Here is a 72089-nt window from a genome sequence, read left to right as displayed (position 1 = left end):
ATGGACGAGGCATGTATTGTAAGGTTTTAAAGAGAATATGACATACTTGGTGGTCATATATTGTGATAACACAAGTGCAATAAATATTTCAAAGAATCTGGTATTGCATGCTAGGACAAAGCATATTGAACTGAAGTATCATTTTCTAAGTGACAGAGTGCAGGAAAAGCAAGTCAGGATGGATCATGTGTCAAGTAAGGAGCAGTTGGCTGATATCTTTACTAAGCCATTTCCTAAGGCTACCTTTGAATACCTCAGAGGCAAGTTAGGGGTTATACCCCTACTGATGGTCAACTAAGATGTTGTTGAAGCATCAATCCAGTGGACTAATTGAAGATATTTCACTTTGGATTGATGAGATAAGGGTTACTCCTCAGGGGGAGCAACATAGATGAAGGAAACATTGCAACAAAAGATGAATTTGACACTTTGCACCTTTGGCATTGTTGTCAAAGGAGGAGAAGTAAAGCAACATGGGATAATAATAATGATAAGGGGAGAAGTAAAGTAAGGAGGAGAAGATCAATGAAGAGAATAAAGAGAAGATCTGATGAAGGAATTGCAACAGTAATGTTTGGTGAGATTTTATAGTTTTGCATGATGATATTTTGGTGTTGCCATTAATGCCAAAGGGGAAAATTATTGGCATATTGTTGGCATAACTGATGGAGATGATGATGAGATGAATTGCTAATAATGATGAGATGTGAGGATGACCGGTAAAGTTGATATGATGTGGATATTGTTGATAATGATGATATAGTAAGTTGTTTGATGACTTTATTTGTGTTGTCATTGATGGAAACCATGTTGGTTTAATCATCTAAGTCATCTAGACCTACTGGTATAGCCTAACCGGTAGTGGAACCAGTTGACAACAAGATATGCAGGAATAGAGCAATGATCAAAATACTAGTACAAATGATCTGTGAAGAGTTAGATGTTGTGGTTTGGAACATATGTTTATGAATTTGGAATGAGTCTATGATAGAAACCACATCAGCTGATTTGATGTATTAAGTGAGTTATGATTAACTGTCATGAACTTAGTGAAGAAGAATGAATACCAGTAACAAATCTTTTACAGGTAATAATTTATGGTTTGGTAGTGGATCTTATCATGTTCATAACTTAGTGATGACATGTCAGAATCTATGTGTAATGATAAGATGATGTTTGAGCATGTACAAGGATAAGATTTTTTGGGAAATAGTGAAGTGCTTAGCAAAATGTGACAAGGGTTTGATTCCTTATCAAATTGATGTGTGGTGATCATTCAACGGTGGAAATTGTCTTGAATTTTTTTGTAATGATCTATAATGATCTGTAATGTAATCTTGTTGATGTAATTTGGGCTTGTAGCCACCCTAACTAAAAAGTGTATTTAGGGCTAGTTTGAGAAGGGTTTTATTGTCAGTGGTTTTGAGAAGAGTGTGTCAAACCAGATTGAAGTCTCTACATATGTGTAGAAGAGTTGAGATAAAAAGGATTTGTACTAGCAAGCAAGGAAGTGTTGTGATTAGATCATTTACCCTATTGTTCCCTAACAGTTGAAGTAGATTAAAATCCCTTAATTGGGTAGAGTTTAACAGGTCTAATATTGTAAATCCCTTCACCGAGTGGCTCATTAACTTGAGTTTAAAATCCTCTAGCAAGGTTACTCCTAATAGGGTAGAGCTCATATCAAAGCTAAGGTGAAATCCCTTGACCAGGTGACTCCTAACAGGGTTTGTTCTTAACCAGGCATATTGTAAAGCCTTTAACTGGGCACATTCCAAAAGAGTGCAAATATTTTGTGGGTGATAATTCCCACTGTGGTTTTTACCATTTGGGTTTCCATGTGAAATATTTTGTGTTCACGTGGTTGATGCATTTTGATTTGAGCATTTGATATATTTACATTGTTTACATGTTGAAGAACACTTAAGTGAATGGTTTGTAAATCAGTTTAAAGGACTGTTTGAGTAGTTACCAGTACTATTTTTTGAAGTATTGTAGAATTGTTTTACTACTGTTTCACCCCCCCTCTCACTATTAAGTGGATCCTCATAATAAAACATATAACCATACAAAAACTAATAAGATGTCTCTAACCAAAAATACTAGAGCTCACATAAGACACTAACTAGGGTTAAGATGTAGTAGGGCCTTAGTGTCACCTTTGATGTACTGCCATTAGGTTTAAAGGCATGCTCAGACCTGTGAGACTAGGTGAAGTTGATGCTTAGTATTTGCATCTTGAATAAAACCAAACTTCTATACACAACATATATATAAACATAAGATACACAAGTAGGTGAAAGAGAATCACAATATCACACCTCACTCATATATGAGTGATGTGACATCATCTCTTTCACATCCGCAATAGTAAGACATCATAGAAAAGACAACATATAATAAATGACATCAATATCATTCACATCTAATGTAAACACTAAATTAGGGTTAACACATGATAAATCATCATAAGCAATAAACATGAACACCATCTCCTAAATAGTGAATAATCACGAAGCTAATTATAACCCTAACATAAAAAATTAATCCAAATAATATAATCAACATAATCACATTAATCAAAATGAATCCACTAATATCAAAGAGAATATCAATATAAAGAGTCAAGCAAGAAGCAAATAGTATTAGGGGCATATAAAGAGTCCACCAGTATTTGACATAACCCATCATAAAGGATGAATCATGGGAGGGCACTACACTTGACTAGAGGTGGGGAGTCTTTTAACCAAGTAAAAACCAATGAAACATAGGTAAATAAATTAATCAAGATAATGGATACCTACCTTAATGCCTTGTATTATCATAAAGGCCAAAGATAATTGGTGGAAGACATATCTTCTTGTGGAATAATGGACTTGTAAGATCAATAATATATTTGAGCCTGTTGGCTCCCAAATTAATAGATCCCTAAACCCTAATGATTTAGCCACTTTCCTATCAGCAAGTTCAAGGTTGGATTTGGCCAACGAACAAGATTCAGTCACTTAGACTACAATCTTCTGCACTTTTGGCTTTGCAAGACGAAGGTGGGTAGACCTTAATAGTGCCTAATGATTTTGAAACCTACTTATGGGTTGACATTGTTGTATAAAGAAGATATCTCAATGAAAATATACCAAGGAAAGGAAAATAAACCTTCATCTTTGGCTACAACCTCAGTTTATACCTTATGTGCTTGCATTGAGATTGACTATCTAAGCTAAAACTAATCCTATTGCAAAAATATAAAAGGTGAAATACGAATGCAAGAGATAACAAGATATATAAAAAGTGAAATAAGAATGGTTCTGAGATCTTAAATTGATCAATGCCTGTCTAGGGTAAACAAAGTCCAATCCAAAAAATATCAACACTTAGAATGAAACATATTCATTAAGCACATAAACATATTATTACTTGCACGATTTATTTTGCAAACCACAACAAAATGACCAATATTTTCTATCAAACACATATTGAAGTAGTTCAAAAAATACAATTTAACTCTTTCTTTGAAAAAGACCCACATTCAACTACACATTCCTATTTGAGGAAGACAAACTTATACATCATTGACATAAAAGTTCATACAACACGTATAGAAAGTATAAGACAATCAAAAAATGATCTTCATTTCATTGATAATCAAAATATTAGTTTACATTTCAAGTGGAGATATGTAGTAAGGAAATGTTCACCCTTCTTTGTATTGATTTTGGCCTATTACATACTATTTCACAAAATTTTTAGAATTAGACGCTCGTCACAATGGCCCCAAATTCCCTTTTATAGCACCAAGGGAGAAAAACAAGCTTCACACCAATTGTGACACTTGTCAAAACCTAACTACTACATTTATAAAATGCTATCAAATATCTCAAAATCTTTTACATATAGATCTTCAAAAATTATTTATTTCAGCTATTTGCAAGGATGTCAAGTGGAGCCTGGAGCTGCACCTCTGATGAAATCTATCAGCTCTGCACCTCAAAGATGGATCTGATGCACCTTGATTGGTAGGAAGTGGTTGGAAATTTATATCAGATCACTAAAAATACCAACCTATAGGGGAAAAACAAAAGGAGGATACCAAAAAGGTATACAACCCCACCTACTCCTCTTCCTCAGGCACGTCTTCCTCTAGGGAGCAATATTTTTTATGCCAGTTGTCAACATCATTTGTTGGCCAATCAAAATTTTTTAGGATATTTATTTTATTCATTAGCTCTCTCACCCTTGGAGAGGGCATGGTTGCATTCTCCAATGAAAAATTATGGTAAAGAGAATCCGCATCAAATTTTTTTGTCAATAATCATGTGGTAGGCATTCTCTTGGTTAGGCTTGGTGACTACTGCATCCAAGACCTTATTAACTGCTTTTGTAAAATCCTCTCTCCATTTGGTGAGATATTTCATCTGTTGTTCATCTATCAAAATTTGGGGAATGTCCCACTTTTGCAAGCCTTTGAATGATATGATCTTCTCTGTCAGAGCCTTCTTCTCTTCCTCCATGTAGGGGAGTTCTTTAATGAATAAATTGAAATTATTCCATGTGGTCCCCATAATTTGGGGTGCCTTGGGGTCATTCTTTATTTCTAAAATAATTTCTTTTAGTTGTTGACCCTCAGGAAACCAAGTATTTCTGATTGGCTGAAAAAATGAAAGAATATCATCAATCTGGTCACATAATTGTGACACCAAAGAATATGAGCCGTAGACCTCATCCAAATGGCCTAGGACCCTGTTTGAAATCTACAACATTGTAGATTTCCTTATGTCCAAATATTTTATTTCAGCCTCTTCCTTTGTCTTCATCGCTATGGGATAGCAGGGAGAACAAACTAAAACAACACCCTTTTCCCTACATAGCCTCTTTTTCTCATCCTTGATCCTTGCAGGGTATGAAATTTTATTGATCACCATTGTTCCCACTAGCTCACACAAACATTGCACCCTAATGAAGATCCTATTGGTACTGGCCCTTGTTTATTTTATGCGATAGCGGGGGGAGCATACTTAGTTAACATTTCCCCACCGCATCACCTTATGTCGACCCTTTTCAATCGTACAAGGTAAAAAAATGACCAGCACCCCACTCTTCCCACTACTCCGCATAGGGCTCCCACATTCTCCTTCTTCATTCCCAATAGAAATTCATTGATGGTCCTAGAAGATGGTGTTGACCACCTAATTTCATTCAATATTTAGTCTACAACACTTACTCTTTTTTTCTTGAACACGCATGAGGTAAGGATGACTTCATCTTTCCTTAGAATCACATGAGGTAGTGGGGACACTTTCTCCTTGCTTATATGCTTATCCTATAGCGTTAATGAACATAATCCATGAGCTTCATGAGAAAAATCCTTCAATACAAATCCTCAGTCCTTGCTATCCCACAGGGTGACCTAGTCATCTTTTCAATTGCATTAAATGACACCATGCGGGGCAAGTATTTCCAATTCTGTCAACTGATTTCTTACCCCGCGTGGGCAATTTTTCAAGTATAAAGGTCATGTGGGGGATAGGATCTCCATTAGTAGTAAAACTTCTCGCTATCTTGTGCAACATGAAATTGTGGTAGTTGACCATTAGGGGATAAGGTTTCTTGACATCCAAATGTTGATCCCACTATCCTAAGTGGTCAAAGATATTTTAGTTGGTACTTAAGTGAATTTTCCACACATGTGGAGACTTAAAGAAAGGGTAGAAGGGGTCATGGCCACAAGATATACTAGGTCATTTTGAACATTGAGACCTAGGCATCAAGGGAAAAATATGAAGCTCTAAGACAGATCTATTGAGGTGACCGACCCAATAAGGAAGCCTAACATGTGGGGCTTGTTATCTTATGACCAAGAACCTTTCAGGTGACAACTTAAAAAATTTGACACCGGCTATTAACAATCAACTGCAAAATATAATAGAGCCTAGGGGATGAAAAGGTAACATTAAAAACCCTTGAAAAATCCTAAAACCCCAAGCCCCTGAAGCACAAGAAAGACATCTTCAGAAGCAAAAATTTGAAACCTCCAATAGAGCCCACGTTATGAGTGTCTCTAACTATCTCTCTAGTATAAGCCTTTTGTATTTGAATAGGACCTAAAATACGAGATATGATTTTCTATGTCAATGTTGTTTGTATTTCATATATGGATGTCATGTTTTCTTCATATATGATGTGAGTGTATTTCCTTCTCCTTGTGTGTTTTTATGTGTGTGTGTTTGGGCTACATGACTATCTCCTAGTACAGTGGGTGATTTTGGTTTCACATGGGTGAGTGACACAAAAACCACAATTGGGGATTGAAGGGCTAAGAAAAAGAGATGACATTGGTCTCTTCTATTCTTTATTTTCCTTATGTACTATAGATAATTTATCTAAAATAAAGTTGTATACTCAAGGATTTTTTAGTCCTAAATAGTATATATGTAGAGATTTTCTTGAAAAGGGAATGTAACTAAAATAAATGATAATATATATTTATAAGTAGTTTTGTGACTTGGTGTTGGTATTGAGCACAATAGAATTATACTTTACTTCCACTTTTCAATGTTGAAAAGGTAAAATTAAGTTAGGAATCTCTATTTGGGTTTAAAAGAACAACCCTATTGTAGTAGTTGGATCTTTCTTGAACCCTATAGATCTATTCAAAATGTTAAAAAAATTCAAATGTTTTGGGTCTTGTTGGTTTCTCACCTTAAAGACTTCGGTAATTTTGTGAAAGTGGTAAGGCTCATTGCCAAACCCCAATAAATGATAGTCCTTTCCAAGGTATCAATTTTTTTAAGGTTGTTGAGATTTAGACCTCAATCTTTTTACCCAATGGTTAAGATTCCTCTTGGTATGAGGAAAGTGTTATAACTAATCCTTGACCTCCAAAGTGTACCATAAAGGAATTCTTTTTCTTTAATTTTACCAGGCCTTGAGCATAGGGATTTCACCTTACAACTTTGGATAAATTATAATTATGGTAAGCCAAAACTCTAACACTTGATTCCATAATAATTTCTCTTTAGAGGTTTGAAGTTTCCAAGTTTGTCAACCCTCAACCTTGAGGTTTTATCCTTAATAGTTATATCTGTGTGATAACAAAGTAAATTGAAACCTTGAACCCAAACCAAGTTTCATAGTGAAAGACTAAGTATATTAGGCTTGAACCTATAGACTTTTCCTCTCTATCTATATCCTTGCTAACAAAGGGGTAAGTTGGAACCCTAATCTCTAGAAGAAAGGGGTAAGTTGAAACTTGATAGACAAAATTGAATTACCAAAACTACTAGATTTATTTACCCCATCTTATTGAGGTTATAACTTCTAGCCTAGTGGTAAAAAATTGAACATTCTTATATCATTAGAAAGAGATTAAGGAGATTTAGATACAATAGCTTTGAACCTACCTATGGAAATGGTTCTAAGGGATCAATGACCATCTATACCCCATTTTATGCACCAAATAACTCTTAAAATGTAATTTTTGAGATGTAAAAAATATTAAAAAATGAGACTTTTGATACTTTCCACCTCTCGACAGCTCTAAATTGCAAGGCCATTTGGTTAGGTAACCTTGACGAAGGTTGATTTTAGGTGTCCAAATCTATGATTGATAAAATTTAATATACTGGAAGTTGATGACTATCTTATCTTATCCTTGTGCCAGGAACCTATCCATGGATCTATACTCGATCACTCTTGGGATTTTATTCTATGAATTGATGGCTCAGCTTGGTTGAGTTCCCCGATGATGGTTTGTCTTTTGTTAGTGTCATCATGCTTATGCATTAGTGAGATTGTTTTTTTTTTGTTACCTACATGTTGTTGTATTCTATGCAACATTGATGTGCTTGTGGTAGTACAAGTATGACATGTTGTCATGTCATAACCATGGTGTTGTGGTTATTTCAAAAAAAAATTGTTAGGTTTTTCCTTGGTCCTTTGGATGAGGCATTACAAAAGCAATTTAGTCATCAAAATTGAATGCTCCTTTGTTGTTAATATCATATTATCATGTTGTTAATTGATTTGATGTTGAAATAGTTCAACCATCATTCATACTCATTCATTTTATCTTTATGTTTATTTGTTGTATCAAATATTTTTAACGTTATAGGTACAAGATCGAATGCTAAATTTATTTATAAGAGAGGATTCATAAAATAATTTGAAGTACTTAGGAACCTCTCATTTTTTTAGGGGTTCTTGCCTTGTCAAGAACCATGTGAAATGCTTTAATCATTTTCTTTGTCTCTTGGTTGGTGGTTCCTACCCTAATCAAAATCATATTGAGTTCTTTCCTTCACCTCTTGATTAGGGTTCCCACCCTAATTTAAACCATATTGTGTTATTTCCTTTGCCTCTTGGTCAAGGCTTCCTACCCCAATTAGAAACTAAACTTGATCAAGGTTTTCTAACCCATCAAGAGCTCCTTGTTCATCAAGAACTTCATAAATTTCTAAAGTATTAAGGTATTTTTGGAATTGTGGAGTGGAATGAGAACCATCATTGATTTTTATTTTTATATGACCATCTTGTATTCTTGATAACCAACCTACCATCAATTTTTTTTCTTTCATCATGTAAAGACTTGAGAAAAAATTCATCAAACTTAGAAGAGAAACAAAGAGATCAATTCTTAGACATGAATTGGGAACATATTAATACTAAAATAAGAACTAGGAAAATGTTGGGGATATAATGAGTTACTAGAATCCCAAAATATCCCTTTTTGTTCTTTTTGATTCATATACCAATTATTAGTTTTAACTTACTTCATTTTAGCCCAATTTTCACCACATTTAAAAATATGTAATCGTTATATCACATAAATATTAACTTGGAAATTTCTTAGGCAATGCATGATTACTTGTAGACCTAGATGCTCCTCCATCAAACAAATTAGGTAATAAATTTTTGTGCATAGGCTCACAAAATGGAGTTGTGTGATTGAAACACCCTTCTACGTTATAAACAACATGTAGTGAACTCTACTACTGAAATAGGTACATTGTATTAGTTCTTCCTTCTCCTATTCTAGCATTTTGTTGGAACAACTCCCCTCTTCTTCTACCAAATATTATATCATTCATTCTTCCTCTCCTGAACCTATGTCCACCATTGACTGATCTACACCATCAATTATACTATTTTCTCCTCTTTTCTCTCATGGGATATAACCCAAAAAAGTCCAACCTCCTACACCAAGACTCTTCTTTTCACTCCATCTCATTTATATCATTCCCTAAAGAACCTAACTACAAGTATACAATGGTTTCATCTTTATACTCTTCTATCTTCACCACTACCTTCTCATTTACCACCTCATCTATATAGAACTCAATATTAACTTTATCATCAAAAAAATAAAAACATATTAATAAGTGTAGACACATAAATCTGTCCACTTGATTAAATGAATATTTAGTATTTATTTGATTATTTAACCATCAGTCAACAATTAATTAAATTGATATTTAATTAATTCATCTTCAACCTCTTCTTCTATTAACTAAATAAATTATTCAATTTATTTAAATTAATTCATTAAACCATACTCTAGCAATCAATTAAATGAATAAAGCATATTTGTTTAATTTAAGCCCTTTCCTCATTTGAATAAATAAATAAATATTTATTTAAATCTCTAGACTCCCCCCACTTGCATTCTCCTACAAATGCAAGTTGCACGATTTTAGTTGAAATAAATTAATTTTATTTTAATTAAAATACCATTTTCTCTCACCCACCAAACCCACTTACATCCTAAACCCCTCATAGATTATTCTAATCCATTCCAAATTAGCCTAATTCCCCTCCCTAATTATTGTCACATTCCTAAGAAAAGAGAAGTCACTTCTCAAAACCTCCAAAGTCTTTGAAATGCATTAAAGGCTTTTATTCTCCAACAAGTTAACCCCCAAAGTCTTCTAAACCATTTATGGTTCTTACATAACCATTTATGGCTCTTACATAACTATTAATTGTTAAACTCAACTCACCCACATGGTTAGAGGCTTTTTCTCTAACTCAACCCTAATTTAATCTGTGGGTCTCTTCAAGCATTTATTGCTTTGACCATGTTTATCCCCATTAACTCTTGCACAAGAGTTTGTCCATTGGATAAAGGTATTATTCATTGGATAAAAGTTTTATTCACTAACTCAAGCCTAACCAAACCCTCCCAAGGTAACCTTCATTTCATCTCAAGCATTTAATTCTTCTTCCCTCTCCTCTCAAGCCATCTCATGTTGATATTTGTCATCATGGGATTGGGATGAAAGCCATCACATGGATCATAAACCCATCAATCCTAGCCCTTGCTAAGATTACTCAACCTTGACCATCCATTGCCCTATTTTCCCTATAAATAGAGCTCTTATTCTTCATTTTGAGGATAAGAAATCTTTGTGCATCAAACTTATAGTCATCTTTTAGAGAGCATTTAGAAGAATTTGCATTATTATTTTACTAAAATTTACATAGACTAATTAGGTGCTTTCTCATAGTAACTTATTTACACTTGCATAGGCATTTGTTCTCATTTTTATAACCATCTTGAATCTTCATAAGACATCCATAGATAGTGCTAAAAGCTGAGAGCTACACTCAAGTGGGACTTGGAGAGGAGAGGAACAAGGGAGAAGTATCTATGAGCATTTTGGGGAGCATCTTGGGGGGTTTTCTTTCCCTCTTTCATTTGTGTATGCTTCTTATTGTGTGCTTTTTATCTCTCTTGATATGCATGTTTAGGTTTTTAAGTTCATTTGTGTTTCATTTTGGTTGTCACTAACATATTAACATTTGGACTTGTCTTGTGCCTCCCTTTTAGCATGCATCAATAAGTAACTATTTCATGTCTATGGTTGCATTGTACTACCACTACTAGAACCTCTTTATCTCCATTATTAGCTACAATTTCAACTTCCAACACCCTCATGTTCTTTGGGGAACACACAATGATTAGTATATCTATGTTCTTCACATTTGTATATATCTGATTATTGTCCTATGCTACAAAAATCTTCACCAACCTTATCGATAACTTATTTCTCCACTTTCTCCATTCCTTCTAAAAGAAACAAAATAATTCAATGTGGGGATCCTTGAGACTCCTCATAAGATACATTTGGCATATCTATTAACTCAAGAAGAACAACCAAAATTTGTGGAATTCTTCCTGAAGTGCCAAATCAAATTTGCATGGTCTTATGCAGACATGCCCGTCTTAGATCCAGATTTGGTCATGCATCACCTAAATGTAGCCAAAGGAGCTAAACCTGTCAAACAAAAGCTCATAAAGATGCATCCACATATTTTCGTTCTTATCAAGGCTAAACTTAAAAAGCTCTTGGATGTTGGTTTCATTAGACCAATTGATTATGCAGAGTGGATCTCCAACATTGTACCTGTCGGTAAACCTAATGGGGGCATCTGTATCTGTATGGATTTCAGAGATTTAAACAAGGCATGTCCTAAAGATGACTTCCCCTTTTCAAATATCAACATGATTGTCCATCTAACAATAGGTCATGTGATGCTTTCTCTTATGGATGACTTTTTAGGGTACAACCAAATTAAAATTGCTCCAGAGGATCAACACAAAACTACTTTTACATCTACATGGGGAACATACCATTGGAATGTAATGCCATTTGGTCTAAAGAATGTAGGGGTAACATATCAAAGATCCATGACTACCATCTTCCATGATATGATGCACACAATAATGAAAGATTATGTGAATGATTTACTAGCTAAATCATTAACAAGAGAGGGTCATCATGCAGTACTGGATAAAATATTCAATAGATTAGAACAATACCACGTCTGTCTCAATCTCAAGAAATGTGTCTTTGGAGTAACTTCTGGGAAGCTCCTAGGATACATTGTCTCAAGTAAAATCATTGAGGTAGATCCTACAAAATTCAAGGCAATCATGGACATGCCACCTCCAAAGAATATCAGTTAGTTGAGGACATTACAAGGGCAACTACAATCAATTCAGCCATTCATTGCACAATTGGTTGATAAATGTCATCCCTTCACCCATCTATTACATAAAAATATCCACTTTCAATGGGATGCAAAATGCCAGCAAGCATTCCAAATGCTTAAAGACTACCTAATGAATACACCATTGTTGATCCCACCAGATCCAAGCAGACCTCTATTGTGATACATTTCATCTACAACCACGACATTAGGAGTATTGCTTGCACAACATAATGTGAAAGGAAAAGAATGTTTTGTCTACTACATCTCTCGAACATTGGTAGGCTATGAACTCAATTACACACCTATTGAGCGAGCTTGCCTAGCAGTTATCTTGGCAACTACCAAATTAAGGCACTACATGTTAACAAACAAGGTACAACTCATTGCCAAGATAGATCCACTCAAGTACCTACTCAACAAGGCAACATTGAGAGGTCGCTTGGCCAAATGGGTTATGATTCTAAGTGAATTTGATATTGAGTATGTGGACCGTAAAGCTATCAAGTGACATGTTATTGTAGATCAGTTGGCTGATGCACCACTCAAAGGCAACCATCCTCTTATTTCCAACTTTTTAGATGAGGAAATTTTCATGATCATGGCTACACAACCCTGGAAGCTCTATTTTGATGGCTCATAAACTAGACATGGCTCGGGGGCAGGTATTCTTTTTATCACACCTCAAGGTGACATAATCCTGAAGTCCTATAGGCTCACTTTCCCATGCACAAATAATATAGAAAAATATGAGACCTTGATCACAGGACTCAGATTGGCTACACAATAGAATCTAAAAGAGCTACAAATATATGGAGATTCCCAGCTAGTCATCCGACAAGTCACTGATGAATACCAAACAAAGGATGATAAGCTCATTGCATACAAAAGGATGGTAGATAGTTTCAAAGAATCATTTACAACTATCACATTTAAGAAAGTACCAAGAGATCAGAATCAAGATGTCGATGCAATGGCTATAATTGCATCTCTCCTGGATCTTCCACAACATTTGACACACTATGATTTCTTGGTGGAATAGCTTTGGATCCTCGCTTATGATATCCCTAAAGCTAAAATGATATTTCACCTTACCGGTTCTGATTCCCCACGGTATGGTGAGTTCTTCACTTACCTACATGACCACACACTTCCCCTTAACCAATCAAACAACCAACGAAAAACCTTTATCCACCAAACCACTAGATACACCATTATTGCTGAAACCCTATACAGGCGAAGTCTTGATGGTACTCTCCTTCAATGTTTGGAACAAGATGAGATAACAAAAGCCTTGGAAGAGGAACATGAAGGAATTTGTGGGGCTCACTCAAGTGGTCCTTCACTAGCAAATAAAATCATGTGAGTCAGATACTATTGGCCCTCCATGGAGAAAGACTCCTACTACTTTGTCAGAAAGTGCAAGAAGTGTCAAGTTCATAGAGATTTGATACGTTCCCTAACACAGGAATTACAACCTATCACAATACCATGGCCCTTTTGTCAATGGGAACTTGACCTTGTGGGTAAAATCCATCCATCTTCATCCAACAGTCATAAATTTATCATTATCCCTACAGAGTACTTCACCAAGTGGATCGAAGCTATTCCACTCACCCAAGTCACTGGCAAGAAGATCGCCTCATTCATCCTCAATTACATCATCTGTCAGTATGGTGTATCCATGTCCATCATCATAGATAACAGGATTCCTTTCAAAAATCAGGATGTCCGTGAACTCTATGAGAAGTTTCATATCCAACACCATTTTTCCACTCCATATTACCCACAAGGAAATGGTCAAGCCAAAGCATCAAATAAGAATATATTGAGGATCCTCCAAAATATAGTCAATGATGCTTGTCGTGATTGGCACATTAGATTGAATCTGACACTATGGGCATATCAAACTAGCTTTCAAACCCCTACAGGCACAACCCCTTACTCACTGGTTTATGGAGAAGAAGCCATCTTGCCTATTGAGGTTGAATTACCATCTCTACAGGTCTCCTTGCACAATCTAATATATGATGAAGCATACCGAGTCTCACATCTTCAGGACTTGGAACTGCTTGATGAAAATCGACAAGGTGCCTATAACCACCTAAAAGCCTATTAGCAGCGCATGAGCAAAAGCTAAAATCATTAGGTCAAACCTCACACATTTGAAGTAAGAGATCTTGTTCTCAGAGAGAATCCTCACAACCAACCGGACAGAGAACATCAGGGCAAGTTTGAATCCAATTGGCTGGTTCCATATGTCATCACTGTCGTCTTCGGGTCTGGGGCATATCAGTTAGCAACTTCAGGAAGGAGAACCACTAGCAGATCTGATCAACAACATGCATCTAAAAAGGTTTCATACATAAGCTGTGCAAAGCATTAGGCTCATCCAATATTAGAAAATACTAAAAACATTCAGAAAACAGTCCTGAACAAAATACAAAATAACAAAAAATTCAAGAAAATAGTAAAGAAAAATTATTCATCCAAACGATGAAAACCACTCCGGTGGCACCTTGGGTAAGTACAGTGGTGAAAAACTGGTAAACAGTTGCCATTCACAAAGGCTATGGCTCCATTATCTTTCAGACTCATTGTGATCACATCGATTGCATCCATTCATCCATCATTTATACCATGGCTTGTTATTGATCTGCAATCAGGGTTATTACTTCATGTGTCCTGCGTCACGCTTTCATAGTGACATCTAACTGGGGGCAAATATTCTTAAAACTACTAATGGGAGTGAATTCTCCATTTCTTGTGATTCATTGAGTTGCTCATTCAAAAATATCTTGAAATACCAAAAACATTCATATAAACTCAGAAAATCCCAAAAACATTTACAAAATATCCTAAAGATAAATACCAAAAACATTCACAACATTCAAAATGTTTTTATATGGACACTCCAATGAGACATTGTGTGTGATTGAAGGTTTTGTCATTGATGGCAACCTTGCAATCCTATGGCACCAACAAAGACATTATACCAGCAAAGCATTACATAGGCAACCTTGCAATCCTATGGCATCGACAAAGACATTATACCGGCAAAGCATTACACATGCAACCTTGCAATCCTATGGCACTGACAAAGCATTACTCAAATAGAACAATGCACTGGCATCAACAAAATCAATGTACACTAGCACCGACATAGAAGATGTACACCGACACAGAAGGAAATATGTATACCGGCACAGAGGCCGACAGGATTTTTGATATGTAATATTTTGTTTATCATTGTAAGCCAACTTGGCAAATTCTAAAATGACTCTTGTATATAAAAGAGATCATTGTAGGCATTTGTAGGATAGAGAGAGAGAGTAAAAAAAATATATATAAGGCAGACCTAATGTGCGAATTGTAGGTCAAGGGTGTATGTAAAGAACAGAGCAAGAACTGGTACTGAATCTGGCATTGAAGATGCTATTGTAAAGTAGTACAGAATATTGGATTTATGTGAATCCTCTTTGTAAGTCAGTGTGACTTTTTGTTGAGCAATGAGCTCTAGGCAGTTGGCCTTCCTGCATGTGTAGGCCCCTATTGTAAATAATATTCTCTTATTGGCCAGTAAGTGAATATTGTGGGTCACAAATCCCACCGAGGTTTTTCCCACACCGGGTTTCCTCGTTAAACATCTTGTGTTATGGTGTTCTTTTCATGTGGATGCTTTTGATTTTGTTATTTACATTAATTCTTGCATACCAGTATACTGTTACTTTATATTCTGCATATTTAGTTTTAAGAAAATCTCATAACCGGTCAGTTTTAAGAAATTCACCCCCCCTCTCAGTATCTGTGGGAACCCTAACACAAAAAATCCAAAAACATGACAAAAACATCAAAATCAATAAAAAACATTGCAATGTATATTATTCCTTATACATACACATTGCCAAAAGACATAAAACACAACATTTTGAGCTACTCAAATGATGACCACCTATCAAATCAACCAACCAATCAAAACATATGCACACAACCGTCTAGACAAGGATGCGTCCTTCCTCATGAACAAGACATGGTAACATCTTCTTTGACAAGAAAATTTGGTTTGGCTGATAAGTACTTGGTCGATTTGTTATTTGATTAGTTATACTAGGTTCTAATGCTACTCTAGGATATCCACAAGTGATTAGAGTAGTCGGGATGGCTCCTGATATCTTTTTTTTTATTTGGTGTCTGCATATTGTTCCAATAAAGTTTTGGGGCATATACTAATGGTGTCTACGTGGGAAGTTCACTAAGCTACGTGATCCTATGCAAAATTACAGTCATGGATCACTATGGCTTATTGACTACAACATATACCTTGACCATTTGTACATGAACCGGAATGGCAGGGAACTTTCCTTGTCTATGATGTTTGCTTACAGGTGAAATGCTCAACCTTGGTTTCTGCTACCTTGGCCAAGATTGATACTACCATGCTCGATGATGAAAAATAAGCACTGTGAATAATCTATGGATCGTCATTTCATCTCATCTGTTTATATTGCATTTTGTTGCATATCACCCATCCATTTGCTCATTCTTTGTTCATATCTGTTGAGTGCATGCAATTAAAGGTTTCTATGAGAAAGCTAAGCCTAATATAAAATTTTCTTGGGTACAATCATGACGGAGTTCTTTGATACATCATCTCACATCGCCATTCCACATCTACATTTTCTCACCAACTTGCATTCATCTATCATGTAGGCATGGCATTATCATTTAGTTGCATCAACTGCATTCATTTCATTATCATTTACTTGAATTTAGATTCATTAAATACATTTAGTCATTCATTTAAGTGCATGTAGTCATTAAGTGCATTCAGATATTCATTTAAGTGCATTTGTTTATTCATCAATAAAGTTCATTCAAAACATCAAGTGCATTTATTATCATTTACGTGTCTTTCATCATTTCATTTATTTAGTTGCATTAAGTGCATTTAGATTCATTTAGATGCATTTCCAAACATTTCATTTATTTATCTACATTAAGTGCATTCATTTTATGCACCTATTTATTCATTAAATACTTTCATTCTCATTTAGTTGTATTTTAAATCATTTCATTCATTCCCTTTCATTTTAGTTACATTTTAATCATTAAGGTGCATTTAGTATCATTTAGTTGCATCTCAATCATTAAGTTGCATCCATCTAATCATTAAAATTTATTCATCATCATTTAGTTGCATTTTATTTATTAAGTGCATTTATTCATTAAGTACATTCAGTCATTCATTTAAATGCATTCATCTAGAAACATACATAACATTTGTATAAACATTTCCATTCATTTAGATTCATCTTAAAAACATGAACAGATTTACTCATATCATCATCTCATTATTTCAACATGTACAATATTTCTAGCACATATCATATATCATTATTCAAATATCATCATTTAGCATAAATCATCATCATTTCATCACATTAATATCATTACAAAAGCATCATCCATCTATTTGCATCCACATGTTAGAGAATCATCCATATCATACATATAGAAATCATATCATCAACATGTACATCTAGAAAGCAAAACATCTCCATAGCATGTATCTAAGCATAACTCATATCATCGTCCTACATAAAGTACGCATATCATCACATAGATCTATATCATATCATCACCGCAAAAAAATAAGATCTCATTATATATCGCATCAAAAATAATATATGTATCAGAGTACAATGATCTCTCAAAATATCAGCTACCAAACAATGTAATAAATGCATAAGAAACACCTCAAATGGCACTCTGGCTAGATGCTTCTCCCCTAGCACCCTTGTCATCTCACTGAGGAGGACCCATAACACCACCGCTACTCTGAACCCTTTCGAACCACTCTGATATCACTTGCCACATCTAAGAGTAGCCCATCGCTCACTAACTAATCGACACAACTTGCTCATAAAATCCCCATCAGTAATCAATCTTTGCCCCTGCCTACCACATTTCCCTCAGCACCTCCCCAGTCGGACCCTATCCCTGTGCTCTCTCCAAAACTCAAACTCTATCCTGTAGCTCCCTCACTCTATCCACCAGATTATCTCTCTCTCGCACAACTACAAGAAACTCAACCTCTTGTGCAAAAAGCTGGACATCCCTAGCTACAATCTATGCATCCCTATCCTCCAACTATGCCTCGACTACTATCAGCTGAGTCTGCAACTGTAATATCATAAACTCTCATAGTTCTCCCTCTCCCCCACCTATGTATCCCTATCCCATCTCCATATGCTCCTCTCCACCACTTGCGGCTCCCTATCCCATCTCCATCACCTCATCACCACCCTCTCCCCCACCGACATCTCTCCCTCCTGCTCTCACTTCTCCCTATATCAGCGGACCTTGTGATAGTTGTAAAGGCTTCCCACCTCTACCTCTCCTCCTCCACCTCCACCTCCAAATCCCCCTCCACCCCCAAATCCACCTCCCCCACCACCTCGGCCTCCTCCAAAATATCCTCCACCCCCACCCCCTCTACCTGCTCCTCCTTGTCCAACACCTCCACCACCCCTACCTACTCTCCTCCTCCATCATTGTGCTCTGTCATCCTCAAATGGTGGTATGGGCTCTATAGGATCTGAAATCCATGGAATCAGATGAGCAACGCGATACTATGTATACTCCTCTGTCACCCCCGCATCTACAATCTCTAGCCTCATCTGCCATGGTCTCTCCTGTAATGTCCAGTACTTTGCAAGGGCATGATCATAGGGAAAAACCGGCCCCCACTGTCATCTCTCCCGCACTACCCATGCATACTCCCTTAAACCCCTCGGTATACTCTTCCTCCATCTAAACTGTCTCATCACTCTCCCTAGCAACTGTCTCTCCACAACATAGGATGTGTGACCAATCAAAAAATGAGTCACATATACATATAGTAAGGCCTCTGCATCATCCTCCTAGACCTCACAATCAGTGTAAGGCCTCCATATGATCGTATCTAAGTGATCTAATGCCCGCCGCCAAAACTCCAACTTCCCCAAATGGGGCTAGGTCATCAAACCTTCATACATAAAAAACATAGGGTTGATCATTGCCCTAAACCTCAAACATACTAGTTGTGTGACTGGAAAGTGATCCCTAGCGATCTACTCTCTCGATACACTGCCTCGTGTAAATCCTTGTAGAGGTGCACCAACACACATGGCCCCCATGCATAGCAAGTCCCCTCTATCCCCATCTTCTCTATCACTTGGCCCCAACCAATGGCCAATCCATGTGAACGTCAATTGGGGAAAAGCAAATCCCCAATGATATTTGCTAGTACTAATGGTAGGGGCTCATAGAGCACTCCTATATCCTCCCATGCCACAGAGCCTTCCTCAATGTATATGTCCTTGACAAATATCCTCTGTACAGTTGCTATCCCCAGGTGCTGATCATATGTCACAAGCTCTCCTATAATAGGGATATGCAATACCCTCCAGTGTCATAGTCATATCTACCATCGCTAAATGAAAGGAGCATGTCTCGTTGTGCCATCGCTCGACCAATGCTATTAGTAGTCCCCGATTCGCCTGAATCATGAGTAGGTACATCATGTCATATAAACCAGCTGCACATACACAATCGATCTCTACCTCCAACAAATGCTCACGCAGCTGCTGTGTTGTGGGATTCGCTCCCGCATATGTATGACGAGAAGATCCTCCTACATATATCAACAAATATTAGTTATTTTGCTACAAAATTTCTTAAGTTTCAACCTAGACTATCAACAGATACTTTTTAATCAAGTATCTTCAGGTCTCAACAGGTAATCGATTATGGCAATTCTAGACTACAATAGGCATTTATCACAATGACCTAGTCTCAACGGGGTTGCTATAATTCACGAAAACAACCAATAAATCAATCAACACAAAATCAAATGATATTTTCTCTAACACTAGGGCATTTTATCACAATCATGCCACTCTACTGATAATAGCACTACAACAGAAGCACAAACACACTAAAACAACAATACCGCTACAAAAGCTATACCATCACACTATTTAATCACAAAAGTGCCACAACACCTACACAACTATAAGGAAAGCCAGATGCGGAAACACTCTCCTATCATCAATTCAATAGGGGATCAAGAAAGAATGCCTTTTAAAATTATTTTGCAATACACTAAGATGTGACAGATAGATGATTCAAATATCCAAACACATAGAGAAATAACACCAAGATTTACGTGGGAAAACCCTTACGGGAAAAAACCCACCACCCAACTGAAAGACTACTTTATTTATAGTAAAAAGATTACAATAAAGATACAATCTTAACATAGAAGGTATTCATTCTCAGTCTACACAGTTTGGAACTCTGCTAAAAACATCATGCAGAACATTCAAGACTACAAACATGCAAGACTACAACAACGTAGCCTCTCTACATCCCTTCGTAGTCACTTCATTCTACTCTAATCAACACAAATCTATTGCTTCACTCTGCTCTTCTCAACCATCATTCAACTTGTGCTCTACTTGACCACACTCTGAATTATACAATAAATCCCCATGAAATACAACAATGATCCCTCTGATCCTCTGACTCCAAACATGCCATTTGTCGAATCAGATCATTATATTCTTGTTAGTTAGAATAACAACTTTGGAATGTAACCGTCGAGCGACTGCCAGTTGGTTCATGAACTCATGGAAACTAATTATCCCACATTAATCTGGAAGTTGGGTCGGTTCATATTCAAGTACCTCGACAGAAACATTCTGCGCGTTCACCTACTTGTCTTTTGGACTTTGGTCCAGGCAGCCATCTGCAGTCGGATATTTCCCTATTGACCATTGGAAGACTCCAAACAAGTTACTTCGATCTCCCAATGACGCAAATATGATCCCATCGGGACATCAGCAAAACTTTCCTATTGTCTCCCTGATCCTCAATCGCCAAAGGCAACCTCATCGGGTTTCGGTATAACATCAAAATTGTTACTCCGATAAGCAGAGATACACCAATGGTCCAAGATGGAACCATTGAGCGTCAACACAAGAAGAAACTCAAACTCCCGATCCTCGATGACATCGAAGGTGGATCCATCGGGCATTGGCACGACCATAAAAATTCACTCCCGATATCCAATGGCATATCAACTGCTTGAGACCGGAACCATCGCGCATCGATCAAAATTCAACATGGCTTCTCCGATAGCCAATAGCACTCTAATGACCCAAGGTGGATCCATCGGTTATCGACACAACTCCCATCTAGTCCTCCCGATAGCCGAAGTTACCTTGATGACTGAAGTTGACTTCATTGGGTCATTAGGATGACTTATAAACAAAAATTCCGATATGCTAAGCATTCCAACCGGAAGACAACTGACACATTGGGACTTCGATGTAGCGAATGACAACCATTCTAAGAAGTTGAGTTCATCGGCCAAGGTTACTTAGATAAGAAGAGTCCATCAGGCAAGCACAACCTGATGCCTTCTCGCAAGTTGTTGCATCGAGGTAAGTTACTCTGATCAACTCGAACACGGGTCAGGATAAATCAAGGCATATTTCCAACAATCTCCCACTTTCCGAGGAATTCACTGGACCTGTCTACCATGCTGAACACTTACAAACTCAACTGAGAACCATGGACTCAAAATCCCATCAATGCTAATATACCACTTGATCATAAACCATTAGAAAATGCAGTTTACTTTATGCACCACTGAGACACATGCAGAGAAGTCTCATCCCATTCGTGGATACTCCAACCTTCTATCATGCCACTGCCACTAGAACACATAGAAGCTATCTACTGAGAAAAACATAACTCTGACTCTTAGAACACAAAACTCATGTTTCTAGGGCTACTCAACCAACATTTGTTACAAACATAGCTAGAATAGCACCGACAACAAGTGCTAGTACATCCAACTATACATACCTTCATAGTATAACAAGATGAATTTCAAATCATCAGCATATACTACGTGTTACTCACAGTCTCAAACTTCAAGTGCAATGGAAGTCACATACACACCAAGAAGCTCCCACTGCACAGGTAATGTCAAAGTTGAAAATAATCATTTACAAAATCACGTAGAAGTGAATAAATATTTATACCAAGAGCATTCACAATACTAACTATAAAAAAAGAACCTACAAGCAAGTCTTCACAGCACCCTATATCATACCCTTTCTTCACCTCTAAATGTTAACTATATTATCATAGATGAATGTCTTTTAGTTGAACCTATTACTCATTCCAACTCAACACCATCTACATTTCCATGTTTCCAAGAGAACCTATATCTGATCAGCCCATGCCAAAACTTCAAATGCATAACCACATTATCATGAAGTATCAAACAATATGATCAATATACTCAAAATACAGAAACGAAAACTAGATCATTGTCAAACTTCCAACTGTAGAATCAGGAATATAAACATGAAATACATGATCTAAAACATCTCATCCAGAGAGATAACAAGCTCCATATGAGCACCTCCATATCATGTCATAACTCTAAATGCATCTCAAGAGTGCAACCAAACATAATATAACGCATCCCAACTAAGGAAAACATGTCAAAAATATGACATAAACAATATCTCTACCAGAGACGCTTTTATGGATCCTCAAGATGTCAGCATCTTTAGTCACATGAAGAACATTCACCATCAAAAGATGAATCTCCATCACTGCCAAAGACCCATGGTACCTAGTCTCACATGGCATCGTGATTGAACTAGACACCACTAGATATCTAGCTTGCCAAAGCAGCTCAAAAGACATCTCCATCCTCATTTTGTGAGGACCTAGAATTTGAAGAATCTGAAGAACTCTTGTTTTCTTTCTTCTTCTTCACTTTGCAATCCTTTCGAATGTGACCAACCTGCCCATAGTTCCAGCACTTCGCTTTGGACTTCTTTCCAAGAGCAGAACTTTCCTCTGACTTGGATTTAGATTTATTATCGTTTGTCTTTCCATAAACAACAAGGGCCTCCTTGACCATCTCAGAAGATTTCCTTTGAGTTTCTTCTGATAGAAATGAAGCAACCACTTCTTCCATCTTGAAAGTGGTTGTTGTACTCCCAATGGCCATTACCAGATGATCCCATGTGTCAGGCAGAGAACATAATAGAGGCATACATCGATCCTCGTCATCAATCTTGACTCCCACAAAAGTTAGCTAAGAAACCATCATGTTGAAAAAATTCAGATGATCTGCAACAAATGTACCCTCGTCCATCTTCAAGGAAAACAACTTCTTCCTTAGGAACAACTTGTATACTAGAGACTTCCCCTGATAAATATCTCCAAGTTTCTCCCACAAAAAATGTGCAATATTTTCCTCATGAATGTTTAATAGAATAGAGCCTGCCAAACAGAGTCTGATCAATCCTTTGGCTTTTCTATATACAAGATCCTAGTCTTCTTGCTTCATGCCTGAAGGTTTTTGTCCAGACATAGCAACCCACATATCTCGATCAACTAGCAAATCTTCCATCTTGAGTTTTCACAACTCAAAGTTTGAACCATTGAACTTCTCAATGTCCACTCATCCAAAAGTGTGTGCCATCTCAATCTGCAAACCAGATACTCTGTTGAACTCCCATTGAAAACATAATTAACACAAAATAACCCTACCTGACAAGGATAACACAACTAAATGGATTTGATACCACTTGTAAGGAAAGCCAAATGCGGAAATGCTCTCCTATCATCAATTCAATAGGGGATCAAGCAAGAATGCCTTTTAAAATTATTTTGCAACACATTAAGATGACACAGATAGATGATTCAAATATCCAAACACACAGAGAAATAACACCAAGATTTACGTGGGAAAACCCTTACGGGAAAAAACCCACCACCCAACTAAAAGACTACTTTATTTAAAGTAAAAAGATTACAATAAAGATATAGTCTTAACAGAGAAGGTATTCATTGTCTACACAGTTCAGAACTCTTCTATAACATCATGTAGAACATTCAAGACTACAAATATGCAAGACTACAACAACGTAGCCTCTCTGCATCTCTTCGTAGTCACTTTTGTTATGCTCTGATCAACACAAACCTATCGCTTCACTCTTTTCTACTCAACCATCATTCAAATTGTGCTCTACTTGACCACACTCTGAATTATACAATAACTCCCCACAGAATATAACAATGATCACTCTGATCCTCCGACTGCAAACACGCCATCTGTCAAATCAGATCATTACATTCTTGTCAATTAGAATAACAACTTTGGAATGTAACTGTCGAGTGACTGCCAGTTGGTTCATGAACTTGTGGAAACCAATTATCTCACATTCATCCGGAAGTCAGGTCGTTTCGTATTCAAGTACCCTGACAGAAACATTCTGAGTGTCTGCCTACTTATCTTTTGGACTTCAGTTTGGGCGGCCATCTGCAGTTGAATATTTCCCCATCGGCCATCGGAAAAAATCCAAATGAGTTACTCTGATCTCTAGATGACCCAGAGATGATCCCATCGGGACATTGGCAAAACCTTCCTGCTATCTCCCCGATCCCTGATCGCTGAAGGCGACCTCATCGGGTTTCGACATAACATCAAATCTATTACTCTGATAAGCAGAGACACACTGATGATCCAAGACGGAACCATCGGGTGTCGGCATAAGAAGAAACTCAAACTCCTGATCCCCGATGACACCGAAGGCAGATCCATCGAGCATCGACACGACCATAAAACTTCACTCCCAATATCCGATGGCATATCAACCACTTGAGATCAGAACCATCAGGCATCAGCCGGACTTTAACATGGCTTCTCCGATAGCTAATAGAACTCTGATGACCCAAGGTGTATCCATCAATTATTAGCACAACTCCCATGCAGTCCTCCCAATAGCCGAAGTTACCCCATTGACTGAAGTCGACTTCGTCGGGTCATCAGGATGACTTATAAATAACAATTCCGATATGTGAAGCATTCCAACTGGAAGACAACTAACACATCGGGACTTTGGTGTAGCGGATGACAACCATTCCGAGAAGTTGAGTTCATCGGCCAAGATTACTTTGATAGGAAGAGTCCATCAGGCAAGCACAACCCGATACCTTCCCACAATTTGTTCCATTGGGGTAAGTTACCCCGATCAACTCGAACACTAGTAAGAAGAAATCAAGGCATATTTCCAACAACAACCATGCTAAAATACAACAACGCTATAACTATGATACCAAAGCGCTAAATGGACAAATGCACTAAAACAACTATGCAAAAGCACCATTGTAGCACCATAGTGCTACTTTAGGCGACAAAAGTGCTAAAACACAGGGTTAGTGCTATTGTCTTACTTGGACTTTGATGTTTGAAAAAACATGCTAAAAATGCATCAGAAGAAAAATTCAACATTTGCGTACCTCTGGTCTATACTCCTCTAGCCGTTGGTATCAACGGATCCACTCTAGCCGGTGATCTGCTATAGGCATGACCATGATGATTGATGGTCACTCCTTCACCAAAGGTCACTATTAGAGCTCCAAACTGCTAGGGAGATAGGTGCAAATGAGACCATTTTACCCCTTCCCCTGCAAATATCCCCCCAGCCCTAACCCTACTTCACCCCGCTCACCATCGTGGTCACTGTGAACTTTGAAAGCCTCTCATTTCTCCGTATTAACTCTATTTTCTCCCATTCTTTCATCATTATTTCTAATTTCTTCTATTCTACCTCACCCAAACTTCTTTCTCTTTTTCGAGAGATCGCTCGATTTTTCAAAAAAATTCGGCCCATCTCTCGAGGGGGCATACCACCCACTAAATTAACATTTATGGGGCATATTTTCTCATACCTATCTTTCTTTCTTTCTTTTAAATGACGCGATAAACCACACCGTCTCAAAGAGGGGCAAATGTAGACACATAAATCTATCCACTTGATTAAATGAATATTTAGTATTTATTTGATTATTTAACCATCAGTCAACAATTAATTAAATTGATATTTAATTAATTCATCTTCAACCTCTTCTTCTATTAACTAAATAAATTATTCAATTTATTTAAATTAATTCATTAAACCATACTCTAACAATTAATTAAATGAATAAAGCATATTTGTTTAATGTAACCCCTTTCCTCATTTAAATAAATAAATAAATATTTATTTAAATCTCTAAACTCCCCCCACTTGCATTCTCCTACAAATGCAAGTTGCACAATTTTAGTTGAAATAAATTAATTTAATTTTAATTAAAATCCTATTTTCTCTCACCCACCAAACCCACTTGCTTCCTAAACCCCTCCTAGATTCTTCTAATCCATTCCAAATTAGCCTAATCCCCCTCCCTAATTATTGTCACATTCCTAATCAAAGAGAAGTCACTTCTCAAAACCTCCAAATTCTTTGAAATGCATTAAAGGCTTTTATTCTCCAACAAGTTAACCCCCAAAGTCTTCTAAACCATTTATGATTCTTACACAACCATTTATGGCTCTTACATAACCATTAATGGTTAAACTCAACTCACCCACATGGTTAGAGGCTTTTTCTCTAACTCAGCCCTCATTTAACCCATGGGTCTCTTCAAGCATTTATTGCTTTGACCATGGTTATCCCCATTAACTCTTGGACATGAGTTTGTCCATTGGATAAAGGTATTATTCATTAGATAAAAGCTTTATTCACTAACTCAAGCCTAACCAAACCCTCCCAAGGTAACCTTCATATCATCTCAAGCATTTAATGCTTCTTCCCTCTCCTCTCAAGCCATCTCATGTTGATATTTGTCATCATGGGATTGGATTGAAAGCCATCACATGGAGCATAAACCCATCAATCTTGGCGCTTGCTAAGATTACTCAATCTTGACCATCCATTGCCCTATTTTCCCTATAAATAGAGCTCTTATTCTTCATTTTGAGGATCATAAATGTTTGTGCATCAAACTTATAGTAATTTTTAAGAGAGAATTTAGAAGCATTTGCATTGTTATTTTACTAAAATTTACATAGACTAATTAGGTGCTTTCTCATAGTAACTTATTTACACTTGCATAGGCATTTGTTCTCATTATCATAACCATCTTGAATCTTCATAAGACATCCATAGATAGTACTAAAAGATGAGAGCTACACTCATGTGGGACTTGGAGAGGAGAGGAACAAGAGATGAACATCTATGAGCATCTTGGGGGTTTTTCTTTCCCTCTTTCGTCTGTGTACGCTTCTTATTGTGTGTTTTTTTATCTCTCTTGATATGCATGTTTAGGTTTTTAAGCTCATTTGTGTTTTGTTTCGGTTGTCACTAACATATTAACATTTGGACTTGCCTTGTGCCTCCCTTTTAGTGTGCATCAATAAGTAACTATTTCATGTCTATGGTTGCATTATACTATCACTACTAGAACCTCTTTATCTCCATTATTAGCTACAATTTCAACTTCCAACACCCTCATGTCTTTTGGGGACCACACAATGATTAGTACATTAGTGTTCTTCTCATTTGTATATATCTGATTATTGTCCTATGCTACAAAATATTCACCAACCTTATCTATAACTTCTTTCTCCACTTTTTCCATTCCTTCTAAAAGACATACTCCTAGTGCTGCAATCTTCTCTTTTTTTCCCCTCTTTTCCTACATGCATATCTTCACCTACACATAAAGTTTCATTAGAAAAAAACATTTCACTCAACCTTATTTTTTTCTCCTGTTGTTCATTCCAACTCTATTTTTCAATCTCTTAAAACATTATTTCTCTTTCACATTTTATTAATATCAATGCTAAATGTTTTGTCTCTACCCAAAAGCACAAAAATTTCTAAATTCTTTCCCATGGCTAAAATGATATTCTTCCTATACACCATCTTTAATTTGTAATGCAATGTCACATAATCTAATTTTTTTGTAATCTACATACACACCTTCAAGCACACTTCAACTTAGATAACTCTTTAAGAAATTACAAGTTCTCTTTCATACCTAGAATAAAAACCATCTCACACTCACAACTATCCTCTATCCAACAGAAATATTTGAAGATGATTCCTCTACCTATTCTCTCTTAGTGGGGGAAATTTGTACTGCTTCTATCAAACATAAATATATGGTATAGGACAACCAACATGATCTCATACCCTTAAGCTCTTTGTAGGGACAAGATGTTGGCAACAACAATGAAGGAAAACTGAGAGGGGGGGGGGGGTGAAAAGGTTTTCACCGGATCTAAAAACTTAATCACAAATATAGATATGATAAATTATAATAATAATAAAGATAAGAAAATTGATAACACAACACACAACACCAAGATTTTGAAGTGGAAAACCCGGTTAAGGGAAAAACCATGGTGGGAACCTACCCACAATATGATGATACTTTGCAGTAGTATGGTAAATATTACAATGGGGAATGCACATGCATTCAAGAACACTGCCTAAAGCTCATTTCTCAAAAGATAATGACCTGGAAGGCTACAACCCTTAGGGAAGTTTCACTGAATTACAATAAAATTCGGACTACAATCCGAAAGGAATGAATTGCAATACTATAATCTCCAAATGCCTGATGACAGTTCCGGTTAATCACAATTGTCTACTCTACAACACCAATCTCTACTCAATACACCACACCAAAAGATGAATCCTTGTTTGCACATACACCAATCTATAATAATGCAGACACAACCTCGATACCCAAATTACATGACAATACCACCTATTTATATAATTCATCAACCTTGACAAGAAGGTCGACTAAACCCTCAACTCACAATTAGAAACTTAGATCACACGATAGAAGAATAAACTACCAGACCAATATAATGATATACATGACATAAAATATACCTAATTCAAATCTCCAAACACGCAACACCACCAAAAATCACGCCAAGACCAACCACAACACGCTACACCACCAAGAAAACCACATAACATGAAGAACATCACCGATTCAACAAAATTACCAACAACTCGCACAACAATAAACATAGACCGACAAAAGAAATATGTCATAATTAGGAAACACCAGCAAGCACATTAGACTCATCAGCCATAGTTGTACCAACACCACTTATCAAATCTTCATCTGTCAACGTCTCAAACTCAAGAACACTTAAAAAACAATTGTCATGAAGAAAGATATATTGTGGAGAACCAAATCATGAACTATTTGAAATAAAGATACACAAGACCATCCCAAACAATATCCCAAAATATCATCTCAAGATCTAATCATACCAGAATATGCCGAAGGAAATACTAAACTCTGCAAAGCACTAATTAGAAAAAACAAACTGCAAACTAGATCATATCCTATGATCAATTAAGCTTCTTGGATCACCAAAACCAATAAAAAAATATAAGGATACTATAAATACTCCATACACCAAACCATAATCCCAATAAACCAATCTGCAAGCACCGAAGCTTTAAATCACAGGAATATGTTGACATCAATCACAACATTTCCTAATAGCAACAATGTCCAACACAAGATTCCTCCATACTTGCAACAAAATAACAGAGCTCTTCTAACATAATCACACAACTTATATCAATCAACAACAACAAAACTCCTTCATAATCTCCTTAACACATATTTTATTTTAAAATGTCTCTCCTAATGATCCTACTTTCTTTAAGAACATCTACCATAAAAAATACTACAGGTCTTATTATATTGCCTAGTCATGTAGCCAGAATCAACACCAAATAGACAAAATAATACATCAGTAAGGAAGTTAAGTAGAAAAAAAAAATTCTACACTAACCTTGGGAGGAGGCTAATGCATTTTTTAAAAAATATTTACAACAATTACCAAAAATTAACATAAATAGTATTCATACCACAACACAATGATTTACATGGGGAAAACTCTTTCAAGAGAAAAACCCTACACTACAAAAGCTACCTAATATATTATTCAAAAATTAACAACATAATACTATATACTTGTAGAGAAATCTTCTCATGAGATAATCACCAACTAGAGATCTAGAGGTGGCTCAAAATCTGTAATACTCTTACACACAATCTCCATCTCACACACCTAATATATTGGAGATATAATACATGAAACCATCAAACAATATTTGTACAAAGCCATGGGTTAAAACCACCCAAGAGTGGTACCCATCTTATCTCCAATACAATATGACCTATGATGTGTCAATACATACACCAACACATGTAAATCCATTTTACAACTCATTTATGTGTCCAACAGTTTTTTATATTTCCTATTTCAGGAGACCCAACTTTTAGAGGCAATGACTTTTGAACATGGTGTCCAATTTACAAACCATTTGAAGCATTGGAAATATCATAAAGAAATCTATCAAGTCCTAACATACTTCATTACTTATGACCACCTTTAGGCCCATTTGTACCCTCCAAAGCCTTCAAAATTAAAAAGCGTTTATTCAACGTCCTAAAAAATGGATACTTTAATATCTTTAAATTGAAACATGATATTAACACAAAAACTTACCATCATGCTTATTTAGCTAATATAAGGGGTTGGGGTGAATTCTGGACCAATCTATACTCAAATGAAAAATTACTAAAAATAGGAACCTTATGTATATACAAGGTTGAGACACCATTTTCCTACCATTATCCCACTTGTTGAACACCTTGCAAGATAAAAGAGAGTATATACACAATAATTTAATTGCTAGGGGCCATGAGGCCATAGTCTCTTAACACCATCTGAACTTATCTATGCTCACAACCTTAGTTAAATAATCTCCAACTTCATCAAAGTCTTTACCTTAATGAGCTTTATGATGCCATCCTCGACCATATCTTTGACAAAATGATTATCATTAATATATTTGGTTCAAACATGAAATATAGGGTTCTTAGCTAGGAATATCACACTTAGACTATCACAATAAACTGTCACTGCACATTATTTTATTTATATAAACACAATCTCTTAAGAAAATTACTTCTTTACATGTATGAATAGCTACCATATACTCTACTTCATTAGTAAACAAAGAAACCACAACCTGTCGCTTACTCATCCAACTGATCGCACCACCATATAAAGTAAAGAGATAAGCATTGGTGGATCTTCTGCTATCAATATCACCTGCCTATTTTGAATCCACATAACCATGGATATCAAAGGAAATCTCATCTCCTATCAAACTACCATGATAAGACAAATAATAATATGAGGAACCCTTTAAATATCTAGAGAATATTTTAACTGCATCTTAATGAACTCTACCAAGATTATACACATATCTGGAAAGAACTCCCACAACTTTGGCAATACATGGTCTATTAAAGACCATATCATACATAAAACTTCTAATTGCACTTTGTTAAGGTGATTTTATCATGTCTTCCATCTCTGATGGGGATATAGAACAATATAAAATCAATATCTTTGCTCCAACTATAAAAGGAACACATAATGCCAGTTTATAATCTTGCATATTGAATCTCTATAAAATTGAATCTATATACTTACTCTGGCCTAGACATAGCTTTTTATTCACTCTATCTCTTATAATTTCTATCCCAATAATGTGTTTAGTTGTACCTATTGGATATGGTTGTTCATTGTTGTTGCTAGGATATGTTGTTGTCATTGATGTCAACATATTCCTATGATTTATTCCGGTGTGATTGGGAAGATTTTTTGATCTAGTTTTGTAGTTTGGTTTTGTTGATCACTATTTTGCAGAGGTTGATATTTCCTCCGGTATATTCTGGTGTGATCAAATCTTGTGCTGTGACTTTGGGATATTGTTTTGGTTGGGCTTGTGTATCTTCATTTCAGATGGTTCATGTTGGTACTCCACAAGTTATCTTTCTTCATGATAGTTGTTGATTGGTTATTTTCTTGAGCTTCTAGATGGTGACAAATGAAGATTTGAAAAGTGGTGTTGGTGCAGTTGTTCCAAATGATTCTAACGTTCTTGTTGGTGTTTCCTAGTCGTGTCCTATTTGTTTTGGAAATATGAATTGATTGTTGTGTGAGTTTTTGGTGGTTTTCATCAACTGGCATTGGTTTTTGTGCTATGTGATATTTCTGCTGGAGTAGCGTGTTGCGGTTGATCTTGGCATGATTTCTAGTGGAGTTGATCATTTGGGAATTTGATTTAGGTCCATGTTATGCTATGCAAATCATTATATTGATCCGATGGTCATGTTGGATTATTTGGGAGATTGTTGGATTTGGTTGATCATTGTTGCTATTAGGATATGTTATTGTCATTGATGTCAACATATTCATGTGATTGATTCCGGTGAGCTTGGGAAGATTTTCTGATCCGATTTTGTAGTTTGGTTTTGCTAATCACTATTTTGCTAAATCCGGTATTTCCTCTGGTATATTCCATTGTGATTAGATCTTGTGCTAAGATTTTGGGATATTATTTGGGATGATATTATGTATCTTCATTTCAGATGGTTCATGATTTGGTGCTCCGCAAGTTATCTTTCTTCATGACAGTTGCTGATTGGTTGTGTTCTTGAGCTTCAAGATGTTGATCAATGAAGATTTGATAAGTGGTGTCGGTGCAACTATTGGTGATTATTATAACGTGCTTGCTGGTGTTTCCTAGTCATGTCCTATTTGTTTTGTCGATCCACATTGATCATTGTGCGAGTTTTTGGTGGTTTTTGTCAACCAGTATTGATTTTCGTGTTATGCGGTATTTCTGGTGGTGTAGCGTATTGCGGTTGATCTTGGTGTGATTTTTGGTGGATGTGATCAATTGGAAATTTGAATTAGGTCCATGATATGTAATGAAAATCATAATATTGGTCCGGTGGTTGATTTTTGTATCATGTGATGCAATTTTTGTAATTGTAAATTGAGGGTTTGAAGGGTTTAGCCGACCTTGTTATCAAGGTTGATGATTTGTATATATAGGTTAGATACTTATGTAATTTAGGTGTTGGTATTGTGTTTGCATTATCAGGGAGAGGTGAATGTGTGAACAAAGAGATTTATCATTCAGTGAAGTGTTGAGGTGAGATTGGTGTTGCATAGAAGACAACTTTGCTTAAGCAGAACTATCATCAGGCATTTGTAGATGCTATCATTGTAGGTCATTTCTTTTGGATTGTAGTCTGAATCATATTGTAAGTCAGTGAGATTTCCCTAAGGGTTGGATCCTTCTAGACAAATATCTTTTGAGTAGTGAGCTCTAGGTAGTGTGCCTGAATGCATGTGCATTCCCCATTGCAATATTTTCGCATACTACTACAAAGTATCATCTTATTGTGGGTAGATTCCCACTGCGGTTTTTCCCTTAACCAGGTTTTCCATGTCAAAAATATTGGTGTTGTGTGTTGTCCTGTTAATTTTCTTATCCATTCATTGCTGCATATTATCAATTATTATTTTGGAGTTTAATTTTCAGATCTGGTGAAGACTAACCATCCCCCCTCTCAGTATTCCTTCTTGATTGCTGCTAACAATTGGTATTAGAGATAGATCCTTCAGTAGAATCTTAATCCCTTGAGGAGATCTGCAATGGCAGCTCAAGGTATTATTTTCAAGAAGGATAGTTTGAGGTTTGATGGAAGTAACTATAATATATGGAAGAGCCGGATGGAGGTGCACTTGAAATGTCTTGGAGAGGATTACCAGAAGATTACTAAGAATGCCTATGTTGTTCCTTAGAATAGATCATCCACTCTTGATGAGGTTAAGGAAGCAAAATATAACATTAGAGTGAAGGAAGCATTGCTTAGTTCCTTGAGTGATTCTGAAATGACAAATGTTATGGGACTTTAGACATCACATGAGATATGGGAGAAGCTTGAGATCTTGTATGAAGGTGATAGTCAAGTGAAAGTTGATAAGGTGTAGAGCTTGAAAGGAAAGTATGAGACATTGAAGATGAGGGATGATGAGAACATACATTCATACATGGCTAAGGTGAATGAACTTGTCCCTGGTATCAGGAGTGTCGGTGGAAAGATTGAGGAAGATGAGATTGTTGCTAAGGTGCTAAGATCTTTGCCTCCTGCTTATAAACATAAGGTTGTTGCTATTGATGAGATTCGGAGTGTGACTACAATAACAAGAGATGTGTTTGTTGGTAAATTTGTTGTATTTGAGCTGAGAGAATTTGGAGAATCACATGGAAAGTCTGAGACAACATTTAGAGCATTATCATCTATATTGGGTAAGAAGAAATATGATCCTGATGAGTGCAGGATATCTAGATATGAGAGAGAAAGAAGAGAAATAGCAAAGAAATTAAGAGAGATTGATGAGATTGAAGCATCAATTGCCCAGAGATTACCTAAAGTTGTTGGTAAGTATGATGGAAAGTTACCCTTAAAATATTTTTCTTGTAATAAGATATGACATTTTGCTTCTATATGTCTGGAGAGAATGGATAAGTATGATAGACATGATAAGTTTGATAAACATGATAGGAATGATAGATATGACAAGCATGAGAAGTATGGAAAGCCTTATAAGTCTAGCTGAAAGTTTAGGAACCAAAAGAACTATTATTATGCTACAGATGAAGTGAAGCAGTCACTAGTTAGCAAGAGTAAAAACAATGGAAACAAAAAGATATGATAGAGGCAATGCATAACAAATTGATTTATTTTATGAAAACCGATTACAACCAACTGGTAGCAACCAGGTTACAGAAAACTGGCTCACAGGCCTACTAGAACATGCTCAAAATATAGGATAGGTCACAACCCGGACCTCAAATCTTAAGATCTATCTTCTATGCTTAGTCTAACTTCTTAATTATATTCTAATTCTCTATTACAATGATTTATATGATCCAATGGGATCCGTTCGACCCAAAAAAGGATCAAAACCCGAAGAACAAGACCTAATATGCAAAACCAACAAGGTCGGACTCCGCCAAAGAAATTCCTCTAGAAAATCAAAAGGATGAAGAGAAGATCATGGGAAAAGGTTGGCCACATGTCAAGGAACATAAAAATCAATGATCAAGGATCTGCAAGCTACAGAAGGGATCCGGTAGGTCACCAATGCAAATAGGTCCAGGCAACCGGTAATAGGAAACTGTCTCGGAAACCGGTAGCGATATCTTGCCAGAAAATGATCCAAATTCTCCACGGTTTTGGAATAAGGAAGATGATCAAATATTTAAGTAAAAGACAACTCCCCAGGTTTCGGTGAGCCAAAACTGGGACACAGAGAAATAAATGAAGAAAATGCAAACAAAATGAAAAATAGAAAGGAAATATTTTTTGTTGATGCAAGATTGCCATGAACCGGGGATGCTCCTGCATCAGACATCCACAATTAATGAAAAAGTGAGTCTCTCACTTTGTTGGGGTCAGAGGAAAACCAAGGTGGTCTACCTCTTCCTGAGAAATCTAAGATGAATATTCAACTAGTTTGTCCTTCCACCTCACAAGATATTCCTTATACTAATTGCTTTGGGTACTACGCCCAATCCTAATATCCAAAATTTCTTCAATTTGATTAGGTTCCATCCGGGGCAACTGTTTCTCCAAGTATGTAATATTGTCCTCACTAAATTTTGGTTCATGATACTCATGAAGATCTGCAATGTTAAACACAGGTGAAATACTTAGACTATCTGGTAACTCCAATTCATATGCATTCCCATAACTAAAATAAATCAAAATCCTGCAAGGTCCAAACTTTCTCATCTACAATTTGATATAAGTTCCAACCGGGAATATTTCTTTTCTCAGGTGTACCATCACTTCATCGCCAACTTCAAATTCCTTATGTCTCCTCTTCTCATCTTCCTTCTCCTTATACTTGCTATTCATGTCCTCCAAATGTTTCTTAACTTGAATATGTAAGCCCTTCATGTGATCTGCAAATTCTTCTTCTAAACTTCTCTTGTCTTCACTGCTAATAACTCTTAATTATGATATACCTCTAGGATGTACTCCAGTAACAATCTCAAAAGGTGTTATTTCGGTACTCCTATTTACTAAATTATTGTAGGCAAACTCATCTTGTGAAAGAATCAAATACCAACTTCTTATTTTATCTACAACTAAACATCTCAACAAATTTCCCAAGCTAACTAGAGCTTGGGAAATTTGTTGAGATGTTTAGTTGTAGATAAAATAGGAAGTTGGAATTTGATTCTTGCACAAGTTATTTGTCCATTAGTCTGTGGATGAAAAGTAGAAATGAACTTCAAATCTATCTCCATCTTCTTCCAAAGTGTACTCCAAAAAGAGTCAACAAACTTAGTGTCTTTGTCTAAAATTATGCTCTTGGGTAACCCATGCAATCTCACTACTTCCTTGAAAAATAGGTTATCTACATGTAATAGATTTGATGTCTTCTTCCAAGGTATGAAATGAGACATCTTCGAGAATCTATCCACTACCACAAACATAGAATCTTTCCCTCTTAGTGTTTTAGGCAATCCAAGTATCAAATCCATGCTTATATCCTCCCAAGGTCTTACCAAAAACTATCAAAGGTTTATACAATCCCATATTCTGACTAATACCCTTTGCAACTTGACAAACTCCACAACTTTGCACATATTTCCTAAACTCCTTATAAATCTAGGGCCAAAAGTAATGCTCACTCACCAATGCTATTGTTTTGTCAATACCAAAGTGTATGACTAATCCTCCACTATATTTCTCCTTTACCAGATTCTCCCTCATGGAACTCTTTGTTAGGATTCAGAGGCAATGAGGAGGGGGGGGGGGGGCGAGGGTGAATCAGTTGTTTATTAATTTCAACCCAAATATAACTTAATCAAACTTGATGCATAATAGTGGTAAACCAAACTTAATGTCGGTTGACAGTTTAACAGTTAACAACAATACTGGTGAAGCTTAATGGATGAAACAAAAAGACAAATAACATCCACAACACATGCTTAATGGATGAAACAAAAAGACAAATAACATCCACAACACATAACACAAATATTTGTACGTGGAAACCCTATAAGGGGAAAAACCATGGTGGGAAACCTTACCCACAATGAAATGATACTACTGCAAATAGTATGTGTGTACAAATGGGGTCTGCACATGTAGAAAGGCCAACTGCCTAGAGCTCACTACTCAATCACAAAATGAGAGTCACATTGACTACAATTGGATGGTTAAATCCAATGATAATGTACAACTCAAAGGAGCATCTTCATATGCTAGATTCAGTATCGGTTAAGCTCTGATTGTCTTCTTCAAAACCTTCCTTTAATCTTCAAATGATGTCTGCATGAGTAGCTATGCCTATATTCACATATACCTTATTACATTCCTCCTCCACTACCATGTTAATCTCACAAATGAGATCTTACATATATACCAAAACCTAAGACCAAATGTGTAGGTCGGCTCACTAAAAATATTACAATTAAATCAATTATAGATAAGTCAAGATGTGATGCATCATGTCGGCTCAATGCATTTATAATAATAACCAATCAATAAATCATCTCCATAACGTGTCGTGCTAATCTGGAATAGATAATGCATGCCAATCCATAACCTAGACCAATTTTTCGGTAACAACAAATATGCAAACTCGATTAGAACAATAACCAAATCACCAAAACCAAGTGTCCAAACCATGTCTTCGGCATAACCAAGTGATCTCTAGATTATAACATGTCATCCTTTGTGCTGGTGAACAATATAACCCGTCGGTGAACCAGATACGGTAACTGTGCATAAGTCACTGAACATGCCAGTGAACATAACCAAAGATCTCCAAAAGGATAGGTGCTGATAAGAGTTGACAAGTGTTGACATCAATGACAAAACCAATGCAACACGTCCATAATACCAAAACTCTTAGGTATACACAACTAAACTCCTCAGAATGACATCCCATCTTGAATGAAGCAATCCAACCACTTGCTTCTATTTACCATAACCGGTTCTCTACATGCTCTCCAAGGTTCTGCAAAATCTGGGTCATCATCATACAAGGTCTTCAATTCCTCAAATCCTAATACTGTCACTCTCATCTTTGTTAGCAAATTCCTTCTCCTAGTTAATGCATCAACAACTTTCTTAGAGCTCCCACTTTCATGCTTCAACACAAAGGTGTAACTCTGCCAAAATTCTACCCATCTCATATGTCTCTGATTCAACTTACTTTGACTGTTAAAATACTGCAAAGCTTGATGATCTGTATACAACACAAACTCCTTAGGCAATAGGTAATGTCTCCACTTATTCAAGGCTTAAACTATGGCATAAAACTCCTGATCATATACTAAATATATCCTCTGGGCATCATTCAATTTCTTAATGAAATAAGCTACTACTCTCCCTTCCCGACTCAAGATTGCTCCTATTGTTGTTCCACTTGCATCACAATCCACTTGAGATACTTTATTGAAATCCGCTAAAGCCAACACAGGCTACTCAGTCTCTCTTCATTTCAACAACTCAAAACTTGTGTTTTCTTTGGTGGTCCACTTGAATTCCTTCTTATCCCCTCGCATTGCCTCAATCATAGGGTTACAAACTGAACAAAATTTTTTGATGAAATTCTGATAAAAAATAGCCAAGCCATGAAATGATCTTACCTTTCCAATGCTTTCTGGTGTAGGCCATTCAACATTTTCTTTCACTTTCTCAGGGTCCATCTTTAAACCATCCTCAAATATCACAAATCCCAAATAGACTAACTCATCTTTCATGAAAGTACACTTCTTAAGATTTATCAACAAATTTTCTTCTCTCAACCTCTGCAAAACTTGTCTCAAATGTAACAAATGCACCTCTTTTGTCTTACTGAAAATAGGAATATCATCAAAATATACAATAACAAACTTACCCAGGAATTTCCTCAATACCTCATTCATCTGCCTTATGAAAGTACTCGATGCATTACTTAACCCAAAAGATATCACCAACCATTCATACAGTCCTTCATTTGTCTTGAATGTTGTCTTCCACTCATCTCCTTCTCTTATCCTAATATGATGATATCCACTCCTCAAATCTATCTTTGTAAAGTATTTGGCTCCACTCAAATAGTCCATTATGTCATCCATCCTAGGCAAAGGAAACTAGTCTTTCACTGTGATCTTGTTTATTGCTCTGGCATCGGCACACATCCTCCATTCTCCATTCTTCTTAGGTACTAATACTGTTGGTACTGCACAAGGGCTCAGACTATCTCTGATCAAACCTTTCTTCAACAGATCCTGCACTTGCCTATTCAGTTCTTTATTCTTTGTCGATGTCGTCCAGTGTGTAGCTTTATTAAGCAAACTAGCTCCATGAATCAAGTCCATGAAATGACTAATATTTCTCATAGGTGGCAATCCATCAGTTACATTATCTAAAATGATGTCTTCATATTCTGTCAGCAAATACTTTATCTCTTCTGGTTGTTCTTCTTCATGGTCTGGATTCCCAGTCTTCTTAGGAATTAAGGCAAAACACACATTCTCATGTCTTAATCCATCTAGGAATTTCTTTCCATCCACCAAACAGATTCTAGCATTCATACAGACTTCACTCTTCAAAGGTTCATCCAAGGGCAAAAAGGTTTGCTTCATCCCATTGGCCATAATGGTGTATGCATTCTTCCTCCCATCATGTATTGCCTGTCTATCAAACTACCAAGGTATACCCAACAAATGATGACAAATATCCATAGGCATAATATCACACAAGACTTCATCATGATAATTCCCAATTTTCAATTCCACCAAACATTGCTCACTTACTAATAACTTATATTCATCCTGAATCCATTCTATCTGATAAGGCTTATGATGTTTCAATCTTTCCAAATTCAACTTATTCACCATCTCTTCTTAAACAAGATTATCTAAACTACCACTATCAATAACAACTTTACAACACTTACCGGATACCTTACATCTGGTCTTGAACAAACTCTTCATCTGCAAGGGTTCTTCATCTCTCTCGGAATGACACAAAGCTCTCCTCATCATCAATAGTTCTCCATATTCTGATTTATTATCTGATCCAGTGGGATTTTCTTCCACTACTACTACTCTTCCGGTATTCTCTGTCTTCTTACATTCAAAATCATGATGTCCTTCTTCCCCACACTTAAAGAAAGTTCCTCTAAATGTCCTCTTGTCTTGTCTTCCAAAATTCTCATTCCGGTAGCCATCCGGTTCTCTCCTCTAGTAAAAAATTCTATCATCTTTTTAGTATGAATTACCCTCTTTGCTTACTTCCTTGTCCTTGCTATGATTTGTATAGGTTCCTCTACCTCTGGTATATCCTCTTCCTCCTTGAAATCTTCCTCTGAAAAACCTTCCACCTTTGCCTCTCTTCCTCTGCTCATGTCTTTTGTTTAGCTTTTCTTCAGCCTTTAGAGCATGTTGGTAAGCCTCTTCAACACTCTGTAAATTGATTAAACTGAGTTTATCTTGTATAGACACCTACAATCCATTCAAATATTTTGTGACTTGTTCAACTTCATCATCAACATGTTCAGATCTGATATTCAACTTGGAAAATGCTTTGATGTATTCCTTCACACTAGATTCCTTCTGTCTCAAATTATGCAACTTCCGGAATAGATTTACTTGATAATCAACTAGCATAAATTTTGACTTCAACTTAGCAACCATCTGATCCCATGCCTTGATCTTCTCTTTATCTCTTCTCTATCTATCAACCTACAAATGTTCCCACCAAAGAGATGCATGACCTTTCAACCGGGTACAGACATATTTCACCTTCCTTTCTTCTGCAGTGTTTTCAAAATCAAAATATTTCTCCATCTCTGACATCCAATCCATCAATTCATCTAAATCCAACTTTCCATCATATTTGGGTGGGGTAAAATAAGGTTTAGTATTCGCCCTACTCAAAACCCTCAAAAAACTATCCTCATCTAAATCAACCACTGGTAGGTTTACTTGTTCTGCTGGGGCTTCTTCTCCTTCATCTTCACTTACATATTCAATGTGTCGGCCTCTTCTCTAGGTTGTCTCCACAACTTCCAACCGGGCTGCTATACCTTGCAACATTTCCATTACAACAGGGTCTACATTCCCACACACTCCACCATTCCTAGGTCCTCTTCATGTCATCTTTATGCCAGTCCTATGCAACTGTAGGTTAGATTCACAATTCACCACCCTACAACAAAATTCTCAAGAGAACTCAACCTCTGGAATGAAAACTTGTTATGATACCACTTGAAGCAATCATCGATTAGGAGGGAACTCAAAGAGATCACTAGATCGGTTAGCAAGAGTAAACACAATAGAAACACGAAGATATGATGAAGGAAATGTAGAACAAATTGTTTTATTTCATGAAAACTTATTACAACCAACTAGTAACAACTGGGTTATAGAAAATCGGCTCACAGGCCTACTAGAAAATGCTCAAAATACAGGACAGGTCACAACTAGGACCTCAAATCTTAAGATCTATCTTCTATGCTTAGTCTAACTTCTTGATTACATTCTAATGCTCTATTACAATGATTTATATGATCCAATGGGATCTGGTCGGCCCAAAAAGGGAACAAAACTCAAAGAACAAGACCTAACTTGCAAAACCAACAAGGTTGGCCTTTGCCAAAGAAATTCCTCTGGAAAATCCAAAGGATGAAGAGAATATCATGGGAAAAGGTCGGTCACACATCAAGGAACATTGGAATCAATACTCAGGGCTCTGCAAGCTACAAAAGGGATCTGGTAGGTCACCAATGCAAATAGGTCTAGGAAACTGGTAACAGGAAAATATCTTAGAAACCGATAGTGATAACTTGCTGGAAAATGATCCAAATCATCCACAGTTGGGGAATAAGGAATATGATCAAGTCTTCAAGTAAAATGCAACTCCACAGGTTCTAGTGAGCCAAAATTGGGACACACAGAAAGAAATGCAGAAACTGCAAACAAAAAAAACAACAGAAAGGAAATATTTGTGGTTGATGCAAGATTGCCATGAACTGGGGATGCTCCTACATCATGAAGGTGTTGCAGATGATGAATAAGAAGGAGATGAAGTTGTGTTTATTTCCATTAAAGAAGATAGACATGTACCTATTGATTCCACTAGCTGCTCTATTGAGGAGAAAGCTTTGACTGCTAAGGTAGAAGAAAAGGATGAATGGGTGTTTGACAGTGGTTTTTTCACATCATATGATCGGTGATAAAAGAAAATTTGTAAGCATAGAAAGGTATGATGGTGGAATAGTTATATTTGGAGATGAAAAAGCCTATGTAATCTGTGGGAGAGGATCTATTTCTTTTGATGGTAAGTGATGCTCTGCGAAATGGACAAGTGTTAGATTAAAGCCTGTGGTGGAATAACATACGAAAAACAACAAGAAACAAGGATCAAAGTCAGTGTTATTCAACCAAAAACTAATCTAAGTAGGCATATCAAAAGAGACACTAAAAACATGCTAAAGTATTTAACTAGGGAAACAAATATCACAAGGCATCTCCAAATGCCTTCTAACATGCTCTTAGCTCTTTCTCCTTTGTTCCTCTCCTCTCCAAGTTCCAAATTAGTGTAGTTCTCAGTAGCTTTTTACACTATGGATGCTTATGGAGATTCAAGATTGTAGATGATTAACTATGCTATGCAAGTGTAAAACAAACTAATTAGATATATTATGAAATGAACTAAGATTTATTTTAGTCCAAAATGACAATATATGTGATTTATGATAAATGATCTCTCTAAAATTCACTATAGACTAAATGCATACAAGTTTTCATGATCTGGATTATGAAGAAATGAGCTCTATTTATAGGAAAAATGGAGCAATGGATGGTTGAGATTGAGCAATCTTAAAAAGGGTCATGATTGAATGATATTCAATCCATGTTAGGGCTTTCAACCCAATCCCAGGATGCCAAGTGTCAATGTGAGATAGGTTGAAAGGAGAGTGAATAAGCATTAAATGCTTGACATGACCTGAAGGTTAACTTGGGAGTTAAGGTCAAGGTTGGGTTGAGTGAATAAATTCTTTATTCAAAGAATAAAGCTTTTATCCAATGGATAAATTCTTGTGGAAAGGTAAAAGGATAACCATGGTCAAAACAATAAATGCTTGAGGAGACACATGAGTCACATGAGGGTTGAGTTAGGGGTTAACCATAAATGGTCATGTAAGAGCCATAAGTGGTTTGGAAGACTTTAGAGGTTAGCTTGTTGAACACACCAAACATTTAATGCTTTTCAAAGACTTTGAAGTATTTAAGTGACTCCAAGTTGCTTAGGAATGTGACAATAATTAGGGGATGGATTAGGCTAATTAGGAAGGGGTTAGAATAATCTAGAAGGGGGTTTTAGGAGTGCAAGTGGATTTGGTGGGTGAGGGAAAATAGGATTTTAGTTAAAATAAATCTATTTATTTCAATTTGTGGTTGCAACTTGCATTTGTAGGAAAATGCAAGTGGGGGGGAATAATGATTTTAAATAAATGTTTTATTTAATTTATTTAAAAGAGGAAAGAGGATTAAATTGAATAAATAGTATTTATTCATTTAATTGAATGTGAATTTGGTTGAATGAATGAATTAAAATAAATTGAATAATTTATTTAATTAATAGGAGAATGTTTGAAGATGAATTAATTAAATATTAATTTAATTAACTGATGGCTAGTGGATATTTAATCAAATAAATATGAAATATTCATTTAATTAAAATGGACAGATTTATGTGACTACATTTGCCCCTCTTTGAGACGGTGCGGTTTATCGTGTCGTTTCAAAGAAAGAAAAATAGGTGTGAAGAAATACCCCATAAAATGTTAATTTAATGGGTGGTATGCCCCTTGAGAGATGGGCCGAAATTTTTTGAAAAACCGGGCGATCTTTCGAAAAAGAATGAAAATTGGCAGGGTGGTAGAAGAGAAGAAGTTAGCAATACTGGTGAAACAATGGAAGAAAATAGAGTGAATACGGAGAAATGGCAAGCCAGTGAGTACCTTTAGGTCATGCAAGAGATATAGAGTAGATGTAGTGTGTGGTTTTCAAGTGATGCTATATTGTTAGAGTATTCGGGTATTTACTTGATTAATTAAATAATATTTGTTTAATTATTTAAGTTCCCTTTATCTCTTTTACACTTAAGCTAACTTTAGGTGCATAATAATTAATTCCTTTATTAATTATTATGTGCAAATCTAGGTTTTCCCTTTTAAAATTTCTTGACCTATTAAAGGTTGAGTTCATTCTTTTCATTGTAAGAATCACATTACATATTTTTGTGAATATTGAGCTCTCTTTTTTAGCATATTCTTGGTGTATTTGTTTTTCTATATTTGCTTCCTTGCTTCTCCTTATAACAGGTTTTTCAGCTTGCAGAGATCATTCGGGCTCCTATGGTGTTGTATTTTCTCAACTCCTATATGGTATCAAAGCATTAGATCTGCAGCTACTTGTTCTTGTTTTGAGAATTTTTGTATTAGAAGCAAATCTGGGGTTTCAGAAGTTTTTTTATGTACTTAGGGATTGGCCTTTTTCTGAGCACTTTGGGCCTAAACGGACCTCACCATCGTGCTCAAAAGGCCCAAAAACCCCTATAGTCATTTAAAATTTGACCTATTTTGATTCCTGAGCCTCTAGGAGTATTTTTTTCTCAGATCCAGGCCGTACGACCTTGGCATGCAGATCGAGAAAAAAATTTCAAAAAAATAAAAAATATTTGCCTTTTTACGGCATGCAAGCCGGATTTTGATTTTTTATTAAAAAAAATCATCAAAAAAATCAAAAGGAAAAAGGCAAATAGGGTTTTTTTTTTAATTTTTTTTTTTTGGAAAAGGTTTTGGGGGGTTCCCACGGTACCCTGCAGGTGTCAGTATGACCCCTGATGCTGACCAAGCCTTAGGCCCTATGCCACCTTCCTTCAACTCTTTCCAGCCCCTACGGCTCCCTGCTAGCCCGTGGCCCCTGCCGGCGCCGGCCTCTGGCTCCCCAGCCCCCACGACTCCCTATCGGCTCCCCAGCTCTCTGCCACCAGCCTCCCCCTGCCTCACCGCCGCTAGCCAGCACCCAGCCTCCCTGCCGCCTACTGGCCCCCCACCACCTGGTGGCCCCATTACTGACTTTGGCCCCACCGCCTTCTGCACCGCCGTCACCCCAGCCGCCATGCGGCCTCCTCCTTGGCCCTCGCCACTGGCTCTGCACTTGCCGCCAGCCTCCGCCCGACCCTGTGCCCGCCAGCCCAACCCCACTCCACTAGTGCTCTCCCTCGCTAGTGGCTACCCTAGCTCCACCACCTGACCACCACTGGAGAACCACTAGGCCACCATCGGAGCGCCACCCACTGGTCACCGGAGCACCGCCTAGCCACTAGACTCTTTTTTTTTGCCTCTTTCAGGGGGGGTTTGGTTTTTTGGCCATATCTTGGGCATACAGAGTCATTTTTTCAAAAACAAATAGGCATTGAAAAGCTGGTTCCGAGCCGGACCTCATCATATTGGTAATTTTTTCCAATTTTTCTGTTTGACTATGTTTTTTTCCAATCAAAGTGAGGTCTAGGTTTTGCACTCCAGGAGCCATAGAATGAGCATCCGACCTCCATTTTTCAAAAAAATTATATTTTTGAAAAGCGTGTGCTGTGTACTTTCCATAAATCTAAGTTTTATTTTCAGATTCTGATCCATGCATATTTTATTCAGTTTTTCTTTTTCTTTTTAGCACTCTGGTGGATATCGTGGTTGTTTCGGGTCCCGGGATCTCTTCTCTAAGTAGGGTGTCTCTATTTTGGTTCACGTTTCTATTTCCAGTCTTCTTATCATTGTAGCTTGTATTTATGCAAATGCACTGAGATAAAGTGCCATCATGCATTGTTCACTTGGAATCTTGCACCTCTTGTGCCTTATTGTACATGCACTACTTTTAAAGTGCCATGAGGGGGTTGATGTTTGCCTTGTTTGCCATCTACCTTTGTCAAGTGAGTTTTCCTTCCATGACATTCACCTCATGCTATGTGTCAAGTGAGTGTTCCTTCCATGGCACCCTATACTTTTCTCAGCACCTTTGATGTTCATGGTTCTTTGTCATGCAGTTCTTCTTGGTTGTTCTTTTCAATGTTCCTGTCCCTCTCCCACTTCCGCATTATGGGGAGGTTTGTCTTGTTGGTTCTAATGCTTCTATGGTTCGATTGATCATCTCTTTAGGCTTTGGTTTCTCATGCCATCTTTATCTTCAATTTCAGTTGTTTTCCTTGTTTGCCTTTTGATTCGAGTAGTGTCATTTGAGGGCACTCATGCAGATTACAGTCTTCTCTACCTAGTCATGTTCTATTTCAGTGGAGGTTCTTCAGATTAGCAGTTATTCTTCGACAGAGTTTGTAGGTTCTTCATGCTTCAGTGGTGTTCTTTTCCATCTCTTTTTGGAGTAGAGTTTTGTTCCCATGTGGTTTTCTCTATTTCTCCAGTTCATAGAGATTTTATTGTATTTGGATACCTAATCAGGCCTTGTTGTCGGGACCCATCTTTCTTGCTTTCAGTAGTTGTTCTAGGTTTTAACTTCTCCCTAAGTCTAGCTTAAGGGGGGGTGTTAGAGTATTTGGGTATTTACTTGATTAATTAAACAATATTTGTTTAATTATTTAAGTTCCCTTTATCTCTTTTACACTTAAGCTAACTTTAGGTGCATAATAATTAATTCTTTTATTAATTATTATGTGCAAACCTAGGTTTTCCCTTTTAGGATTTCTTGACCTATTAAAGGTTGAGTTCATTCTTTTCATTGTAAGAATCACATTACATATTTTTATGAATATTGAGCTCTCTCTTTTTGAGCATATTCTCGGTGTATTTGTTTTTCTTTATTTGCTTCCTTGCTTCTCCTTGTAACAGGTTTTTCAACTTGCAGAGATCATTTGGGCTCCTGTGGTGTTGTATTTTCTCAACTCCTATATATATAATTGATCAAAATTGGTTGAGCAATCTGGTGCAATCAGTTTAATTGCCCCGGTCGAGTCAAAGCATGACAATTGATGTCAGTCGGTCACTTGGACAGGATAAAGTTTGAGTAAGTGAATCAAAGTGACCTGATGAGACTTAGACAATCTATGTAATTGTCTGTTATGATTGTGTTTGATTGGTTGATCAATTGATAGTGTGTGCATTGTGATGGATGGTTGTGGTGAATCATAGCAGCCCTGTTGAGACTAAGTCATTACGATAAATGCCTGTTGTAGTCTAGGATTACCATGATCGATTACTTGTTGAGACTCGAAGATACTAGATCAGAGTATCTATTGATAGTCTAGGTGTGTGTGAGTTGATGTACCTGTGTAGATAGAGTAACTTACTTGATTGGGTTGACTTAGGATGGGAAACGCAATCCGTCCTATTTAGAGATGGATGGTGATGAATGTCGCTTGATTGGGTTGATGGGAAATGATGAAGGGATGATGATGATTAAGATAGGGAGGGTGAGGGGGGAATTTAGTGTTAGATAGAAGATATGGAGGACCTAGGACCGAGTCCTATGGAAGAAGATGAGTAAAATAGAATATGCATTGTTATGACTATGTATGCATGATATGCAGCTATTTATGAATGTATGGATGGGTGGAATGCAATGGAATGCAATATATACAGATGAGATGAAATGACGATCCATAGTGCTTTATTTTCATCATTGAGCTTTAAAATGTTGTAAGAAAATACAAGAAACTTGACATAATGATTCAAGATGACTTGAGTATTCCTTTCATGGATTTTGATATAGCAAGTTAATACAAGCAACTTGATATAATGGATCAAGTTGACCTGAGTATTGCTTGCGGAACAGACAAGGATTATCTCCTTTCATGCATGACTTGGAACATCCTCCTTGATCTTTTGCCGATCATATCCTGAGACAAGTTCATATCGTAATCAGAGATAAACCATTATCGAGTTTGGATGAGGTAGTAGGAACCAAAGATGGAGCATGGTACCTGCAAGCAAACAACATATATAAAGAATAAAGAATATGGACCCTTGATAATGGTTCATGCTCATATGGTCGAGGTATATGCTGTAATCAGCAAGCCGTAGTGATCTATGACTGTATTTTGCATAAGATTACATAGCTTAGTGAACTTCACACGTAGACACCATTAGTACATACCCCAGTACTTCATTGGAAGAATTTGCAGAAGATACACAAACAATGTTGTAGGAACCTGAATGAATAAATAACCTATAAATCAACCAAGTACTTGATAGCTTAAACGGAATTTTCTTGTCAAAGAAAATGTCATTTTGTCTTTGTTTTTGGTAAGGAAGGATGCATCCTTGTTTAGACAGTTTGCATGTTTGATGTTGATTATTTGGTTGATGTGATAAGTGGTCATCTTTTGAGTATTGCACAATGTTTGTTTGGTATTTGCTTTGAAAAACGTATGTACAATGTTGCCATGTTTTTGATTGATTGATGTTTTTTGATGTTTTTGGATTTTGTGAGATAGTTTTGAATGTTTTTGTATTTTCTGAGATAATTTTTGACTGTTTTTGGTATTTTGTGAGACAGTTTTGAATGAAGACCCAATGAATCACAAGTAATGTAGAATCCACTTCCATCAAATAGGTTAAGGGTATTGCCCCCAGCCTAAGCATGACTTTGAAAAAGTGGGATGCAAGATGCATGATGCATGAAGTACTTTTGTTGATTGCAGATCAATAACAAGTCATGGCTTGGATGGATGGATGTGTGTATGTAATGAATTTGATTGCAACAAGCTTGAAAGATAATGGAGCCATAGCCTTTACAAGTGGCGTCTGTTTTCCAGGTTTTCACCATCGCACTTACCCAAGGTGCCACTAGAGTGTTTGTTCACCATTTGGATGTATGATTTTTCTTTACTATTTTGATTTTTTTGTATTTTCTTCAGGACATTTATCTGAATATTTTTGGTGTTTTTCCTGATATGCATGGGAGCCTGATGCTCTGTACAACTTATGCATAATTTTTTTTTAAGGTGCATGCTGTTGATCAGATATGCTAGCGGTTCTCTTTCTGAAGTAGCCAACTAATATGCTTCAGACCCAACTATAGCAGTGATAACATATGGAACCAGCCAGTTTGATTCAAACTTCCCCTGATGTTCTTGGTTTGGTTGGTTACGAGGATTCTGTCGAAGAACAAGATCACCTACCTCAAATGTGCAAGGTCTAACTCGATGATTATAGCTTCTTCTCATGCACTGCTGATAGGCTTTGAGGTGATTGTATGTAGCTTGTTGTTTCTCATCAAGTAGCTCTAAGTCTTGGAGATGGGATACTCTGTATGCTTCATCATTGATGAGATTGTGCAAGGAAACCCATAGAGAGGGTATCCCAACCTCGATAGGTAAGATAGCTTATGCACCATAGACGAGTGAGTAGGGAGTTGCGCCTATAGGGGTTCGAATGCTAGTTCAATATGCCTATAGCACTGGATTCAATTGAACGTGCCAATCACAACCGACATCATTGACTGTCTTCTTGAGGATTCTTAATATGTTCTTGTTCAATGCTTTGGCCTCACCATTGCCTTGTGGGTAATAGAGAGTGGAAAAGTGGTGGTGGATGTGAAATTTCTCATAGAGCTCACAAACATCCTGATTTTTGAATGGGAGTCTATTATCTATGATGATGGACATGGGTACACCATTTCGGCAGATGATGTAATTTAGGATGAATGAGGCGATCTTCTTGCCAGTGACTTGGGTAAGTGGAACAACTTCGATCCACTTTGTGAAGTATTCGGTGGCGATAATAATGAATTTGTGGCCATTGGATGAAGATGGATGGATTTTACCCACAAGGTCAAGTCCCCATTGACAAAAGGGCCATGGTGTTGTGATTGGTTGCAATTCCTATGCTTGTGCATGTATCAGGTCTCCATGAACTTGGTATTTCTTGCACTTTCTGACAAAGTAGTAGGAGTCTTTTTCCATAGATGGCCAATAGTATCTAGTGCACAGGAGTTTCTTGGCTAGTGGCAGACCGCTTGCATGAGTTCCACAAATTACTTCATGTCCCTCTTCCAAGGCCTTTGTTATCTCATCCTGTTCCAGACATCGAAGGAGAGTACCATCAAGACTACGTCGGTATAGGGTTTCAACAATAATGGTATATCGAGCAGTTTGGCGAATGAAGGTTTTACGTTGGTTATTTGATTGGTCAAGAGGAGGTGTGTGATCACGGAGGTAGGTGTAGAACTCACCATACCATGGGGATTCAGAACCGGTAAGGTGACATATCATCTCAGATTCAAGGATATCATAAGCAGGAATCCAAAGTTGTTCGACCAAGAACTCATAGTGTGTTGAATTCTGTGGAAGATCTAGGAGAGATGCAATGGTAGCTATAGCGTTAGCAGCTCGATTATGATCTCTGGGTATCTGCTCAAAGGTGATAGTAGTGAATGATGCCTTTAATTTGTCCACCATTTGTTTGTACTACATGAGTTTGTCATCCTTGGTCTGGTATTCATCTGTTGCTTGTCGAATGACCAGTTGGGAGTCGCCATATACTTTTAGTTCTTGTAACTTCCATTGTATGGCTAGTATGAGTCCTGTGATCAAGGCCTCATACTCTGCTATGTTGTTTATGCATGGAAATGTGAGCCTGTAAGACTTCGAGATGTTGTCATCTTGAGGTGTGATAAATAGAATGCCTGCCCTCGAGCCATGCCTAGTGTATGAACCATCAAAGTATAGTTTCCATGGTTGTGCTATTGTGATCATGAATATCTCTTCATCTGGAAAATTGGAAATAAGAGGATGATCACCTATGAGTGGTGCATCGGCCAACTGATCTACAATAACTTGGCCTTTAATAGCCTTATGGTCCACATACTTGATGTCAAATTCACTTAGAATCATCACCCATTTGGCCAAGCGGCCTGTCAGTGCTGCTTTACTAAGTAAGTATTTGAGTGGATCAATCTTTGCAATTAGCTGTACTTTATGTGTCAATAGATAGTGCCTCAGTTTAGTAGCTACCAAGATTACTGTTAGGCAAGCTCGCTCAATAGGTGTGTAATTGAGTTCATAGCCAACCAATGTGTGAGAGATGTAGTAAACAACACACTCTTTCCCTTCTGCATTGTGTTATGCCAGTAGTACACCTAATGCTGTACTTGCTGCTGAAATATAGAGTAATAGAGGTCTACTCGGATCTGGTGGAATCAGTAATGGTGTATTCATGAGATAGTCTTTAAGCATCTAGAATACTTGTTGGCATCTGGTATCCCACTGAAAGAGGATATTTTTGTGTAGCAGGTGTGTAAATGGGTGACATTTATCTGGTAGTTGTGCAATGAATCTTTGGATAGATTGAAGCCATCCTTGTAATGTCCTTAGCTGACTGATGTTCTTTGGTGGTGGCATGTCCATGATTGCTTTGACCTTTGCAGGATTAACCTCAATACCTTTGCTTGATACAATGTATCCTAGAAGCTTCCCGGAGGTTACTCCAAAGACACATTTCTTTGGGTTGAGTCAAACATGATATTGTTCTAGTCTGTCAAAGATTTTCTCTAATATGTCCAAATGACCTCTTGTGAGTGATTTTTCTAGTAAGTCATCAACATAATCTTCCATTATGGTATGCATCATGTCATGGAATATGGTGGGAATTGCTCGTTGATAGGTCGCTCTTGCATTCTTTAGACCAAAAGGCATTACATTCCAGCAATATGTTCCCCATGGACATGTGAAGGTCATCTTATGTTGATCCTCTGGTGCAATATTTATTTGATTGTACCCTGAAAAGCCATCCATGAGTGAAAGCTGATAACACAATGATGAACAATGAGCACCAAACCGGTACTGAAAGGGGGGGGGGTGAATCAGTATAGGCACAAAAAATTTCCTGAACCGATTTGATTGCAGACTGTAAACTACTGGCAATCCCTAATACTGGTCCAAACCAGATTACTACTGGTTAAACACAGTGCAATTGTAAAAGACATGAACCGGTCAATCTTCTTAGCTTTCCATACAACCTACTCCCTCATTTCCACTTTGTCCTTATGCATAAACAAATAATCTATCATAAAAAATATAGTAACTTGCTAGATCAACATGATTCACTGCTTGACAAAGAACAGCAAAGCATCACATGAAAAAGACATCACATATGACACATATATTTTTCACGTGGAAATCCAATTGGGAAAAACCACGGTGGGGATGAATATCCACAATCTATTTTTGAACTCTTTTAGAAGTTCGCTCTGTTAGAAGCCTAGTCCGATTAAAGACTGTTACAACAGGTTCTGTTAGGAACCGATTCTGTTAGGGATCACCCGGTTAAGCGATGGCTAGAATACTCGGTTAAGGGTTAAACCCTGTTAGATGTTACCTTGTTAGAGGATTTTATGAACTCAATGGCTTTGAGTCACCCTGTTAAAGGATTTACAACAAGCTGGTTAAAGCTACCCTGTTAAGGGATTTTCCAACTGTTGAAGTGGTTAGAGATCAACAGGTATCACAATGATCTGGTAATAGAACTCAATGCCAATGCAGATCAACTTTAGTTCCTTCCTTTTACACACACACTATGCAAGTATCAATCCTCTCAACTAGTTTGGCAAGAATCATGTATCTCTGCACATAGATACACACACAACATTTGCCAACAACCTCAGCATGAAACACCATATAGACCTTATAGAAAACAGATAGGTCGGTAGAATAAGCCCTAAACCTTAAACACTTAGGTTGAGAAATTTAGTTGGTTCAATCCTGACCATTAAACACTTTGCATTTGAATACAACGGTCTTGAATAGATCTCAAGACATTCTCCATCGTTCATTCTTCACCGCTTCTTGGAGGCGATAACCCATCATGCATTCTCCACCGTTTGTAGCCCGATGTAGATAGGATCAATCTCCCTCATGCAAGATCCTTCACGTGCACAAGGTTGATGTGGCAACATGATCTGATCTCCATTACAATGCTAACTCATCACACATTGCCATTGGTTGAAACACACAGGCTCGAAACACTTCAACCGGAAACCCTGAAGCTGAGACTACCAACCGGTAGTCATGTCATATGAACCCTTGATACAAAACATTCCATTTACCAGTTCATGTTCCGACATACTGGTTCCGGTTCACAACATCATATCGGTTCACTTGGATAAGCATACCGCTTCACTTTTTCACATGTGTTGGTTCACAACATCATACCGATTCTCTTTCTCAGTTGCTTAACTTCAATAATTCTGTTCACTCTTCATCATGTTACTGGTTCACTCTTCAGCATATTACCGGTTCTCTTTCAACATATTGACATCAATGACAACACAATATCATCATGTCAACATATTTTGCACATATGCCAACAAAAGCATGGCATGTCCTACTGTTAGGTCTACTATTATGTCGATGTTTGGTAGGGGGAAGTCATCTTTAAGACATGCCTTTTTCAGATCTTTGAAGTTAGTATAGACACAAATGCCCCCATTTGGTTTTCCAATAGGCACAATATTGGATATCCAATCTGCATAATCAATTGGTCTAATAAAACCAACATCTAGGAGTTTCTTAAGTTCTGTTTTAACTAGCGCCGCAATCTGGGGATGCATCTTGCGAAGTTTCTGCTTGATAGGTTTGGCTCCTTCTGCGACGGTGAGGTGATGCATGACTAAATCAGGATCAAGCCGAAGCATGTCTACATATGACCATGCAAAGTTAATCTGGCACTTCTGGAAGAATTCTACAAACTTAGGTTGTTCCTCTGGAGTTAAAAGAGATGCCAAATGTATGTGGTGAGGAGTTTCAGGAATCCCCACGTTATATTCTTTTGTTTCCTCAGTGAGAATTGTCGATCATTCCTGCTATGCACTAGAAGGGAGGATGTCAAACCTTTCATCCTTAGGTGCCTCAGAGAGGTTTTCACCGTTGGTTACGCTCTTTCTTTTTACTTTTGTGGGATTAAACAGTGCCACTGTGTGGTTTTCACTGGAAGATCCATGTTTTATTGTAATATTTTTGTAGCTGAAAGGTTTGGCATCCTCCCCAAAGTATGCTACGCTATTAAGTTCTATGGCGAATCCAACTTTGTGATCCCCACTTGGTATGTTATCCCATAGTTCCAAGAAGTCAATGATCACCTCATCATTTTGGAAGTGGTCAAGGCATGGGGGATTAGGTTGGTTCCATTCAATGAGTTCAGGATCGATAATGGGCATTACTTCATCGATTAGGTTAAGTTCATTAGATGTATTAGTGAGGGTTAAGACGTTATGGTGAAGGTCGTTGATGGTACTCTCCCTATCAGAATCAAGCATAGGATGTGATGTAGGGTCTGTGGAAGAAGTTTCCAGCTCAGGAATCCAAGAGGTCTTTATTTGTGCTTCTCTGTAAACAAGGATGTCTTTGCAAGGTGGAGGTGGTGATGTGTCTTCCTCATCTGAAGTATTAAGCTGTATGGAATCGAATTCCCACTCATGTGAGTCAGTTTCTAAGTGACTTTCCAATAACCAGTTATCGTACCATACTGGGATATCCTTTGATTTAAACATTGCAGGTGTGATCGGTTGATGTACCTTTGTAGATGAAATGATCGGTGCTACAGGAAGGATTATGGGGATCAACAAATCTGACATGAGGAGTATCAGTAGTGTTGATTTTGCTGATTCTATTGGAATTGTTGGTGTTGTCGATACTATTGGAGGTTCTAATAGTGCTAGTGGTGTTGTTGATGCAGTTGATGGGATTGTGGATTTGATTGGTAGGATGATGGGTGTTGTGGATGGTTTTGCTAGGATCTTTAGCCTCAATGGGGTAGCTGCTATGGTGTTTGATGTTGCTTTTATAATCAAAGGTGACCTCTTTGTAATAGGCTGATATAGAGGTTGGCTGGGTTTTCCTTTGAATCTAAGCTTATGAATGATATCCTTTTGAAAGCCTAAGCCTGTATTATCTTTTTGCTTTAATTCCGGCTGCAACGGTTCATGTCGTCCTTGCTTGCAAGGTCCCAAAGCACTCTGACCATCATAACCCATTCTTTGCATAATGAGAAGGCCTTTGCCATACTGATCCGTGGGAAGCTTAGCTTGTGGGATTTCTGTGGTGATAAGATCTTTATAGATCCATTCTGCTAAGTCCTCATCTCTAGTTTCTTCTTCTTGACTCTTTCCAAGAATGAATGGCATCAAAGTACATGCTGGCTTGATCAGTGGTTTTTGAAGTAACTATTGAGGTTTACCATGAGTTCTTGGAGAAGTAGGCATTTGTCCTACACAAAAGAGTTGGCTCAAATTATATTCCCCAGGACCTTCCTCTACAATTTTCATCTTGAGCTTCTCTTGCTTGGGTATAGTAGTGTTTGAATTGGAAAGAGAGGTTGGACTTACATATGATGTGGAGGAGATGGCTTCTCTATTATTGGGAATGGCAATCTCTGGTTGATGACTCATATTATGACAATATGCAAAGGGGTTCACATCACTCAAGACTATGATTTCTACACCATTATACGGGAACTTGATACACTGATGGTAGGTGGATGGGACGACTTGCATGACATGTATCCTAGGTCTTCCTAACAACAAATTGTATGGCAGAGGAAGGTCTAGAACTTGATAGATGATGTGTTTCACCATAGGGCCCACTCGGATTGGTAGCACAACAACTCCTTTGGATGAACGCTCTGCATCATCATAGGCTTTGATCTTCTTACGGGGATCCACTGATTCAATTGCATATCCCAAAGCTATGACTAATTATAGAGTACAGATATTCAGGCTTGCTCCATTGTCGATCAAGACTCACTTGATCCTATGTTGGTTGATAAACCCTTCAATGTGGAGTGAGGCATTATGAGGTTGCTAGAAGGATGTGTTGTCACTTTCAGAGAATGTGAGACAAGGTGATGACCTTAGATTTCCAGCCATGGCTTGGAACTGATCTATATTTAGGTTTGCAGGGACTGATGCCTCTTGGAGAGCTTGACCCAAGATTGTTCTATGAGATGGAGATAAGCGCAATAGCTCTAAGATAGATATCAGTGCGGGCATTTTGTCTAATTGGTCCACAAGGTTATATTGGTTTGGGATAGATGGGGTGCCTTGTGGAGCTACGTTTATGGTAATCTTGTTGCGACGTGTAACAACATTGCAAGTGGAGCTGGGATTTTTAATGGTAATAGTTGCAATTTGTTCATTGATATCGTATAGGTGATTCACAATGTAATTTTACGCGGCTTGCGTATAATCGGTAGTATCTGTGATTCTCTCTGAAGTGGAAGGACCCCTTTGATCATGTGATGGAAGTGGATTTTTGAACATAAGATGATCATTGTTTGTTGTTTTTGGGTCATGTCCTTCGATTTCAATTTCACCTCGATCAATAAGATCCTGAATAAGATCTTTCAATCTGTGACAATTGCTTGTCTTATGCCCTTTCCCTTGATGGAAATCACAATGTTCAGTATCCCTCCACCATGAAGGTTTGACTTGAGGTTCATAATTTGATGTTTTGGGTAAGGTCACCAGATTTTGAGAAACCAACTGGCGCAACACTATCTCGATGGGTTCCCCTAACAGAGTGTATGTTCATTTTGGTTTAAAATTTTGTTGACGCTGTCTAGGTTCCTCTTGAGATGTATTGCGTCCTTGATTTGGAGGAGCAACTGTGTTATTCTTGGGTGGGGGGTTCTGTCCTGCAAATCAAACCATAGATTGTGCACTTTTGATAGTTCTTGAATCCACAACCCCATCGTTGATGACATTTTTGTTTTTGTTCCAGAAGTTAGGCTTGTCACTATTGAAGCGTGGGCGAGGGCCATCCTTTGGCTCATTATATATCTTGGTAAGCCCTTTTTTGATGAGAGCCCGCTCACATTTTAAGCCTTTGGTGATCATGTCACTGAAAGAGTCTGTGTCTTTTACATCTAGGTGAAATTCCATTTCGTCACTCAAGTTAGAAATAAATATTTCCACTAGTTCTTGTTCAGGTAACTGAAGAGAATGTCTGCTAGACATTTGACGCCATTGTTGTAGAAAGACTGAAAATAGCTCACCTAGTTTTTGTTTAGTGTTACATAGATCAGCCATTGTGATATCTCGTTCAATATTGTATGAGTAATGTGCTAGGAACTTCTAGACTAGCTCTTCGAAGGTCCTAATGCCACCTGGTAATCAGGAAAACCATGATGTGGTTGTTCCTCCCAAGCTTTGGGGAAAAAGTCACATTAGGTACGTATCTTCGTATGCCACTTCGAAGCAAGCTGAATGGAATTCTCTAACATGATCATGAGGATCTCCTTTTGCTCGGTACTTTTCAAACTTGGGTGTTTCAAACCCTCATGGAAAAGGTGGAATATGAAGATTCCTATCAAAGGGATAGGGACAAATGTCATTGAGTGAAAATTGATTGGTTTTTACAACACTATGAAGTTGTTTGGCGAGATTATCAACTTGCTGTCGCAACATTTTATGTCATTCGAAGGAGGAGGAGGTGGGGGATTACCTTGATGAAGGTTGTATCTGATGTGTTCTCTACCTCTTTCATCCTCATTATGACTTTGGCGTTATGATGCTTGCCTTAGTTGCACAACATCAGAGTTAGAGGGTAATTTAGCTCCTTCTTGAGCAAGTCTTAAAAAGTGAGCGTCAACATTGCTCCTGAGTATTTCATCAAAAAGTCTATTAAAGAGAGGGTTGTGTTGTGCCCTTTCTATTGTCACTGGAGTAGGAGTGCCTAGATTTTCATCATTTATATTTCCTCCAATGGCTTCTTGGAACTCATTGATATTTTCCTCCTCTTCCTCTTCAATTTCTTGTTGCCTAGATCTTGATTTGGTATGAGCCATTTTGTTTATAAGTTTTTATTGAAGTTTGATGAAAATGATGATGAGTTGTTGATGGAATGAAAGATTGATGTTTGGTGAAATGCTTTGCATATGGATCCCTAGCACTAAAGGTAAATGCTACCAAAGTTCTTTCTTGAATTGCTTGTTGTGTTTGATTGACAAAGTGTGATGTGATAAGGTTTAGAGAAATCTGAGATGTATTATAGACTCTACCTAGTAATGAGAGGATGCACTCATAGACTAGTTTTAACCTATGTAGAAATGTCTCTTAGGATGAGTTTATCCTAGATGTAGAGACAATCTAAAAGTGATTTGTTTGTGTTTGATTCAAGCAATTTTGAAAATAGATCTTGGGACAAAAACCTTTGGGTGTTTTGAGAGTTGGAATGGAGTTGATGAGATATGGATATGATAATGGATGAGATGTTTAACTTCAATAGAAGATTTATGTTACAAAAGGAACAAACTCTTCCTCTTCTTGTTCAGGGGTTGGTGGTTCTTCCCGAGCTACATTATATGTGATGCAAATGTCGAGGAAGAAATCAGGATTGATTTTGCCTCCTTTGTTCTTGTGATAACTCAAAGCTCGATATTGCATAAAAGCTCTGTGGTTTAATGACTCTTGATCAAATTCGTTTGATTTCCCTTGAAGATAAAGACACATGTGACGTAAGAAGACTGTATGAGAGACAAATATTTGTCTATTAAGATAGAAGAATTTCCTCCTTTTGATAAAAGCCTTTGAGCTTAATGGTCTTTTCTTCAATTTGATGTGTTGATGAAGATTCTTCTTTCTCAAGATGTGAAGAATGGTCATATAGTTGGATACTTTTGTTATTGCTCTTTGTTTTTGTGTTTTGAAAATGCGTGTGTTGGATGAATACTTTGTTTTTGGTTTTTTGGATTTATGATGTTTCTTTGACAAGAAAACAAAGCAAGCACACAAACACAAGAATGTTACCTCAAAAGGCACAAGTAAGTATGGGTCTAGATCAACCCAATCTTTTGAACTTTTAATGACCCTTTCCTTCAAATGTATTTTAGGTGTTTTTCCAAAGCTTGAAGTCGGCTCAATTTGCAATTGTCTTGACTAAAAAACAAAAACACTTCAAACACTTTTTATCCCTAAGGTCAAATGGCTAGTTACGATAATTTCAGCCCACATCTTGATATTTCTTCGACTTTGGTACAACATACCTTATGAATCTCGTCATGGCAGGTAAGGAAGTGATATACTAAGTCTTGCACGAGCATAAAAAATAGATGATCCCTATGATGGGGGAGTCATCACTTTCATCAAGCCACAAGTGACTTTTCAAAAAGCTATGTTTCTACTCAAGGAAATATGTATGGTGAGTATCTTAGGAGCAAAACCATCTATGCTCTTGCACTGAATTTATCATAAATATCCTCAATCAGTATAATGAGTGGGCTACTACTTAAAAATGTTTAGTAATTTTTGATGTTTTTGGAGATAAGTTCATTCTGCAGTGACTCACTTAAGAGCCTTGTAACTTGTGGTGCGGCCCATTTGTCCTTTCGACAAGTTACACTATAGGAGCAGCTATACCCAAGGCTACAACTTTCGCTCTCACCTGATTTCTATAGCGACTCAAAGGATTTAACGTGCGAGGTCATTCCCAAGAGTGATGTGTCTCTTGGCAGGCCTCTCTTAAAAAGATAAAACTTGAGTGTTACTAACACTTTTCTCTTGCACCTAGAACCACGAAAGCCAAGGGAGAGGATAGTGTGTGTTAGAAGTAGGACCACTTGACCAACTCTCTTTTGCACAAGTGTGCCAAACACAAAATACACATGTTCTTTTTAACTTGTCATTGCAATGATGTTCTATCTATTTGGAGATGCTCCAACAATCATGATGTTCTTTTTAACCTCAAAGGCAAAATGTTTGAGTAACTAGGAATTGAAAATCCTAGTCAACTGAATTTGAAACATGCATGCATGAAGTAAATTGTTTTTGCAAAATGAGACAAATTTATTGTTCTTTTTATTTGCCCAAAAATGGAAGTGTGGATTGTGATTTTTAAGTTTGATGCAAGAAAGAAAAAATTGTCTTGTTTTGTTTTAAGCACCAAAATAAAGTGTATCCCTAACTTGCAATGAAAACAAATTTGTGTTGTTGATTTTTAGAGCACCGCAACAAAATGGATCCTAACTTGCAAGAAATGAAATTTGTGTTGTTGATTTTTAGAGCACCAAAACAAAATGGATCCTAACTTGCAAGAAATGAAATTTGTGTTGTTGCAAGGAATGAAATTTGTGTTGTTGAGTTTTAGAGCACCTAAACAAAATGGATCCTAACTTGCAAGGAATGAAATTTGTGTTGTTGAGTTTTAGAGCACCAAATGAAAGTTTTTTATTTTAAGTAACAAACGGGGTTAGTTTAAAACCTGCACATGAAGCAAAAAGTAAGTAAAATTCGACCATATGGTGGGCTTCCACAAGCCTAAGAAAAAATATTTTATTGATTACATGGCCTTTTTTTACAACGTTCTGTTACAATAGCGCTACTCTATGTGAAAACAAAAGCGCTACTTAATAGAAACGTGCTAAAATGTGGACAAAAGCGCTAAACTAAAAATTTTAATAGCTAAAACAAGTGCACTAAAACATGGACAAACGCGCTACTTAAGACTCAAATGCGCTCATATACGGACAATAGGGCTAAATTTGAGACAATAGTGCTATTGTAAATACAATAGCGCTAGAATATCAAATTATAATAGTACTAAAACGCGAGCAAAAATGCCAAAGCGCGACCTGTGTGTCAAGTTAAATAGTCAAAAAAGTTAGTTTTTGTAACAAAAAAATGTTGTTGGGTGTTGGATTCATGTCGGGTTCACCAAATGATGCTTTGCAAAATGGAAAAGTGTTAGATTAAAGCCTGTGGTGGAATAACACACGAAAAACAACAAGAAACAAGGATCAAAGTTAGTGTTATTCAACCAAAAACTAATCTAAGCAAGCATATCAAAAGAGACACTAAAAACATGCTAAAGTGTTTAACTAGGGAAACAAATATCACAAGGCATCTCCAAATGCCTTCTAATATGCTCTTATCTCTTTCTCCTTTGTTTCTCTCCTCTCCAAGTTCCAAATTAGTGTAGCTCTCAGCAACTTTTTGCACTATGGATGCTTATGGAGATTCAAGAATGTAGATGATTAACTATGCTATGCAAGTGTAAAACAAACTAATTAGATATATTATGAAATGAACTAAGATTTATTTTAGTCTAAAATGACAATATATGTGATTTATGCTAAATGCTCTCTCTAAAATTCACTATAGATTAAATGCATACAAGTTTCAAGGATCTGGATTATGAAGAAATGAGCTCTATTTATAGGAAAAATGGAGCAATGAATGCCTGAGATTGAGTAATCTCAACAAGGGCTAGGATTGAATGATATTCAATCCATGTGAGGGCTTTCAACCCAATCCTAGGATGGCAAGTGTCAATGTGAGATAGGTTGAAAGGAGAGGGAATAAGCATTAAATGCTTGACATGACCTGAAGGTTAACTTGGGAGTTAAGGTCAAGGTTGGGTTGAGTGAATAAATTCTTTTTGCAAAGAATAAAGTTTTTATCCAATGGATAAACTCTTGTGCAAAGGTAAAAGGATAACCATAGTCAAAGCAATAAATGCTTGAGGAGACACATGAGTCACATGAGGGTTGAGTTAGGGGTTAAACATAAATGGTCATGTAAGAGCCATAAGTGGTTTGGAAGACTTTAGAGGTTAGCTTGTTGAACACACCAAGCATTTAATGCTTTTCAAATACTTTGAAGTCTTTGAGAAGTGACTCCACGTTGCTTAGGAATGTGACAATAATTAGGGGATGGATTAGGCTAATTAGGAAGGGGTTAGAAGAATCTAGAAGGGGGTTTTAGGAGTGCAAGTGGATTTGGTGGGTGAGGGAAAATAGGATTTTAATTAAAATAAAATTTATTTATTTCAATTTGTGGTTGCAACTTGCATTTGTAGGAAAATGCAAGTGGGGGGGAATAATGATTTTAAATAAATGTTTTATTTAATTTATTTAAAAGAGGAAAGAGGATTAAATTAAATAAATAGTATTTATTCATTTAATTGAGTGTGAATTTGGTTGAATGAATGAATTAAAATAAATTGAATAATTTATTTAATTAATAGGAGAATGTTTGAAGATGAATTAATTAAATATTTAATTTAATTAAATATTTAATCAAATAAATACAAAATGTTCATTTAATTAAAATGGATAGATTAATGTGACTACAGTAAGCATAAAGCTGATGATGTCTTGTATATTGAAGGTTTGAAGCATAATCTTTTTAGTGTTGGATAGATGGTTGATAAGTGTTATAATATACAATTCAAGGATGGTAAATGCAAGATCTTGAATGCCTCCGGTATAGATATTGCATCCATAACTAAGACTGAAGGTAACATTTTTCATTTGAATGTTGGTGAAAAAAGTTTTTTGATTGCTAAGATAGATGATAGTTGGATGTAAGATAGAAGGATGTATCATGTAAACTTTGATTCATTGATCAAGAGCAATTCTATTCAATCTGTTAGAGATATGCCTAAGATTGTTAAACCTATTAATCCGGTATGTAAGGAATGTTAGTTGGGTAAGCAAGCAAAGATTTATTTCAAGAGTAAACAATATACATCCGATGGACTGCTAGATCTTGTAAATACTGACTTGTGTAGACCTACAAATGTTAGAAGTGTGTAGAGTGATAGATACTTTATGTTGCTAATTGATGATTATTCTAGGATGATGTGGGTTGGTTTTTTGAAGGAAAAATCAGAAGCATTTGAGAAATTCAAGATATTCAAAGCTAAAGTTGAAACTGAGTCTGGATTGAAGCTGAAGTGTCAAAGATTTGATAGAGGTGGATAATTATGTTCCAGTGAGTTTAATTCATTCTTTGAGATGCATGGAATCAGAAGACAACTATCTGCCCCTAAAACCCCACAACAAATGGATTTGTTAAGAGAAAGAACTATACTGTTTTGAATGCTGCAAGAATTATGTTGATTGAAGGAAATATTCTAAAGGTCTACTGGAGAGAAGCTATTAACACTATTGTTTATACATTTAACAAAGTTCATATAAAAGCTGATACCAGTAAGACCCCTTATGAGCTTTGGTTTGGTCATGTTCCTACTGTGAGATATTTAAAAGTTTTTGGTAGAAAATGTTATATCAAGAGAGATGAAGATATTGGAAAGTTTGATGCTAGAAATGATGAAGGTATCTTTTTGGGATATTCTACAAAGAGCAAGGCCTATCGATGCTATAATAAGAGATTGAGAAAGATAGTTGAAAGTGCAAATGTGAAAGTGGATGAGAACCTTGGGAAGGAGATCAAAGCTTATGATGATGGTTAACATGTTGTTTTAGCTCCTATTCAACTTGAAGAGCCTAAGTAGAGTGATCCGATAGAGACTATTAGTCTGGATCTTGCTGCTACTGGTGATGATGTACAGGAACCTAAATATTTGAATATTTAGAAGACTCCAAGGTATGTAAGATTGAATCATTCTAAGAATCAGATTATTGGTGATAAGAATGAAGGTGTAATGACTAGAAGAAGGTTAGCTATAGACGAAGTATGTTTGATTTCTAAAGTTGAACCTAAAGATGTTGTTGAAGCCTGTAAAGATGAAAATTGGATGAGAGTCATGGAAGAAGAGTTAGATCAGATTGAAAAGAATAACACTTGGGAAATTGTGCCTAGACATAAGGATAAAAATATTATTGGTACTAAATGGGTATTTAGAAACAAATTGAATGAAGCCAATGAAGTAGTTAGAAATAAAGCTAGACTGGTATGCAAAGGATATTCACAACAAGAAGAAATTAATTATGAAGAAACATTTGCTCCACTTCCCAGAATTGAAGTTGTTAGATTGTTACTTGCTTATGTTGCTTATAAATATTTCAAGGTATATCAGATGGATGCCAAATCTGCATTTTTGAATGGTAATCTAGAGGAAGAAGTTTACATTGAGAAACCTAATGGATTTTCATTGTCGGGTGATGGAGACATGGTATGTAAGTTGAAGAAATCACTTTATAGTTTGAAACAAGCTCCTAGAGCCTGGTATGCTAGATTAGACAAATACATGTCGACATTGGGATTTTCTAAAGGTGTTGTTGATAGTAATCTATACTTTAAAATTGAAAATGATAACATTCTGATTGTTGAAGTCTTTGCTGATGTCATTATCTTTGGTGTTTATGATGATATGAGTATGAAGTTTGCTGATAATATGCAAAAAGAATCTAAGATGTCTATGATTGGTGAGATGAAGTTTTTCTTAGGTTTGTAGATTGCATAGACAGAAAAAGGTATATTCATATCTCAAACTAAGTATGTGAAGGAACTGTTGAAGAAGTTTGGACTAGATGATTCCAAACCGGTTGGAACTCCTATGGTGACTAGTTGTAAATTGTCCAAAAATGATGAATTCCTGAAAGCTAATCAAAGTTTGTATAGATCTATGGTTGTGTTATATCTTACTCAGACTAGGCATGACATTATGCATGCTATGTGTATGGCTGCTAGATATCAAGCTGATCCAAAGGAGAGTCATGTCACTGCTATTAAGAGGATATTCAAATATCTAAAGGGGACTATGGATTATGGTTTATGGTATCCAAAGAATGATGATCTTATGTTGTGTTCCTACAATGATGCAAATTGAGCTGGTGATATAGATGACTGGAAGAGTACTACATGTGGAGCATTATTTTTGGGAAAGAAGTTGGTTTCTTGGGCAAGCAAGAAACAAGATTCAATATCCTTATCTACTACTGAAGCTGAGTACATTGCTACTGCTATTAATTGCACTCAGATAGTTTGGATGAAGCAAAAGTTGAAAGATATTAGAATTATTCATGATGAGCCTACTACTATTTACTGTGATAATTCCACCACTATAAACATTTCAAAGAATCTAGTGCAACATTCAAGGACTAAGCATATATCAATCAAATACAATTACTTTAGAAAGCAAGTTAGTGAACATAAGGTGAAGCTAGAATATGTATCTACAAAGGAACAAATTGCTAATATTTTCAGTAAGCCTTTGCCTGCAGATACATTTGTCTATTTGAGAGACAAGCTAGGGGTATCTTCCCCTCCTAATGAGAACTAGATGCATTGAGTTGCATCAATCCAGTGGATTTTAGAGCCTTATTCTTTTATTCGGATTGGTGTTGCTCCTCTATTGGAGTAGTCTATTGATCTGGTTGTGTATCCCAGGGGGAGAGAGATTCATGTATCTGTTTTGGGAGAGAGTTTGGTATTCTTGTCTAGAGATTTTTGGCATTTTTTCAAAGGGAGAGAGAGGTCACGTGAAAAACTACTTTATCTATCTTAATCTTAGGGGGAGTTTGCTGATGATATCTTCTTTCTTTGCATTGACTATTTTTCACATTTATATGTTACCATCAATGCCAAAGGGGGAGATTGTTGGATTGTTTAATTTTATTGATCATTGCTACTGCTAGGATATGTTGTTCTCATTGATGTCAACATATTCCTGTGATTGATTCCACTGAGCTTGGGAAGATTTTCTAATCTGGTTTTGTAGTTTGGTTTTGTTGATCAATGTTTTGTTGAATCTATTATTTCCTCTGATATATTCTGGTGTGATCAAATCTTGTGCTGAGGTTTTGGGATATTGTTTGGGATGATCTTGTGTATCTTCATTTCAATGGTTCGTGATTTTGTGCTCCGCAAGTTATCTTTCTTCATGATAGTTGCTGATTGGTTGTGTACTTGAGCTTCTAGATGAAGATTTGATAGGTAGTGTTGGTGCAATTGTTGGTGATGATTAAAGTATGCTTGATGGTGTTTCCTAGTTGTTTCCTACTTGTTTTGGCGATCCGCATTGATCGTTGTGTGAGTTTTTGGTGGTTTTTGTCAACCGGTATTGATTTTTCATGTTATGCAGTATTTCTGGTGGTCTAGCATGTTGCAGTTGATCTTGACATGATTTCTGGTGGATGTGATCATTTGGAAATTTGAATTAGGTCCATGCTATGTAATGAAAATCATAATATTGGTCTAGTGGTTGATCTTTGTATCGTGTGATGTCATTTTTGTAATTGTAAATTGAGGGTTGAGGGTTTAGTTGACCTTGTTATCAAGGTTGATGATTTGTATATATAGGTGAGATACCTATGTAATTTAGGTGTCGCTATTGTGTCTGCATTATTAAGGAGAGGTGAATGTGCAAACAAATAGATTTATCATTCAGTGAAGTATTGAGGTAAGATCGGTGTTGCAGAGCAGGCAACTCTTCTTAACAGGAACTGTTGTCAGCCATTTCTAGATGTTATTATTGTAGGTCATTTCTTCTAGATTGTAGTTCGAATCATATTGTGATTTAGTGAGACTTCCCTGAGGGATGTAGCCTTCCAGGAAAATATCTTTTGAGTAGTTAGCTCTAGGTAGTGTGCCTGAATGCATGTGCATTCCCCATTATAATGTTTTCACATACTACTGCAGAGTATCATCTTACTATGAGTAGGTTCCCTCCATGTTTTTTCCCTTAACTGGGTTTTCCACGTCAAAAATCTTGGTGTTGTGTGTTGTGCTGTTAATTTTATTATATGTTCATTGTTGTAGTTTATCAGTTATTATTTTGGAGTTTAATTTTCAAATCCAGTAAAGACTGATTCACCCCCCCTCTTAGTTTTCCTTCTTGATTTATATTAATAGGTCGATCTTTGTATCATGTGATGTAATTTTAATTAAGGGTTGAGGGTTTAGCTGACCTTGTTATCAAGGTTGATGAATTGTATATATAGGTGAGTTATTCATGTAGTTTGGGTGTCGATGTTGTGTTTGCATTATAAGATAATGGTGTATGTGTGAACAAGCGATTTATCATTTGGTGTTGAGGTTGAGGTGAGATTGGTGTTGTAGAGCAGATAACTGTGCTTAACCATAAATGTAATCGGGCATTTGGAGATGCTATTCTTTCAGTTCATTTATTCAAGATTGTAGTCCAAATCTTATTGTAAGTCAGTGAGACTTCCCTGAGGGTTGTATCCTTCTGGGAAAATATCTTTTGAGTAGTGAGCTCTAGGCAGTGTGCATGAATGCATGTATATTCCCCATTGTAATATTTTCATATACTACTGCAGTGTATCATCTTACTGTGGATAGGTTCCCACCATGGTTTTTCCCTTAATCAGGTTTTCCACCTCAAAAATATTGGTGTTGTGTGTTGTGTTGTTAATTTTATTATTTGTTTATTACTGTAGTTTGTTAGATATGTTGTTGTGCTTAAATTTTTATATTCCAGTGAAGAATGATTCACCCCCCTCTTAGTCTTCCTTGTTTGTTGCTACTAACAATCGGTATCAGAGCTAGATTCTGAAGTAGAAGCTTAATCTCTTGAGGAGATCTGGGATGGTAGCTCAAGGTATTTTCTTTAAGAAGGACACTCTGAGGTTTGATGGAAGCAACTATACTATATGGAAGAACCAGATGGAAAGTTTCCTTTGAAATTTTTCTCTTTTAATAAGACAGGAAACTTTTCTTCAAGATGCCTGAAGAGAATGGATAAGTATGGCAGGCATGATAAGTTTGACAAGCATGATAGGAATGATAGATATGAGAAGCATGAGAAGTATGATAAGCCTTATAAGTCTAACTAAAATTTTAGGAATCAGAGGAATTGTTATTATGATGCTGATGAAGGTGTTACATATGATGAATCAGAAGCAGATGAAATTGTGTTTATTGCCATTAAAAAAGATAGACCTATACCTCTTGATTCCACTCACTACTATATTAAGGAGAAAGCTTTCGTAGCTAAGGTAGAAGAAAAGAATGAATGGGTGATTGACAATGGTTGTTCACATCATATTGTAATATGGTGAAAAGTGATGAGGGGAGATCAAGTGGAAAGCTTAACTCCCCTCAAGCGAGGGATGAAAGTTTCAAAAAATATTCCCTTCGACTTTTCACACACATTACATTTAAAAGAGGGGTTGAATTCACTAGATCCAATCCCAATAGAAAGAGATTGAATGTTAAGTGAATTGTAGGGGAGTTAGAGTGTATTTGGAAAGTAAATTAACCCTCTTTTAAAATACATAAGTTGAATTAAACAAATTGAGACTAAGTGTAGAGATGACAAAGAAGCAATTATATCTTGAGATAGAGATGTGGGATGAAGATGTGCACCTGGAATTAACAGTAAAATGTTGAGATGAAGCTTTCCTGTAAATATGAGAAAAATTTACAAGGACCAAGTTGAAGTTGCACCCGGTCCTTCGAAAAATCCATGCACCGAAAAGGGTTTTTCCGTCTCTGAAAATGGAACCTAAACCTACAATTATAGCTATGCACCTGGAACCTACACATAGAAAAGAGAGGAAATGTTGTTAGAATTGGGGGTTTGCCTTTACATCAAACCCCATTTTGGAATTAACCAAGTAATTGAAAAATGTTCCAGTAAATGAAAGGAAATGTTTGCAGTAAAATCGACCTCAAGAGAGGATGCAATAGAAATTGATGAAATTGCTTGAAAGAATATGAGAAATAGGATGTCTTGAATGTTGATAGGAATCTCCTCTTCAATGGTTGGATCCTTGACTTGAATGCAACACCTAGCCATGAACGGAGACTTGAAATGCTCAATGAATGCTTGATGATGATAATGGAGACTTCTCGGGTGTTCACTTTACTTTTGCTTATTGAACTTAATTTTGCTTTCGAACTTGATTTTTCTTATCAAACTTATGAAAATAGGAGGGGAATTTCTCCTTATATACTTGCCAATTAGGGATATTTAGCTAAAAAAAATCCTTAGGATGACATAGGAAATTTTTTTCCCACTCACAATTGACAAGCCTAATGCAAGATTTGATCAAAGGAGGCCCAAAATAGGGCTAGGACATGGGCACCATGCCCCTGTCCTACCCTAATTTAGCATAGGCAGTGACAAAAAGGTAGTGCAGGGTGATGAAAAATACAGGTTTATGATGTTTTGAGCATTCTTGGGTCTCCGATTAGGCCTAGGGATTCATCCGCTAATGCAAAGACCCAAATGCGGTCGAAAATTGCAAGGGTTGTAATTTTATGACGCTACACATATGACTGGTGATAAAAGAAAATTTGTGAGCATGGAAAGGTATGATAGTGGAATAGTTATATTTGGAGATGACAAATCCTGTGTAATCCATGGGAGAGGTTCTATTTCTTTTGATGGTAAGAATAACACTGATGATTACTTGTATGTTGAAGGTTTGAAGCATGATCTTTTGAGTGTTGGATAGATGGTTGATAAGGGTTATGATCTACAATTAAAGGATGGTAAATGAAATATCTTGAATGCCTATGGTATAGAGATTGCATTTGGGACTAAGTATGTGAAGGAATTGTTGAAGAATTTTGGGTTAGATGACACTCCAAATCGGCTGGAACTCCTATGGCGACTAGTTGTAAATTATCTAAAAATGATGAATCTCCAAAACATAATCAGAGTTTGTATACATCTATAGTTGGTGGACTGCTATATCTTACTTAGACTAGGCCTAACATTATTCATGTTGTGTGTATGGTTGTTAGATATCAAGCTAATCTGAAGGAGAGTCATGTCACTGATGTTAAGAGGATATTCCGATATCTAAAGGGAACTGTGGATTATGGTTTATGGTACCTGAGGAATGATGATTTCATGTTGTGTGCCTACACTAATGCTGATTGGGTTGGTGATGTAGATGACCAGAAGAGCACTACCAATGGAGCATTCTTTTTGGGTAAGTTAGTTTCATGGGCTAACAAGAAACAAGATTTAGTGTCCTTAGCTACTACTGAAGCCGAGTACATTGTTGTTGTAATTGCACTCAGTTGGTTTGGATGAAGCAAATGTTGAAAGATATTAGAGTTATTCATGATGAGCCTACTGTTATTTATTTATGATAAGTTCAGTGCTATCAACATGTCAAAGAATCCGGTGCAACATTCAAAGACTAAGCATGTGTCAATCAAATATCAGTACTTGACAAAGAGAATCAGTGAAGAGAAGGTGAGGCTGGAGTATGTATCTACAAAGGAATAGATAGTTGTATTTTTAGTAAGCCTTTGCCTGCAGATACATTTGTCTATTTGAGAGACAAGTTAGGGGTATCCACCCCTCCTGATGAGAGCTAGATGCATTAAGTTGCATTGATCTAGTGGATTTCAGAGCCTTATCTTTCTATCCAGATTGGTGAGTTGTTGTTGCTCCTTTGCTGGAGTAGTCTGTGTTTTGGAGAGTTTGGTTTTCTATTTTGTTAACTTTGGCATTGATATCAAAGGGGGAGAAAGATCATGTAAAAAACTTCTTTATCTGTCTTGACCTTAGGGGGAGTTTGCTAGTGATATCTTCTTTTTTTTGCATTGATTGTTTCTCACATTCATATGTTGCCATCAATGCTAAAGGGGTAGATTGTTGGATATGGTTGTTCAATGCTACTACTAGGATATGGTTGTTCATTGCTACTACTAGGATATTTTGGTGTCATTGATGTCAACATATTCCTATGATTTATTCCAGTGTGATTGGGAAGATTTTCTGATCCGATTTTGTGGTTTAGTTTTGCTTATCACTATTTTACAGAGGTTGATATTTCCTCTGATATATTCTAGTGTGATTAGATCTTGTGCTGAGACTTTGGGATATTGTTTTTGTTGGTCTTTTGTATCTTAATTTTAGATGGTTTGTCATTTGGTACTCTACAAGTTATCTTTCTTCGTGACAGTTGTTGATTGGGTGTGTTCTTGAGCTTCTAGATGTTGATAGATGAAGATTTAAAAAGTGGTGTTGGTGTAGCTATTCTAGATGATTCTAACGTGCTTGCTAGTGTTTCCTAGTCATTTCCTATTTGTTTTGGTGATCCATATTGATCATTGTGTGATGTTTTGGTGGTTTTCATCAACTGGCATTGATTTCCGTGTTATGCGGTTTTTCTGGTGGTGTAGCATGTTGCAGTTGATCTTGGCATGATTTCTGGTGGAGTTGATCATTTGGGAATTTGATTTAGGTCCATGTTATGCTATCAAAATCATCATATTGGTTTGGTGGTCGATATTTGTATTGTGTGATGTAATTTTGTAATTGAGGGTTGAGGGTTTAGCTGACCTTGTTATCAAGATTGATGAATTGTATATATAGGTGAGTTATTCATGTAGTTTGGGAGTTGATGTTGTGTCTGCATTATCAGAGAATGGTGTATATGAAAACAAGCAATTTATCATTTGGTATTGAGGTTGAGGTGACATTGGTGTTGCGGAGAAGATAATTGTGCTTAACCAGAACTATAATCAGGCATTTGGAGATGCTATTCTTTTAGTTCATTTCTTCACAATTGTAGTCTGAAGCTTGTTCTAAGTCAGTGAGACTTCTCTGAGGGTTGTAGCCTTCCAGTAAAATATCTTTTGAGCAGTGAGCTCTAGGAAGTGTACCTAAATGCATGTGCATTCCCCATTGTAATATTTTCACATACTACTACAGAGTATCATCTTACTGTGGGTAGGTTCCCACTTTGGTTTTTCCCTTAACCGGTTTTCCACATCAAAAATCCCAGTGTTGTGTGTTGTGCTATTAATTTACTTATATGTTTATTGCTAGAGTTTGTTAGATCTCTTGTTGTGCTTAAATTTTTATATTCAGGTGAAGACCAATTCACACCCCCCCTCTCAGTGTTCCTTCTTTGTTGGTACTAACAGTACCAAGGTCTTTCGTTTCAAGTTTAGCAACAAGTTGAGACTTTAATTCTAAAATTATACCTTTCCATTTACTTATGAATAACATATCATCAACATATAGTGCAATGTATAGGAAATGACGACCATTAAATTTATAATATTTCACATCATGGTTGTATTTGATAGAGATACATTTTACAAACTTGTTCTCCAACTTTGGTTGCTTCTCCTTTGCCACATGAGCATATACCTTGTAACCAAAAAATCTAAGATATCTCAATGAAATCTTATGACCTGACCATGCCTCCATAGACATTTTATCAAAAAGGGCTTGTGTTGGAGACCTGTTAACAAAGCAGAAAGTAGTGACAATAATGTTAGCCCAAAAAAATGTTTAAGGCAAACACACCTTAGCATACTCCTAGCCTTCTCCATCAATATCCTATTCATTCTTTTTGTAGCTCCATTACAATGTGGATAATATGGATTTTTCTTCTATCTATGAATGCCACAATATTTATATAATCTATCAAAACTAGTAGAGATAAATTCACCGCCATTATCAATCTATAAACATTTAATTTTCTTTCTAGCCTTCAACTCAACCATTTCTTTAAATTATTTAAATCAATTAAAAACTTTAGATTTACGCTTTAGAATATATACCCACGTTCTTCTACTACA

The sequence above is a fragment of the Cryptomeria japonica genome, chromosome 11, assembly GCF_030272615.1.
Source record: "Cryptomeria japonica chromosome 11, Sugi_1.0, whole genome shotgun sequence".
NCBI lineage: Eukaryota > Viridiplantae > Streptophyta > Pinopsida > Cupressales > Cupressaceae > Cryptomeria > Cryptomeria japonica.
Note: the sequence above shows the minus strand (reverse complement) of the source record.